Source organism: Lissotriton vulgaris, chromosome 4_1 (genome assembly GCF_964263255.1).
Source record: "Lissotriton vulgaris chromosome 4_1, aLisVul1.2, whole genome shotgun sequence".
Taxonomy (NCBI): Eukaryota; Metazoa; Chordata; class Amphibia; order Caudata; family Salamandridae; genus Lissotriton; species Lissotriton vulgaris.
In genome coordinates this window covers 746,607,183-746,679,271 of record NC_141691.1, presented here as the reverse complement: position 1 = coordinate 746,679,271, position 72,089 = coordinate 746,607,183, and the positions used below count along the sequence as shown (strand labels likewise).

Below are 72,089 nucleotides of genomic sequence, written 5' to 3'. Positions count from 1 at the left end.
GAATATCTATGGGTTACCCTAAGGTGGAGTGGAATAGGTGAAGGGTTTATTAAAGCAATGAAAACCTTATATAAAAATTCATCGGCTAGAATTAGGGTCAATAGAGGGCATTCAGCAGCGGTCAAAATAAAAAGAGGAACCAGACAGGGCTGTCCATCATCTCCTCTCCTATTTGCGCTATATTTAGATCCCTTTTTGCACAAGTTAGAAGGTAACCAAGGGATCCCCCAGATTGTGTTTGAATGGCTGTGAAGCAAAAACATTGGCTTATGCAGACGATGTGGCCATTTTAACATCTAGCCCGGAGGGTGCTATTAAGGAGGTGGAGATAGAGGCTCAGAATTTTGGCCAGGTTTCTGGTTACAGTCTGAACAAATCTAAGACCCAGATAATTTGTAATCAGCATGTTCAAAGGGGGACGGACCCAAGAGTTGTAGCCTCAGCAGTGTACTTGGGAGTGGCAATATCGGCGGATGTTGAAGTTGTTGTGCAGAATAATATGGCTCCATTAATGGCTAGTGTAAAATTGGATTTGGAACGGCTAAATAACTTCCATCTTTCTCTAATGGGGTGTACGCATATAATTAAGATGCTTATATTACCTAAATTTCTGTATCATTTTAGGGCAATCCCTCTCTTTTTTGAAGCAAAATGGTTCAATATACTGGAAGGTATCAACAGATTTATTTGGGCACAGGGCAAGACCCGCAGGGCATATAGGTTTATGACACTACCGAGAGAAAGAGGTGGATGGGGGGCACCAGACTTCAGATTATATTATTGGGCCGCAGCAATTCAGTATATGCAAGGATTTATAGGAGGAGGGGGGGTAGATCAAAGAATAACAGATTGCTCTACTAGAATTTATGCTGCTGTTCTGGGGGAGGAAGTGGAAAATTGTTTAAAATGTATAGAGTATGGATATTATAAAAGAACCAGGTTTAAGACAGTCGAGAAAGGGATTAAGGTATGGAGTGCTTTTATGAAAAAATTGGGCATAGGGAGATTTAACCGGTATACAAAGTTGGTTAAAAATAGATCTTTTCCGATAGAGATATTTGGAGATTTGACAATGGAAAGGTGGGCGGTGAAGGGAATTGTTCAGATTGGAGATGTTAGGAACTCGGAGGGATTTCTATTATTTTCAGACTTAAGGGACAGGTACGGATTGGATAGGCAGGCCTTTAAGTACCTGCAGATAAGGAGTTATCTAGGGAATAAGCACGGGGGGGCAGGTGGGGTTTAACACAATTGAGATCATTGAGAAAATAAGGCTGGGGGGGGGGGGGGGGGGGGGATTGTTCGATACGAAGCTTCTATGCCAGTCTCTTGGATACAAAGCAGGATGATATTGATAAGTACAGCGCGAAATGGGCAGATAAACTGGAGGGCGAATTAGTCTGTTTCAGGACTCATTGGAGCTAGGACGGACAGTTTTATGCTCTGCGTCGCAACATTATAAAACCCTTTATTCACTTTACTATACCCCGGCTAAGATAGCGAAATGGGGTGGGACTACAGGTACTACCTGCCCGCGGTGCAGTTCAGGAGAAGCAGATATAATACATATGTTTGCACTATGCCCACAGCTTCATACACTCTTAAAGGACATAATATTCAGAGAGGCCTCGAAGAAGGAAGAAGAAGTGGAAAATCCTTTCCAAAATACAATGGAGGCACTTATTCAGTAGTCACTATTTTTATACAAGTCAAATTTAAGTCACTAGTCAGCTGGTCTGCCAGGACATGCTCTCTGCTTATCCAAATAGCTCGAACTCTTGCCACATGCAACTCAAAAATATCAGTTCTCTCAGAAAGCTGAAATACGTTGTGACAAACATAGCTAGTTTTTTTTAATGCAGTAGAAAAATAAAATATATAGGTGCTCTAGCTTCTTTAAACAGTGCTTCCAGTTTGTGGTTGTGTCAATCAGTGTAGTTGTTCAGAATGTGAAAGTGTAATTTAGTATTTGGCCACCATTCCCATGCTAAACTGCCAGTTTATTTCAGTAATTGTAAATTCACATTTTGGAAAAAGCATAGAGTATATTAACTCTGGCAAAAATCTCTATGCTTTGAAATCTGTTACCTGACTGCCAACGTGTGGAAGGGAATACTCTGTTTTTGCTCTTCAGAACGTCTTGTTACTTTAGGGTGATTTTTTTTGTGACTCTGGAAGCATCACGTGAAGGGCATCTATTACAGCACCTTCATTCTCCGGAATTGCTTAATTTGAGCCGGTGGTGTCGGGTGCTTGGCACTGACTGGTCAACACCAGCACTATTGACAGTCTTCCACATGGTGGCACTGTATGACGAATTTAGGGACTTGCACATCAGTTTTTCAGAATATCTAAAAATGACTAATATCTGCCTACGAAGCCATTCATATAGCTTTGGGGATTTCAATTGTGTGACTGGTCACGCTTGGAGCAGTGCAACAGTTGTGTTGGTAGTGATAATGGCAGCAGCAATGGGTGGTGTTGCCATGTCTAGCTTTCAGCTATCGATTCAGCTAGCTTTTAGCTAGGAGTCAAGCAGCACCTAGTCTGTCTACCCTTTGATGGAGAGCACCCCTTAAGCCAGCAGGTTGAAGACCTGCTGGGAAAAATTTAAAAAGGACACAGCCATGGGCAAGGGTGCGCGTCAAGCGCCAGCAATCAGGAGTTCCTTTCAGAAACAACAGGCATGGGGCAGGTCAAAAGCCACGGCCCCTGATTCAGAGTCAGGATAGCAACAGGCAAGTATGGGAAACACTGGGTTTTTCTCAGGGTAACTAAGCGCCAGCCAGAGGCACTGCTTACAAGGGAACCTCTAAACACTGGCCTACCTTGCATGCACCTTGAATCACATGTATTGAGGAAGGCTCCAAGTGTTTCTTCCGTCCTAGGATGAAATCATTGCAAGCCAGGGGGAATAATCTATCATTGAGCTGGCTACTGCCTCAATTTCATCTCAGCCCCACCAAACATCCCCCACGCACACAACTCAGAACACTTTACTCTGAAAAGGAGCACCCAGTCCTTCTCCAGGAGTAAAGGGGCCATAGAGCTAGAGTACCCCCACCACTATCCCCGCTCCACCACAAACACCAGAGGAGAAAGTCTACTCCCTGTACTTCCCGACACCCCCAGGGGCATGTGCATCGACAACCTTACATGCTACTACCATTATATTACTTACCATGTAAGTATCTGTTCATTGCATGTAGAGCTCATGCGTATCTGTGGAGAAGTGTGGCTCACTGGTTAGAGCAGGCAGACCCTGAAGCAGAGGTCAGACCCGGGACCAGGGTTCAATTCCCGACGCGGCAGGGTCTTGAGCTCAAATGTCCATTGTAGGAAATGGGACCACCGGCCGGCCAGGGCTTGCGCCACAGCCAGTCAGAGACCACCACTCCTATGTAAAGTCGACCCCTGCTCGCCCTCTAGGTAACGCGGCGCGGGCAGTCAGGCCTATCTCGGAGGACATGTGTGAAGCATTTGCGCACGCAGCCACCAACAACCTCCCAGGCCTCCCACAAAAGGAACTCCACGCAAAGTATATATGAAAATAGTCTTTGTATTAAGCAGGACACATAGTACAAGGTGCCAGGGGCACGGGCAGGGGTTACAGGGAAGAAGGTACAGCGCAGGGCCAAGGGACCACTGCCAGGAATCACATACAGGAGACATCTGGTATTCAGGGGGGAAGGGAGGACAGGATACATAACATAACAGGGGCACCCGTAGAGGTGCAGCACAGAATACTTGCGGGGATCACATCAGTCTTAGTCCATAGCAATCCACAGGCCAGCTGGCCTTTCTGGGGCAAGGTGCCCAAGAGTCTCGATGTTCAGGGCAGGCTGCAGGGAGCCCGGGGCAAACCTAAACGTAGCAGTTGCCCACGAAGTGCTGGGCAACTGAGGGACATCGTGGGAGCCTCGCCGGCTCTGGGGAAAAAGGTGCCAACTGGTGGAGCCACTCAGGCTCGGGAACATGGGGGGGGGGGGGCGGAGCCTAGCAGGCTCGGAATGGCCAGGGGCACGTGGTGGAGCCTCGAGGCTCATGGGGTGCAATGGCACGGTGGAGCCTCTCGGGGCTCAGGGGCTGACATATAGATGGAGCCTCTCGGGGCTCAGGGGCTGACATGTAGATGGAGCCTTCTCGGGGCTCAGGGGTTGAAGGGGCCAAAGGTGGAGCCTCGCAGGGCTCAGACCATAGGTGGGGCAGGCGGAGTCCCTCTCGGAGGACTCTGCTTCGTGGGAGGCCTCACGGGCCTCAGGGCACAACCGGGGATTCACTAGAGGGGAGGGGCGGGCACTGACAATGTGTCCCGACGCCCCTCCTCTCCCTTGCTCGCCGCAGCACTCACCGGTTTTGGTGCGCCGGTCTCCTTTGCTGCGCCAGCCTTCTCCTTGTGCTCCGGGGCTCTCTCCCTCTCGGGAGCCCCGGGGGGGGGGGGGGGGGGGGGGGGGGGGGGTCAGCAGCTTCACGGGGGTATCGCAGGAGCGCGGAGTGGGCTCCCGCCGCTCCTGCTTAGTCGTCCTTCTTTCGGCCGGCCTCTCTCGGGCCGGCAGCCAATCACGGCGCGGCCTGGGGGGGGGGGGATGACGCTAGGGGGGGGAATCCTGGGCCAGCAGCCAATACCAGCGCGGCCCGGGGATGACATCACTAGGGTCCCGGGCGGCGGCAGTGAACTGGGGGGGGGGGGGAACGAGGAGTGGGCTCCCTCGTAAGGCACAAGGGCAGGGAATAAAGCGAGGTAGGCACTCGCTGGGGGTGTCGAACCTTTGTAGCACGGGGCAGACGCCGGGTGAGCACCGGCTTGTTGTATATAGCGCTCGTGCAGGAGTGAAGCGCCCCAAAGCGGTAGTGGACAGGGAACAGCACTTCCAGGTGCTGGGCAGAAGGGACAGCACTCCCCAAGCGCTAGATGCAGGATAACAAAGTCCATAGGTAGTCCAGGACCTCAGGGGGGGCCCAGCAGTGCCAAGAAGGGGAAAGGAATTGAACTGTTGTGTACCGAGCACACCTAATTAAACAAAAAACTTTAACTTTTTATTTCGATCTGTGTGCTGTAACTGAAAGAGTATACCCTGATACTCTACTCATAGCATGAAAAATTTGGCTGGCCAACACACTGTTGACGCAGACTCAGTTACGCACAACCTTATTACAATGTAACGATCAAACTACACTTAAACCATCATCTTCATATTTTTAATTCATATGCATCTTAAATTTCATTCAAATTTTCCAAAAGTATAATGTGGACATATGTTCATTACAATATTTTCAAAACAGATCCATAACAATATGTACAATGTAGAACATTAGTTTCTTTGGTGTACATCATATTTCGCCCAATGCATTTCGGGACAAAAGTAGGGTCCCTTCGTCAGGGGCAATGCTGTAAAATAACATATACAGGCGCATAAGTACAGTTGTATAATTGTATGTATGCGATTTAGTGTCATGGTTCATCATGCTATTTTTAAAAAAACCTCCACCTAAAGGAAACACCCAACGTGAATATTTAGAGTGAACAATAACCTCAAGTAACCAGAAGGTATTACTCACATATGTACAACTAAATCGTGTCTTCGTCTGAGCTTCCCAAGTCAAACACTGTTCTTAAAAAATACACGAAGAGACAAAAAACTTGTCAACTCAGTCTATCAAATAAATGTAACAACCTAAAAACTAGACAAAAAGTGCTTCAACAAGGTCATATTTGAAACGGTTCAATGCAAATGCATACCTGCTTATTAATCCAACCAGACGCTAGGTGTAGGCACTCTCCCTCTAGGCACGTACTTCCCCTTCACGACCTGTGTATAATATAACCCCATTAGAAGATCGTCAAAATACATGACCGCGTTCTAACAAACCACAAGGCTTAATTTCAAGACACCAATTCTTACCAAAATTCCAAAAACGTGGCTCCCGTGTAGACCTCCGTTCAAACCATCCAGCGTTAGAAGACACCGGCGTGTACGAGCATGTCTCGTTTCCTGGTATAAACCGTATATCGTATCGCGTTATTGGCTGCTGCCTGGATTGTCTGCGCCAATGGAAAACAAGATCTCAAACCTTTCCATCCACGTCACTGGTAACTATGGAGACCACTCTCCCGACTCTCAATCGGTAAAATAGCGTCGAAATCAATCAAAAGAGTTGCTTAGATCCCGTAATACTCCCGTGTTCTATTCTATGTAAAACATGAGTCTAGATCAGTCACTCAACCACCTAAGTCAACTCCTCCATAAACTATAAGCATCCGAATACAACACTACGCAACCTTTAACTCCCATGGGTATAGGCTGCCAAACTAAATGAACGTGGTCATTCCATCACGTGTTATTCAACATTTCAACAACTTTATGAAATTGAATACTTTGCTTCGTTACGTCCAACTCTACGGATCACACCAAACCTTGGCTACCACAAGTCAGTATTTTCATTGAAGAGAAGAAAAAATGAAAGGAGAAGAAGGAAAAATAAATAAACCAAAAGAAAATAAATGTGTGCACAATAAATAAATAAAAGCACAGTCATGAACCAACATTATTGCATAAATCAAATCAAAACATATAATTATTTACATACCAGACAAGGATATAAATTTGGTCATTTCAAACTCAATCATTACTTTTTACAAAAAGCTACTTAATTCAATCCGGTCATTCAGTCCCCCGGGGGTCAGAGTACCCAACATTTTAATCCAAAATGATTCTCTCTGTAACAGTTTTTTATGTTTGTCAATACCCTCTTTTACAGACACTATTTCAAGAATGGAAAATCTCATTTGTGCTATAGTGTGTTTTTTGTCTAACCAATGTGTTGCTAATGGTGATGTTAAGGATTTATTTCGAATTCTGCTTTTATGTTCTGAAATACGTATTTTCAGTTTACGCTCAGTCTTTCCAACATATAAAAGTCCACACGGACATTTTATTGTGTATATGACTTGATTATTGTTGCAATCTCCATCAAATTTCAGTTGAATAGTTTTACCAGAATGGGGGTGACTAATTGTGTTTCCAACAATCACATTGTTGCAATGCACACAGTTTGTACATTTTTTCATGCCCTTAAAGTCCTTCTTTATCATGGTCTCAGGATGTTTGAGTAATTCTTTCAAGTTCTTAGAACGAGTATATGCGAACAGAGGTTTATCTTTAAAACTGTTCTGAAAATCATTTTCTTGTTGAAGAAGCTCCCATCTCCGGTGTATGATGTTTTTGATTTTTTGTGAATTCACAGAAAATTTTGAAACAAATACATTGCGTTGTTGAGTTTCCTTATGTGTTTGTACTAGTAAATCAGTACGATTCTTGTCTATTGCTTTTCTTTGTGCAGCGTCCAGAAGATCCATCGGATATCCTCTCTTTTTGTAGTTTTCTTTATATTCACAGATATCATCAAGGCATTCATTTTGTTTAGTTACTATTCTTCTGATCCTCAAGAATTGAGAATAAGGAAGGTTTTTCAATAGATTCTGCGGGTGGAAACTTTGGAAAAGAAGCATACTATTCTTGTCGGTAGGTTTTCGATATAGGGACGTATTAATCTGTGCTCCATCCAATTTGACCATTACATCCAAATATGCTATTTGGGATCTGCTGACTGTATGCGTTACTTGTATCCGTGGATTTCTTGAGTTCAAAATGTCAATATTTTGTTGTAACTGCGTTTCTGTTCCAGTCCATATCACAAAGATATCGTCGATGTAACGACAAAAAAATTCAAGGTTTTCTGTCCATTCTTTGTGGGCGAAAATATGTTCGTGCTCAAACTTTGCCATAAAAGTATTAGCAAATACTGGAGCCCCAGTAAAGCCCATTGATGTTCCATTCAACTGCATATAAAATCTTTCCGACCATTGAAAATAGCTATTCTTAAGACAGAACTGTGTTAGTTCTAATAGGAACACCGGGTTAATTTCCATCTCAGGATGTTGAAGTAACATCCACTCTTCAGCTTCAAGGCCTTCAGTATTGAAGCTGGTTCAATACCATAAGGTCAAACGAATACCGAGGGGACTCAGATTATCAATTAAACCCATGTTATATCGTCTAAAAAATAATCCACAATTCATGGAAAAATGGTATCAAATACTGAATAAATGTTCATTGGATTTGATTCTTCTCATCATCGAAGAACTAGCAAAAACAATAGATGAACTTAAAACTGAGATTTTTACCATCAAGTCTGATCTATCTGAACGAATGACTGAGGAAGAACTTGGCAGATTCTTGAGCGATTTGAATATTAAACTGGATGAATATGGAAAAGAATTGCAGGAGACAAAATTGAGGAAGTTTAAGCGAGACACAATCGACTACAAGTTGAATGAGGCATACACCTGGGCAGAGGTGTATGCCCAAAGACGCTTTACCAGACGACCAACCACAACTACAACTTCTTCAGAGGAAAGCTTGGCCACAGATCGAGATATAGATGCATCACGTCCACCGATAAAGACAACACATGCATTAACCATAACCCAAACAGATAAAGCCAGTACCTCAAGTCCACAGGTTTCTTTTTTAACCGAGGTTGTGGAAATAGATCGACCACCGGAACAAGACCAAACCACAAAAAAACAAGGAGAGGACAAAGAAAAAGAAAAACAATTGAAAAAGGGATTACGGAGCCAGGGGAAACCCTCATCATAAATATTTCTAAATATCCTTTAACCATCCACGAAGAGAGAATCCTTAACAAGGGCATAACATTTGTTCCCACCTACATGGGCTCGAAATTTGAAGACGAGATAGCCTTCTACAAGTTCATGAGGAATTTGAAATTAAGGAACTTTTTTGATAACGTGGTCCCTACTAAGGAAAATCAAGGAGAGAAAAAGGTAGAAATCTTTAGACCAAAAAGCACATTTGAAGCACCTGTTTCACACAAGACACTGGATCTCTTTGAGACACTGGTAATGAATGATTTAAAAAAACTGAACTACAAACATAACAGGAAAATATCGAATAATTTAAACAGATTGGAGAAAAGTATTCTGATTCAATTATCCAAGAACACAGAACTAACATTTCAAAAAGCGGATAAAGGGGGTGCATTGGTACTGATGGATACTGAGTACTATCAAAGGAAAGTAGAAGAACACATTAATGATACCAACACCTACCTGTTGTTACAACAAGACCCAACGAATGAGATAAAAAAGATATTGCAAGCTTTGATAAATAAAGCAGCAGAAGAAGACTGGATTACACCGAATATGGCCAATTTCTTGATGACACAAAATCCAAACAGACCTAAGATCTACATGTTACCTAAAGTACACAAGTCATTGGAAAACCCACCATTTCGACCTATTGTAGCTGGCTGTAATTCTATCTTTGAACCAGCAGGGCGAGTAATTGATTTTTTCTTACAACCATTTATCCAGAAGTGGCATACATATATACAAGACACAACTGATTTTCTAGTGAAGTTGGCATCTATTAAATTGGATACAGAAAGGGAGTACACTCTTTGTACTATAGATGTTGTGTCACTGTACACATCGATTGGTCATACTGAAGGCCTTGAAGCTGAAGAGTGGATGTTACTTCAACATCCTGAGATGGAAATTAACCCGGTGTTCCTATTAGAACTAACACAGTTCTGTCTTAAGAATAGCTATTTTCAATGGTCGGAAAGATTTTATATGCAGTTGAATGGAACATCAATGGGCTTTACTGGGGCTCCAGTATTTGCTAATACTTTTATGGCAAAGTTTGAGCACGAACATATTTTCGCCCACAAAGAATGGACAGAAAACCTTGAATTTTTTTGTCGTTACATCGACGATATCTTTGTGATATGGACTGGAACAGAAACGCAGTTACAACAAAATATTGACATTTTGAACTCAAGAAATCCACGGATACAAGTAACGCATACAGTCAGCAGATCCCAAATAGCATATTTGGATGTAATGGTCAAATTGGATGGAGCACAGATTAATACGTCCCTATATCGAAAACCTACCGACAAGAATAGTATGCTTCTTTTCCAAAGTTTCCACCCGCAGAATCTATTGAAAAACCTTCCTTATTCTCAATTCTTGAGGATCAGAAGAATAGTAACTAAACAAAATGAATGCCTTGATGATATCTGTGAATATAAAGAAAACTACAAAAAGAGAGGATATCCGATGGATCTTCTGGACGCTGCACAAAGAAAAGCAATAGACAAGAATCGTACTGATTTACTAGTACAAACACATAAGGAAACTCAACAACGCAATGTATTTGTTTCAAAATTTTCTGTGAATTCACAAAAAATCAAAAACATCATACACTGGAGATGGGAGCTTCTTCAACAAGAAAATGATTTTCAGAACAGTTTTAAAGATAAACCTCTGTTCGCATATACTCGTTCTAAGAACTTGAAAGAATTACTCAAACATCCTGAGACCATGATAAAGAAGGACTTTAAGGGCATGAAAAAATGTACAAACTGTGTGCATTGCAACAATGTGATTGTTGGAAACACAATTAGTCACCCCCATTCTGGTAAAACTATTCAACTGAAATTTGATGGAGATTGCAACAATAATCAAGTCATATACACAATAAAATGTCCGTGTGGACTTTTATATGTTGGAAAGACTGAGCGTAAACTGAAAATACGTATTTCAGAACATAAAAGCAGAATTCGAAATAAATCCTTAACATCACCATTAGCAACACATTGGTTAGACAAAAAACACACTATAGCACAAATGAGATTTTCCATTCTTGAAATAGTGTCTGTAAAAGAGGGTATTGACAAACATAAAAAACTGTTACAGAGAGAATCATTTTGGATTAAAATGTTGGGTACTCTGACCCCCGGGGGACTGAATGACCGGATTGAATTAAGTAGCTTTTTGTAAAAAGTAATGATTGAGTTTGAAATGACCAAATTTATATCTTTGTCTGGTATGTAAATAATTATATGTTTTGATTTGATTTATGCAATAATGTTGGTTCATGACTGTGCTTTTATTTATTTATTGTGCACACATTTATTTTCTTTTGGTTTATTTATTTTTCCTTCTTCTCCTTTCATTTTTTCTTCTCTTCAATGAAAATACTGACTTGTGGTAGCCAAGGTTTGGTGTGATCCGTAGAGTTGGACGTAACGAAGCAAAGTATTCAATTTCATAAAGTTGTTGAAATGTTGAATAACACGTGATGGAATGACCACGTTCATTTAGTTTGGCAGCCTATACCCATGGGAGTTAAAGGTTGCGTAGTGTTGTATTCGGATGCTTATAGTTTATGGAGGAGTTGACTTAGGTGGTTGAGTGACTGATCTAGACTCATGTTTTACATAGAATAGAACACGGGAGTATTACGGGATCTAAGCAACTCTTTTGATTGATTGACGCTATTTTACCGATTGAGAGTCGGGAGAGTGGTCTCCATAGTTACCAGTGACGTGGATGGAAAGGTTTGAGATCTTGTTTTCCATTGGCGCAGACAATCCAGGCAGCAGCCAATAACGCGATACGATATACGGTTTATACCAGGAAACGAGACATGCTCGTACACGCCGGTGTCTTCTAACGCTGGATGGTTTGAACGGAGGTCTACACGGGAGCCACGTTTTTGGAATTTTGGTAAGAATTGGTGTCTTGAAATTAAGCCTTGTGGTTTGTTAGAACGCGGTCATGTATTTTGACGATCTTCTAATGGGGTTATATTATACACAGGTCGTGAAGGGGAAGTACGTGCCTAGAGGGAGAGTGCCTACACCTAGCGTCTGGTTGGATTAATAAGCAGGTATGCATTTGCATTGAACCGTTTCAAATATGACCTTGTTGAAGCACTTTTTGTCTAGTTTTTAGGTTGTTACATTTATTTGATAGACTGAGTTGACAAGTTTTTTGTCTCTTCGTGTATTTTTTAAGAACAGTGTTTGACTTGGGAAGCTCAGACGAAGACACGATTTAGTTGTACATATGTGAGTAATACCTTCTGGTTACTTGAGGTTATTGTTCACTCTAAATATTCACGTTGGGTGTTTCCTTTAGGTGGAGGTTTTTTTAAAAATAGCATGATGAACCATGACACTAAATCGCATACATACAATTATACAACTGTACTTATGCGCCTGTATATGTTATTTTACAGCATTGCCCCTGACGAAGGGACCCTACTTTTGTCCCGAAATGCATTGGGCGAAATATGATGTACACCAAAGAAACTAATGTTCTACATTGTACATATTGTTATGGATCTGTTTTGAAAATATTGTAATGAACATATGTCCACATTATACTTTTGGAAAATTTGAATGAAATTTAAGATGCATATGAATTAAAAATATGAAGATGATGGTTTAAGTGTAGTTTGATCGTTACATTGTAATAAGGTTGTGCGTAACTGAGTCTGCGTCAACAGTGTGTTGGCCAGCCAAATTTTTCATGAAGAAGGGGAAAGGGCCATCCTCAGTCCAGGAGTAGGGCAGGGCCCAGGTAGGCACGCCAACCCTGAGCCCCAGCAGCAGCAGCTCCTGGTAGATTCAAGTTGAGAACAAGAACAAGTCCAGAGTGTCACAGCACCCTTTTTATACACACATTCTTGGTCTGAAGGGGCAGGCAGGGGCAGAACCAGCTGGAACTGGTTATGGGGGGGGGGGGGATTCTTTACACTGGCCAGGCTAGGAACATCAGCCGCACCCCAGGGGGTGGAGCCAGCATTGTCTGGGGAAAACCCAGCCTCATTCATGACACGCAAACCAGACAGTCAATCCACAAGCAGACCCAGGCTCACTCCTCCCCTCACATCAGCATGCTAAACTCTCCATTCACAACCGGGGCAGACCCTCCCAGATCCTGGGAGCCAGGCTCACCAGCCAGCCTCGTCCAATCATACGCCAGGCACACATTCCACAAATATGCCAACTTCCAAAAGGGGGACTTCTACACTAGACACACTCATACCACATATACCGTTGGGCAGCATTCAATCTCACGAGTTCATACATACCAGACTTGACCCTGCACACCCTACGCATCGGGAACTACCGAGGACACATCCATTCCCCATGTATTCCTATGGAAGGGTAGGTCGCTCTCTCTTCACACGCACTCAGAGGGGGAATCACCATCCCCAGGTTACATATACCATAAAAACTTCAGGGGCGGACCTGCCAGACGGGCCAAGTCCAACATCCATGGACTAGATAATTCTCGCTTCGGTGCCTGACCTAATCATGGGTTCACACTCTGCAACTCTGGGCATTAAGCTTGCTTAATCTCCACAACGGCCCCCCCGCTGCAGGATGCCTGGCTTTCACCTTGGGGGATGCCCTGTAGGGGCTATCTCACAGGGAAAAGCCAGGACGGGTTCCCAAGGCAAGCGCGGAGATACCCCTTCGGGGGTCGATTCAGGCGCTATACAAGAAACATAATAATAATCCAACATTAGGAGTGAGATACCTTGTGTCTAAGATTTCAGCAAAGAAAGTTGCAACAGTCCAAGTCCAGCGCTAGATATCAGGAGTATGCAGACCACGTTAATCAACATCACTACATGCAGCAAACAGATGCTTACTTGGTAATAAACCTTCTATCCTATACTTTTGTTTCCACCAACGAGGATCAATTTCATCCTGCATATCCAGGAATTTCCATTTTTTGCTACAAAGCGGGTGTCCTCTAGTGTGGGTGCTGCACCAGAACATGGATTGGTCCACCTACCCCAGACTGTTCGTGCTGAAGCACAAATCCCAGAGTTCACAGCGTCTCCTATAAGAGCCTGTGGTGGTGAAAGGGTACACATTGAGACCCAGAACTAAAATTCTGGCTAGATCATGAAAGTAATCCAATATAGCGAGTTCTTTACAGCAATTTATATGCTTCCTAAAACTAAATCATTAGCGGTTTCACATTCACAAAATGGATATATAGATCTCTGGGGAAGGTATCATTTGTGTTCTTCAAGCCTGCAACCTCGAAAGACATTATTGCATTTTGATGTGGTTACAGTTTGTTGTTGTGCATTTAGCAGAATTGACCGACACGATAAATATTGTGGGTCACTACAAGTGGTACTTTAACAGCAGAATGGACTGATTTTTAGGACCGAGTTCTTACATACTGGAATTATTGCGATAACCATTTCACTGGCAGTTTTACCTGAATTTAGACAATCTTTTCCATGCGTTTGCTAATGCACTGGATTTGTAGCTGGATAGCCCCCTGAAACTGCTGCAGACAATTCAAAGAAATGGTTTGCATAAATTAGGTTCACTCTAAGGCCATAAAAAAAAATAAAAGGGGCTCCTCCAACTCAAGGAAACTGCTATGTGGCATTGCTCAACCAGGAACCTCATCTGGTTAACTAAAAATTCAGAGTTGGGCTTTTGGTTTAACCACAGACCAACAAATTTCTCGGCAAACTACTTTAAACCAGTTGGTGCCATAGTTCCCAGTGGGTAGACAAGACTGTGGCAAATTCACCATCTGCCCATATTGGCATACTTGTAGACAGTCTGAGCAGAGAAAAAAGAAACAAACTGCTTCCGCCAACAAAAACTATCCAGCTATTCACACCAGACCATCTTCGCACTAGTAGTCGATCCGGTTTTAGGCGGCGCCTACAGAAGACATGGCAAGCTGCCTCCTGCTGAGGGCCCGGCACTTTTTTTTAACAAAAAATGAACCACTGATTACAGTCCTGTGTAGCTCTGGGCGCATTCAAGTCTGCGCTCATAAATGACCACTGTAACCTCACCTGTCTGAAAGGGACTTCCACACAGTTATGGCCGTGTCCATCTCATTGTGCATTGAAATGGAACAGCCACCGGCATTGGCTGGAATATTTAGCGCACTGGCACATAACTATTACAGTAGTGATGTCATACTGACCTTTGGCATCAGCTTTTTCAGGTATTATTTCTTACCTCTGTGTTTTGTTTTTTCACATGTTTGTCTGCACATAGGTCTTCCTTTATCTGCTGCACTAAAGTATACATTTTACTTCTTTTGCCCTTTTTTCTACTCCCATATAGTGTTAGAATTTACTTAGAACTGTCCATGTATTAATAGTATGTTAGCTTCTATGTAATTCACGGTTGTGCATCTGTAAGAACCTGCCACAAGGTGCCGATAGTGTATTCCACTCAATAGAACCCGCTTGCAGTATTGTGCCACCCAGAGAAAAGTGTTGCCTACTTAAGTGGAATGTGTGCAATTTAAACTATTAAAAGTACATGTTGGATACAAGTGTGTGGCATACGTTTCTGTGCATGAAAGGATAAGGATTGGATATATCCACGACGCATTTGCTATAGCTAATCAGGGTTATACTGTACTCGATTTAAGGATTTGCTGGGAATGAAAACAAAGAACTACTTGTTCGTGGAAACAATGGATTTGTTTCCCCACTGTCTCCCCGACCCATCGCAAAAGTCAAATACATGCAGGCAAAAAACAAAACAAAAAAAAAAAAAAAAAGCAGACTTTTCGAATTAATGTTCTTAAATAATTTTAATAATCATTTTGATGCTGGAAAGACAAATATATCAATATAGACGTAAAGATTGTTTTTCGTGGTCACAATGTGTGTTAAGTCAGGACCAGAACTGCACTCTAACAATTGTTAAAGGCAGTCTAGGACCACCGTCATACGTTCAATTGGCAATGAAAAACATGATAAATAAAGCCGAGTGCAAAAAGTTATCCGGAGTGTAAAAAATGTGCCTGTAAATGGAGGCCTATTTTTGGTCATTGGCATGAAGCATCGTCATCTGCATCCTCGTCAAACTCGCCTTGCTCGTCAGCAGTCGCATCTTGGTACTGCTGGTATTCTGAAACTAGGTCGTTCATGTTGCTCTCTGCTTCAGTAAACTCCATTTCATCCATTCCTTCGCCGGTGTACCAGTGCAAGAAAGCCTTTCGCCTGAACATAGCAGTGAACTGCTCAGAGATTCGCTTGAAGAGCTCTTGGATGGCTGTGCTGTTGCCGATAAAGGTGGCAGCCATTTTGAGGCCTCGCGGCGGAATATCGCAGACTGCTGTTTTCACATTATTTGGGATCCACTCGACAAAGAAGCTACTGTTTTTGTTTTGCACGTTAAGCATTTGCTCATCAACCTCCTTCATGGACATCCTCCCACGGAATATGGCTGCCACGGTCAGATAGCGGCCATGGCGCGGGTCACAAGCAGCCATCATGTTTTTGGCATCAAACATTTGCTGTGTCAATTCAGGCACAGTAAGGGCACGGTACTGTTGGCTACCACGACTGGTTAGCGGGGCAAACCCTGGCATGAAAAAGTGCAGACGAGGGAAAGGCACCATATTAACCGCTAACTTTCTCAGATCAGCGTTGAGCTGGCCTGGGAAACGAAGGCAGGTTGTTACTCCACTCATAGTGGCAGAAACCAAATGATTGAGGTCCCCATAGGTAGGTGTTGTGAGCTTCAGTGTGCGAAAGCATATGTCATACAAGGCCTCGTTGTCGATGCAATAGGTCTCATCGGTGTTCTCAACCAACTGGTGGACCGACAGTGTGGCATTGTATGGTTCCACCACAGTGTCAGATACTTTAGGAGAAGGCATCACGCTAAAAGTGTTCATGATACGGTCTGGGTATTCCTCTCTGATTTTGCTGATCAGTAGGGTTCCCATGCCAGAACCTGTGCCACCACCAAGAGAATGGGTCAACTGGAAACCCTGCAGGCAGTCACAGCTTTCCGATTCTTTTCTTACGACGTCCAACACAGAGTCCACTAGCTCAGCCCCTTCTGTGTAGTGACCTTTGGCCCAATTATTTCCAGCACCGCTCTGACCTAAAAGACAAAGCAAAGTGTTAGGATTGCTAAGCATTGACGTGAATAAGCAAAAAAAAAAAAAAAAAAAAAAAAATTCGATATTTATGCATCAATTACTGATAACTACAATACTCGATAACATTTTCCATAAATGTGCCTCAAACATCAATTCTTTAAATTTGATATGGGCAACTTTTGATAAGTCCATTTTATTAATTGTACAGAGTTTGATAGCATGAACTTTTCCTCTAATCGGGTATCAGAGCACTTTACATAGCACCAGTTGCATTACATGAGGACATTCATTTTTGCTCTAAACTGAATTCATACTTTCCAAGTATGTTACATTTATAACAAAAGTAACATGCTGGTTCTGTATTTTAATGTACACCTAATTCTGAAGAGGATAGGTCTATCCTGTGCTAGTCATAAATTTGTAGGATCTTTTCCACTTCGGTGTGCTCTATGCTACGGGTCTGTCAGCAATATTGCCACCTGATAATATTTTTGGAATCAAAACCCAAAAAATGTGCTTCAAATGTAGTGTGCACTTTATCATGCAATGGGACAAATCAACCTAACCGTAACTCAGAATAATATCTGACAAAACGTACGTGACTGCATTCCTGTTCCCTCTGGCCACTGGTTAATGCCTGTATCTGCCAAAGTCTCTGGAGAAAGGGACTGCGCTGGATAAATGAAAGATGTAGACGCAGGCCTCTAGGGATGGGAGATAGCTAACCAACTAGTTGAGGCCGCACCTATGAGAATAGTTACTAGGGAGAGAGTGCTAGAAGATCCATTCAAGACCAGCCCTAGATAACGTGCTGCTCTGGCTCCCCTCGTGCTACATATTGAGTAATGGTCTCCGGCACTTAACCTGAACTGCTGCAGCCTGATAAGAGCGGACGATTATCCAGCACCTCCGATAATTATGCATTACGAGTGGCCGGCCCCAGTGGACATTTGGTGGCCCGACCTACCATAGACACTGATCACCTTTCGAGTGGCCAACCATATTGGCTTGGGAACTAGTTCTGCCCTGTGGGGGCGCTCTACCCTTCGGCCTCAACGCCACGCAGAGAAGCAGGTGGCCCTTCACTGATCTGCCTACCACATGGAACTAGCCAGGGATACCCTACAGACTGCTTGAACACCACTCATGACTGCCTAGTGTGGCCTACTCCCTGGTGACCACACAAATCTTTACAGCGCAGAAGGGGGACAGACCTCTATATCCCACCCTCCCAGTGACCCGGACGACTGGACCATCCACGTTTCTGCTGCTCCCCTCTCCCCGGAGCCACACTAGGCTATCCTCACCATCACTGAAACCAGGGAGGCATTGGAGCACAAAATGGAAGCCTTAGTGGCAGAGCATCCTCTGCGATGAGGAATGAAGCAGACAGACTCACCTACCCGGAATATGCGGTTGGGAGGGGGTAGGCACAGACAGTGGTAGGGTCCCTTCAGTAATGCATAACAGTTGACAAACTTCGAATTCTGGAATAAAGATCTGAGGATGCAGAAGGTAGAAAACAAAGGAACAACGTGTGTATGGTTGGGCTGCCTAAGCAGAGGGAAAAGGATATGGTCGCTTTCCTAGACACCTGTTTGAGAGAGACTGTTGCATCCGACAGTCTATTACCCTTCTTTGTGCTGGAACATGCGCACAGGGTACCAATCCTGCTTACATCCTCCAAAACCAAGATGCCACAGATCACACAAGGTCAATTGATGAACTGGGCCGAGAACATCCCTGCCTGAATAGCCAACTGATCCCTGGTGATTTGGAAACAATGTAGTGTATCTGGTAGCTACCTGTTATCACTGAATACTGAAAGGCTTGGGAGAAGAAACACACAAGGTACATCTCTATTCTTCACATATCGGTGTGCCGCAATGGGCCCTTGGGAGCCCTGCTCCACGGAGTGGGCCCTATTAACAGCTGGAGTTCCTTATGTGACTGTTGCTCTATTTGGTTTGTATGGAGGGGCCATTGTCCCTCTATTCTGGGGTGGAACGCTTTTGCTGCGATCAAAGTACAAGTTGCTAAACTATGGAACACTGCCTTCTTCCTCGAGTTGGGGCTCCCGATACCAGACCTGCCCTCGCATGATCTAATCCTACTGCTCAACGGTCTTGGTATAGTGCAGGATACAAGATCCTAACGTGGAATGCCCAGGAAATAACCATGGTGAATAGGTACAAGGTCCAGGCATACCTGAAGCGGAGGGGAGTCCATATTGCTCTGTTCCAGGAAACCCACCACACTACACTGGAAGGGGCTGCTCCACAAGATGTGGTTGGGACAACTTAACTACATCACCTATTCTGCCTTTGCCAGGGGTCCTCTCATATGGGTGTACCCTTTCAGGCCTCAAGAAAATTTACAGTTTCATACAGATTACAGGGAATACTCCTTTCAGTCTTCTTTACATGACCTACATGTCTGATTAGACACCTTCCTATGCACGCCGCCTGTCCACACTCTTATCTCATACCAAATATTTAGCCAGAACCATATCTAACCATAACCCACTGCTCCAGGCACTGGCCTGGGTTCTGACCCTGTATCACTCAGATCTGGCAACCCAAGTCGGAAAAACTTGGAAGACCGATTGTTTGACCCTCTATTGGGGAGGGGATTCGAAAATACTTGGTGGAGAATTAACACACACCTCTGTTGTGATATAGCGCGGCACCTTTAAGGTAGTGCTTGGGGACCAATGCATCGCACATGCGGGTGGGGTTTGTAGGATCCTCGTCTAAGAGTACCGAACATATGAACACCACCATGGATAATTGGAGTGGATTAGACAGGATGACCCCTTTCCACAACAGCTGCTCCTAGTTGCATAAAACTGGCAGAACTAGTCGAGAGGCTGTGTTGCTTTGGTTATAAGGCATACTTGGTCAGTCCACATGCAGAACAGGAGAAATCCTGGACCATGCTGAACTGGCTGGCGCACTAGTCCTAAAGGGGATCCACAATTCTAAAATTGGACGATATGAAGGCTGGTACAGACAACCAAAAATGAAAGCCATTCAGAAATATACACCATGCTCTATGCCAGTTGTGAGCAGGCTGCACCCATGACCACACTCATACCTTGTGTAACTCTGCCTATCCTGACTTACCCAGGAGGCGATACAAAAGGGGATGATTGACGGAGCGTTTGAGCAAATCAAACACTCACCCCCAGTCAACTGATCTGGGTCCAATCCATCACCATTCTTTAGCTCACTCAGCCACCCCAGTTCAGACATGGCCATATGCAAATCAGTCTGACCCTGTGCCTCATGGGAACAGTCCAGCCCGAACTGCCAAGCCATGTCTTCCCTGGACCGGAAACAAGCATCCTGGGACCTTGCTCACTTTGCCACTGGATTCAAGCAAGCCGGGCTGAAGACGGCTGGAATGCCAGAAACCGGTACTCGGAAGCTTGTTTCCGGTCCAGGGAAGACATGGCTTGGCAGTTCGGGCTGGACTGTTCCCATGAGGCACAGGGTCAGACTGATTTGCATATAGCCATGTCTGAACTGGGGTGGCAGAGTGGGCTAAAGAACAGTGATGGATTAAACCCAGATCTTTTGACTGGGTGTGAGTGTTTGATTGAGTCAGATGCTCCGTCCATCACCACCCCCTTTTGTACCTCTTTTACCCAGGAGGCAGCAGTACGATCGAAGAAATAACAGCCGCTATTTCTGCTATGGCATGAGGTAAAGCACCAGCCTCCAACGGTCTTCCGGTGGAGGTCTACACTATGTAGACTAAATTATTAGCAGCAGACTTCATGAAGTATATAAACCAGAAGGGGATGTTTTGTTCCTTTACCGTCTACTATCAGGGAAGCATTGATGGTTCCACTATTCAAACCGGGATGCCCATTCCCTGATGTCACAGCGCATAGACACTGGTCTGTTAAATTTAGACTAAAATGAGGGCCAGCTTCCCCTATATGCATCATACTATTCATGCAGATCAGACAACCCTAAATATCTGGAGTCACAACACTTCCTAGCAGCTCAGCACTTGAACGCAGAAGCAGTAGTTGTGTCAGTAGACTTGGGGAAAGGCTTTGACAATCTAGATTGGGAGTAGCTGTATGCTGTGATAGGGAGGATGGGTCCGGGTAGAAACTTTATTAATTGGATGAGACGTGTATGCCCCGCTGTAGCACTGGTGAACGTTGGAGGCGTTATCTCCGACAGCTACTGTGTGGCACAAAGTACAGGACAATGGCGACTTTTGTACCCTCTGCCATCGCAGTGAATCCCCTAGCGTGCAAGGCCACACAGGTAACGCATTATACTGGCATTAATACCTTAGGAGAAATCAAATTGCACTGCATTGTATGCCAACGTGGTAATTTTTCCTCAATGATCAACAAGATGTTGAGGGAGCCTCCCAACTTCCGGGCTGCACATGATTTGCCACAAAACCTGCTTTTTTACTTAAATCCCAAGGAAAGGATAATGCAGACCCCCAGGGAACCCAGGTGAGAGCAGACATTGCTTCGCCATCTACGAGCCCAACTCTACAGGAACGAAAATGATATCCTGGAGAGCAAGATAAGAAAAGTGATTACAGTGCTCCAGACCTGTGTGGGGTTCTGGAGGCCCCTCCCTCTCAATGGGTAGAGTGGCGAAAGAAAGGGCTTTACCAAGGTTCTTCTGTTACTTTGCTACTCTCCCCACAGTAGTACCCAGGAGTAAGTTCAGAGAACTCCATATCCTACTAACCGACCTACTATGGAATAACGGTAGACAGAATGGCACTTGTGAAACTCCAATTCCCTAGCCATGATGGTGGCCACTCAGTGACGTATTTTGAATCCCATTACCTGGTGGCTCAGATGCAATGGGCGTTGCGATGGGTGGCAGCAAGAACTCAGAATGTGGCCATGGTTGAGGCAGGGTAAACGACGTTTACCGCAAATTTTTCTCCCCACAGGATATCACAACGCGGTCGTTACAATGACCGCGTTGTGATTCCGCACCATTACTCCGCAAGTCGGAACAATGACTTGCGAAGGGGGAGGGGGGTGGGGAGTGTATTTTAAATCCAACACCTTCTCTAGTGTCCTCACTGACTGGAGTTGGAATAGTAAATTATACTATTCCAACATCCAGCACCCCCCATCCGCAAGTCGTTCTTCCGACTTGCGGAGTAATGGTATGCGGAATCACAACGCAGTCGTAACGACCGCGCTGTGATTCCCTGCGGGGAGAAATACCGCAGAATTATGTCACACATTCTTGGGGCAGATACCACACGTCCTGTTGTCCCACCTATGCCTGGAACCTAAGAAAATGATCGAAGCCTGGGAGTTTACAGCTTGTGGCCAATCCCTTCCAGGCGTGCTACCTCCAGAAAACTAAACCCCCCCACACACACACTTGCCAGCGATACCCCTCAGCTGGATTTGTGTCTTTTTACCAGCAGATGCTCGACCACCGTTGGTGGACTGGAAAGAGTTGGGCATTGAGACAATGGGTGACCTATACGCTGGGGGGCAATTGCAAACCTTTGAAGACTGTGCAGTCTTTGCTGTTTGAGGCACTAAAATCTTGGGGTGTGGCCGTAGTGGGGGGGTCGGGTTGCTATGCGGAACCCAACTCACATAAGGGATGTCACATAATTTACACGTCGTCAGGTAAACACACAAAGCTATCACAAGCTTTTATAAAGACTGATTGAAGGTACTTATAAAGCGCACTTATGCCGAGGAGTCTTGGCGCAGCATTGTTTAGGGGACTCTGCACAGAGAATTTCAAAGACAAGTTCAGATGTCATTTACCGGGCAGGTCTCTACGCTCTAGTCTTGCCAAGCACAGACTGATCACCTGGGGTGGTAGAGAGTCCCATCCTTTGCACAGCTCAAAACTGGAATCGCCTGACCTTGGAATTTAAAACTATCCTTCCTTATTCGGTTCAGAAGGCCTGAAACCTGCCTTTTTCGACAAGATCAGCATTTCTGATCTATTGTTCTCGGGTATGTTCCTTGCTGCTGCCCCAAGACTCCTCTGGGCAATTGTTTGCGCTTTATAAAAATATAAATAAATCAAAAAAATAAGGGAGTAAACTAAGTATTAATCTGTAGACCGGTTACGGCCAAGCCGAAGTATTAGAAGAGCACAGCCAAGCACTAGGATTAAGGCCAACACTGGGCGATGTGTGGCGTGCACACCTCTGGACAGGCGTCAGCAGCAACAAACTCGCTTCAGCAATCTACATTTTGCACATACTGCGTTTCTCTCAGTACTTCCATGATAAACAGCATTCCCCTTTAATCCGATTAATTCATGACGCATTTGTCCTTTGAGGGGACTCGAATTAGGACAACAAGCAAATTAAAGAAAAACAGACAATAAACTAGCTGGGCAGTAAAATTCAAATCATACCAAAGACAAAGTTGTCGGGTCGAAAAATCTGGCCAAAGGGTCCCGATCTGACGGAATCCATGGTTCCGGGCTCCAGGTCGACCAGGACGGCGCGGGGCACGTACTTGTTACCTGCGGGAGGAACAGAGCATGGTTGAGAAGAGATGGAGGCGGGACAGTGACGCACATGCGCTGCGCGCGGTCAGTAAGGGCAGAGCCTTGGAATGTACCAACACCAACTAGACGCCTAGCGCATCGAAGCCGCATGCATTATTGAAGTAGGAAAAAAAAAACACTAAGTTGGTCTGGCAGTTCTTAATTTACCACGTCTGGTTGCAGTGACTGATATTGCCCCCTGCTTAAAGGGTATTCGGATTTTGCACAACGTGACACGGTTACAAGCCATAGTGGAAATTGTAGCGACCAAGCAGTAAAATGAAAATGGCTACAAAAGTAACTAAGCAGACAATATAGCAGCAATTGTCCATACACTAGGGTGCCACGAGCAGAGCCGCTTTAACACTGCTTTGAAATATTAAAACCCCGTTGTGGGATGAACGTATATAAAGCCTCCCGCTAAAAAAAAAAAACATGCCCATTGGAATAAGCCTCAAAGGAACGCCACAGTCCATTCACACCTGCCAGCTAGCCTCTGAGCGACACTCAGCAAGCCATGGCTGGGCATGTGGGCTCAGATGTATGAGAAGGACAAGCATTTACAATGCAATGGTTTTGCCTTTGTTAAAGTTAGAGCGATTGGCATTGCTCTTGACATTATTTTTATTTATGTTTTTTTTTAACATAAATAAATGGCATTGTCATTTACAATGCCACTAGCTTTATCTCTTGCAAATGACACACACCAACACCCACAGAGAGCCCCCCCAACACACACAAACCCCCCCCACACACACACACCCACACAGAGCCCCCCCACACACAGCCACACAGAGCCCCCCCACACACACACCCACACAGAGCCCCCCACACACTGCGAGCCCCACCCCACACACTGTGGGCTCGCTGCGAGCCCCCCCGCAGGCAACAGAGGCACGAAAACAGGGTCACAAGCAAGCAACAGGGTCACAAGCAAGCAACAGGGTCCCAAGCAAGCAACAGGGTCACAAGCAGGCAACAGAGGCACGAAAACAGGGTCCCAAGCAGGCAACAGAGGCACGAAAACAGGGTCACAAGCAGGCAACAGAGGCACGAAAACAGGGTCACAAGCAGGCAACAGAGGCACGAAAACAGGGTCACAAGCAGGCAACAGAGGCACGAAAACAGGGTCACAAGCAGGCAACAGAGGCACGAAAACAGGGTCCCAAGCAAGCAACAGGGTCACAAGCAAGCAACAGGGTCACAAGCAAGCAACAGAGGTACGTAAAGAGGGCCACAAGCAGGCAACAAAGGCACGAAAACAGGGTCCCAAGCAGGCAACAGTGGCACGAAAACAGGGTCCCAAGCAACTCTGGAGACCGATGCCCAATCCCCTCCGCCACTGGGTTAACGCGTGAGCCACCTCCAAACAATTTCACACCCGCGGCCCGAAAACGGCTGGGGAGGTCACTGGAAAGCCCCTGTCCAGTATGCAGCTTTTTGAACCATGGGTGTACCAGGGGGTCTTGGACTTTTCTGATTACACGGACCATATCGCTGACTGATTGAGGGGCCCCCCACAGGCAGGGGACGGGATTAACACCCTGGCTGGCAGCAGACATAAATTATAGACTATTGCTATTACTACACTAGTCAGAATTTTAAATGGAAAATATCCCCTTATGTCAGCCCCTCTTAGACCAAGCACGTTTCCCACACGTTCTTCATTCTCGCTTCTCTCCGGTATCCTCTCACCATCCCTCTCTCTCTATTCCCCCTATTGCTGCATCTCTCCCTCCCCCCTCCCCCCGCCGCCCGTATCCTGCTCTTCTCTCCGTGTTATTCTTACACCTGCATTTATCACAATTCCTCCCACTTACTGAAACGGCGAGGAAAGTTACAAATGGGAGAGCCATTACCTTTATTTCATAAAATAAATTATTCACGCTAATAGGGACTCGCTGCATTCCTCCTCTATTCTCCCCGCTCTGAACAGTAAAATCACTGCCAGTAAGTGACCTCACGTAGAGGCCTCCCGTGCTGGGATTTACTGAGTGCGCGGACCCAAACAACGAGCGTACACGGTCACCTCTTGCCCGCAGCTGCAAGACCCTTCATTTTCCCCAAGCACAAAAGAAGACGCCGAATCGCGATGCAGGTTTATTAATAAAATGTTAATGCGTGTTCTATTAGAGCCTTGCCACTGAATTCAAATTGTAATTTAACTTGCGCCCTTGTGCACAAACATTTCTTTTGTTATCATGGAGCACAGAAATTTGGTCAATTGCCGCCGCGTGATGGGGGAAGTTGCGATGTCTTTGTTCCGGTTGCTCCGGAATGAAAGACCCCGGTCCTAGATGGATAGATAATGAGCCGCAAGGTCATGCCTCGGAGCCGTATGTGTTATAAACTGTGTAGGGTACAGCCGATAATACGCAAACTGTGCCTGTGCGCAGTGATAGTATAAATCCTGAAGTCCGTTACTTAATGTTATAAATACCGTAGGGGACATCCGCGTTATATTTAGTGTGCTAGTTGTACTTTGAATGGCATTTATATGAAGTATGGTGTGCGGAGCTAGCGAAAACTGGGGCATTTCAGAGGCATTTAGTTTTTATTATGTAAACTTTCACTTTCTAAAGTAAATTTCAAAAGTTCTCTTTAAACAAACATTAATGTAACCTAAACTGCAAGATAGCAAAAGCCTGCCTGTTGAAAATGTCTTAGCGCCCATAGGGCCAAACGGCGAGAGCCCTACATACCGTCATACTTGCTCATAAAGCACTCGTGCACACTAAGCATGACACCCCGTGCCACACAAAAGGCAGACCCGAGAAATACCGCCTCGTCCCGCAGCCAGAAGCATCCCGAAAACTCAACGCGAAATTACATAGTTAAATAAATAACGTAGCCGTCAATTACGTTCCCGTCAACCTTGTAATATATGCTTCGTAAAGAACGCGACCCGCGACGAGCTACCAGCCCCAGTGGGGGGTCACTATTGTGAAGCGCTCTGCCGCCTTCGGGTAAAGGCCGCGCTGCATTGCATTAAAAATAAATAACCTGACGCCGCTTCCCAGACTCGCATATATATTCCGCACGCTAGGTGCTCGGGAAGGGGGGGGGTGTCCAGGCACAGCCAATATGGCGGCCCCACGAGGGCCACCAACTGCCTCCGACGATAGTTACTGTCCAAAAAAGCATGTCATGCCTTTATTTTATGCATTGCACAAATATTCAACCGATGCTAATAAATACGTTTGTTGTCTTGGGCTCCCCCTTAAACGGCGCTCATGAAGTCCCGTGCACGATGTAGCGTCGCCAAACATGTGCCTCCTAAACAATGAGAGCCAAGCACGCCACTCTAATGCAGTTCGTAGGGTAAACTCTTGAAACTAAATCTATCGCGTGGCGGATGCCTGTAACATCTGCGGTAGTGTTGGGGGTTGCCTTGACTGGGGTCCTGTGCGCTCCCGCTTGGCCCGGTCTGCCCTTCTGTTCGCTCCTTGCCCGCCGCCGCTCCTTTCTCACTCCGACACGAGGCTCAGCGGCAGCTCTGCCATTTTACCGAGAACCGCGGAGCGGGACCGGCCCGGAGCACAAAGAACAGTCAGAGGGGAGTGGAGAGCGGCAGGTTGGAGAGGCACTTACTGGGAGCGAGTGGAGAGCGGCAGGTTGGAGAGGCACTTCTCCGGTCTCCCCGCGGGCGCCGCCATACTGCTGCTGTCTTCTCCTTCTTCACCCGGGCTGCGGGGGGCGGGCACTTCCGGCCGGCCGCACTAGGATTGGCCGGCCGGCCAGTCACGGGGTTAGGAGAGACGCAGAAGTGCCGGCAATGCCGGACCAGACACGGGGGCGTTCCCGGCGTCGCGTGACGTCGGCAAAAGCCAAAGAATGTCGGGAACGCCCCCGTGTCTGGTCCGGCATTGACGGACAGGCCCCTCGTCCAATGGCAAGGCTCCGTTTACGGAGCCAGCCAATCAACGACGAGGGCCGACCCAAAGCACCCTACAGTTCTCAACAGGATTTCGCCTGCGCGAAAAAGCTGCGCAGAGCGCAGCTTTCGCTAGGCAAAACCTAAAAAAGGTCGGCCTACAAGGAACGGGTATTGTCACAAACACTTTAAAAAAATAGCAAAGAGGCCAAATTCCAATAAAGAACAAACACATTGATGATTAGTAAGGCATTAACCTCTAAAAGAATGAGATCTATATACAGGCAATAGAAACTGTTCAAGTCTAGTTTTTGGTATATGGTCTTATATGATAATGATTTTTATTAATCATATTTAGACCTATATTTATGGTATTATAAGTTATGTGATTATTGCTTCAGCTGTACTTTTCTTCATGATAAAAAAAGTATATAAAAAATAAAAAATTAAATATTAAAAAAAATTAGAAGGCATATCTAGGGAAGGGTGGTTTCTCGCTGCTCGGGCCAAAAGCAGCAGCAGGCCCCTTTTTTACCAGCAAGCTGGTAAGTGGAGATAGGAAGATTAAATAAAACCTTCACAGGCTGTATTAGGTCATCTTCCAGTTCCATCAACCCTGGGCACTTCATGACTGAACGTCAGGAGCGCCCAAGAGGCTGGCAGATTTGTGGACCGAGTCTTGTGGCTCCTGGAGAGGGAGGCCGGGAGATGCTGGCCATGGTGGCCATCTCCCAACTATTCCTCAAGGCAGAAAGCAACAAAGACCAGGACCAAGGCCTGATTTCCATTGCGGAACCGCTCACGTGGAGAGAAGTAGCCCAAAAAAAACGAGCCTGCCTGAAAACCCCTCGCCATCTGAGTCTTCAAAGACAGCAGTGTTGGGGGACAGTGGCCAGTGAACCAAAAGCAATGACTGGACACTAGCAGTTCTGATGGGAGTGGAGAGCTTTACACCAAGTCTACAGCACTTGGCATTGAAGAGGAGTGGAACTGATTTCATGATCCTTCTAGTGAGGAAGAATTCAGGGAAACTGAAAAAATAGCTACTTTGAGAGTGCTTTTTTGCCAACCTTTATAAGAGGGGGATTTTCAGAAAGTGGCAAAATGCGTGTATTTATCAAGGAGAAATATTTAAGAAATGTGGGTTAAAAAAAAACCACACAAACAAGTTGCTAGCTAGAAAATATTGAGGCTTTCTCGGTGCAAGTAAGGGGTGCCAACGTGTACATGGACCAGCTGTATCCAAGCCCCCCCCTCTTGCATTGAAATTCTATGGGTTTCCTTTGCCAAGTTCTCTCTGGCCTGATAGCCCTTGTGGGAAGACAGAGCCAGGAATTAGGCACTTGCTGCTGGCCAAGTTTATATACCAATAAAACCCTATCACCCTTCTGATATCAATACATGGAGCACACATTAATTAGGGGTAACAGAAAAATAGGGCGCTAAACAGTGTACTAAGTTCAGCATGGTAATAGTGTAGTACTGCATGACAAAGTCAGGAACAATATTGGCGTGCCAAGAATGACAGGCGCTAGAAACTGCAAACGGGTTGGCTCTCATAACCCATTTCTTGAGAATCTTGGCAACTTCTGAAAGATAACCCTAACACAACACAGCTTCCTTTAGCAGAACACTCCAACCACAGCTTCATTTCATTCCTTGGTAAGGAGCACATGTCTAGTTTGGACAAAGCGCTGCACTGGATTACAACTACACAGACAGGTTTATATTAGATGAATCCGTATGGCAAAAATACTCAAAATGTAGATTATGCTTTGATTTCAGAAAGTTGGTAGAAAATGGAGCATTTCAAGGGGCGCAGGTGCAACGCAAGCACCACATTCAAAGTGCGCTGAAGACCACGCCCAAAACAATTAAGCAATTCTGGGACAATTGCTTGCAAGGATGTATCAATGTTCACACACTGGGATAATCTTTAGTCAGAAGATGCCCACACAGCACAGCGCGCTGTTGAACTCACCATTATAGAGTTCATTCCTATAGAGGGTCCCGATACTGAACCACATAAAGGGTGACCCTCCGGGGATGACCCTTGGTCTGCTTGTAGAATATTACATAGAGCAGACTACATTCTTTCCTCGCTAGATTCCTTGCATTCAAACAACATACAGGACTACAATCATTCCAGGAGGTTCCTTAAATTAGAACTGGAGACAGTGCAGCGCTCTACCTTGAGATTTTTACGAGAAGTCCGTGTTGAGATACATTTGGTGGTCACATCAATGCAGCAATATTACTGAGTTTTCACCATACTCATCTGCACGCCTTGATGGGCAGTATGGTGATTTAGGGTTTATACAGTTAATTTAGTGAATGCTGCATTATGGAGGTTTCCCTAGGAGGAGGTGCACTTCTTTCTCTGCAGCAGGACATCCCACTGCTGTTTTACTAGGTAGAGGATGGCTCATCAGCTGTGCCACCTTATCTTGGAGTATTAACAAAGATAAGTGTAAAGGCGGTTGGTCAGCGAGTTAGATAGAGTGGGTTCTAAAGGTCAGCCACTGTCTGGCAGCAGAGAATTTAAGATAGTACAAACTGGCATATCTGTTCAGAAGAGCACATGACCCAACTTTGCAGTCATCTGCATGGTAATGACCATGCACCCCTGCCCCAACAGTACTGTCTAACCCATGCTCATTTTTATCAAAGGAAAACAGGAATCATGTGTGTGCATCATAACATCGGCCTGTCTCTCGGAGTGCAGTCTTGTTAGACCAGAAGTGCCACTCACAGTGGTGAAGAGATACTGCCTTTCCCAGGAGTGAAGCAGCATGATGTGGTGGTGGTAACACTCTATTTAGTGACCAGTGGGACTACGTGTCATTTTATCCATCACTGGAGTGAGGCCTACGGGCTCACTTACTTAATACTGCACTGCTGTGTACTAAACTCACCCTTACCCTACATCAGATTGGTGTATAGGGGTGCGCAGGTAATGAGTGGTGTACCTAGGCTGGGTGTAAGTGTGCATGTGCATGGTACGCTACAGGGGTAAAGTGGTACATGCTAAATGTAGGTGCTGAGCATGTGTGCCTGTGAGTGATACACTCAGATAAAGGGTTAACACAGAGTGTGTGCTCCTGTTGACTGAACAGAACTAAGATCAAGTACACAGTACTGAATGTGTAAACACTTAAAACACCTTTAAGTACAGGCAAGGACATCTCTAATAATTTATTATACGGTCCCAAAGGCGAGACCCATTGGCTATGCCAATGCTTGTTAAAGTCAGAAACGTATGCCCTCAGGCATGTCTTTCCAGTGTCCTATGCAGCTAAAGCGGAGTCTGGCTCTGGGTCACCCCTTCAGCCATCACCTACCTAGCTGGACATCTGACATTGTTTCACGGTTCTTCTTGGTTTTATTTCTCCGACTACCGGGACTGCTCTATTCCCCCTGGAGTACTTTCCCCCCCCCCTTCAGATATATCTGAAGAGGTCTGCTTTCCTCTCCCCTGTTTACCTTTCCCCCCCCCCCCCACTACCTTCCATTCCCCATATGACGTGTGTTTTGGATATGTTATGTGCCAATATCTTACATTGTGTAAGCTCACTTTCCCCCCTATTTTAAGATTAAGAGTATGGTTGAGGCCCTGGGCTAGCCTTTTGACCCGGGCCGGACTGGCTGTAGTGGGTGTAATCCATGGCTGGAAACCGAAGCCTGCAGAAACCGGAGCCTGCAGTGAGTGATGGCGGTCCTGCGATTCAACCCTGGACATGCCTACCTTCCAGTCCCGACCTATATTGCTTTGTAAACCGCACCCCCTTCTGTAACATACTCACCCGAGGCCCCCAGAGAACACTTCATCGGAGTGGCCTGTCCCGCCACAGACTCATGGACCTCTTTACTTTTTCTTTTGTCCTGGCCGCCATTTTGCTGCTGTTCTCGGCCGCTTTTCTCTGGACCCAGACCCACCATCTTGGCCATTCCCTCGTCCTTTACCCTTTTCCCTCGTTTCCCCCTTGACGATCCACAAATGTTTCTTCCATTTTCTGATTTGCCTTTTTTCCATACCCTTATATCCCTCCCACTCGGTCCTGTGACTTCGTCCCACTTACTGGAACTCTGCTCTTCTGTTTATTTTGGGTCTTGACCTGAGAAAATCTACTGTGTATAAAAAAAATAATATATATATATATATATATATATATATATTCACTAGTATATGCAGTAGACCTTTGTACTCTCTACCATTCCTTTGTGACTCTTAAGAGTATATCCATTTGTAACTCTTCCTTGAGTGACTTCACATCTTGCACATTTGCAATTTTTTCTGTTGGTATCTTATGTAACGCATGTAATCCTAAATCCTTATGTTTTGCAACTAGTTCTTATGTAAAGCGTTCTGACACCGTCGGGTAAATCGCTCTATATGAACATCGCATTAAATAAATAAAAACACAGAACGTGTTCCCAGTGGGCCAGAAGGGTTGGGACCTGGTTTGTTCCTGTGGGACAGTTTTTCAGCAGTGCTGCATTATCAGCCCCCGCCTAAGCTAGTGAATATACTAGCACAGCATGCTAGTGAAAACACAAAAAATACATTTCAGAAGGAGGGCTTTGCTATGCAGGCACGTTTAGCAGCCAGGGGTTGATTGACTTGAAGGTGTCAGAGCATGGTAGTATTTTGTAAAAATGTTAAGAAAAAAATGCTACAAAAATCTAAATATAATCCGTGAAACAGCTGTCCACATTATGCTGACCTTGCTCCACTGAGGAATAACAGCTGAACCTCTTAACTTACCCTCAGAAACCCCACAGGCAAATCTGCACTTTAAATAAAACATATGTGCGGGGGGGGGGGGGTGCTCATACGAGTGTCAGTGACATCAGCATCACTCATGCAAAGACAATCAGTACCGCCTACCAGAGGCCTCGTTGTAATAGACATTGATCCTCTCCAGCTGCAGCTCGCTGTCTCCGTGGTAGCTGCCGGTCGGATCGATGCCGTGTTCATCGCTGATCACTTCCCAGAACTGGAAGACAGACAGACAGCAGGCAATTAGACAGCGCGCGAGGCCAGCATGTGTCGCCCTCCCAAGAGACCAGCGTCACCAGATGACTCAGCCGGGTCTGGTCGGTGTCAGCCCCCCCCCCCCCCTCCCTCCCTCAGCCCTCCTCCATCCCCTGCTGCCCCCCCACCCCTTGCTGCCCCCCCCAACCACCAAGACTTGGGCGTGGCCATGCAGTATGGATCTTGGAACTATTGAAATGTGTCCACCCATCCATCCACCCTCAAAGACCAAGGCGTGGCCGAGCACTCCTGAGCTTGGAATTACTACAATATAGGCACACCTTTCCCCAGGGGCGCAGACCAACTTTTTTTTTTATTTGAATGTACCTACATTTTTACTACAGAACACATTTATTAAGGGGCGTGGCACCCAAAACACACCCCTGAAGCTACGCCCCCGTTAACCAGCACCCCGATCTGAGTGCCCAGCTGGTCCTGTGTAATTAATACATTGGATTTCAGGAGGGCCCATCCTTCTTTACTTAGGGCGAGGACGAGAATAATTATAACAGCGGAAGCTTCAAATCGGAGAGAGGGGCACATAGGAAAGGTGTCAGATGGGGTTGACGCTGCGCGGAAGGAGAGTGAAAACAAAGCATGGCCATTTCCGGAACGGACCCCACCCAAAGTTCCTCTTCGGTGGGTGTCATACGGTTACCGACTGTTCCACCCCACACTTCCCTGGTCTCAGCTTTTGTAATTGGTGCCTGGTGTGCAGGATTAAAACAAACCAACACTAAAGCTCCCAGAATCTGTCAAGTCCCGGAGCAAGGGTGGTTGGCGGCACTGACACACCTGCTAATGGACAACTGCGGAACTGGGCGGCGGCGGGGTGGTTAGGAACACGTTGTATTGGCTCACAAAAAGAAACAATTACTAAATTTCTCGTCCCACATCCATAATTTGGAATTGGGACCTTCCGTTCTTCTCGCACACACGAGCACCTCATCACACGAAGGAATGTGTTACACGTGGGTGAAAATCACGCCCAAGAACAAAAATTGTATTTCCATTTTATTATAGAGCTTTCGTTAAGCAGAACTCGGTTTGAATCAGCCCCCCTCCCATCGTTTTCCCCAGATTTTGTACTTTAATTTGGAGGGGGGGGGGGGGATGTACTTGTACATCATGCTGCTGTAGCCCCTGTACTGGAATGCTAGCCATGACCCGGCTTCCTTTCTTCTATAACAGTCACCAACAGTATTGGAGGTGTAACACCTTCACTTAGCACGAGCCGCTAAATAAATGCACGTTTCATTCTGACATGTAAGGGCTGGGGGGTGTTTGGGGGGTTGCAATTGTGGACTCCTTCACAGAAAATCTGCTACCAGCGCCGAATCCGGCTTCTGTACCAGCCGCCTCCCTATTTTCATGCAGAAGGGCCGCAAACGCCTGCTACATCACTGGACACAATGTCTCAAGACAGATGGGTGGGGGGGGGGGGCCCGCACCCGGAGAGTTCACCCATCAGCTGTGCACAGCGCTCCACAGCATGTGGGCGCCACAAAGGGCCGCACCCATCACCCCGTCATGGACATGAACTTCTCAGCTGTTTTAGTGATTTATACCGCATTTAAAACCGGACCATCTAAATGCCCCGTTCCTAGCTTGCACTTTTGTGATCCTTTCGGATCTGGTGTGGCGGACGGTCTTTGCTTAGACGAGAATAACCCCACAAACGTTAAGCGATTCATAGAAAAAAGCTAACCCCCCCCCCCAAAAAAAAAGAAAAGGGGAGGGGGGAGAGAGAGATACTAAATCATTGATGGGCCGTGATCTCAAATGGTGTGAAGTGTGGTCCAATATCCACCTCTGATGCCCGCGTTGTGGAAAGTATACCCTTATGAACAGGTGTGTTTGATGGGTGTGGCTTTAACACTTGCACTAGCTTAGCGCAAAAGAGGGGGGGGGGGGTCTGTCAGAGGTGATGAGGGCCCCCCGCACGCCTGCCCTAATTCTCCCATCTATCTCACCCATTCTATAACCATGACCCTCTCAGTGGAGGGTTGGGGGCGCCTGAAGGAGCGGGGACCCTCCCGGCGCCACAGGGGGGTGCGTTACGCCTCTGTACTATCGGATGAGCACATTAAGCACCCCAGACTACCCTCAAACACCGCCCACACCCGTATTTAAATGGTCAAATATATTAAAGTAGTTCATTTATTCGGTAACCCGTCCCTCCTGCGGTCTCCGCTCCCCGTACCTTGGCTCCGATCTGGTTGCCGCACTGGCCGGCCTGGAGGTGCACGATCTCCCGCATGGCTCTGCTGTGCTTCGGGGCGTGGGGATGCGTCTTACCGGCTGGAGCCCAAGCGCTGCTCTGTGGAGGCGGCAGCTGGAGAGGGAGGAAAAGAGGGGAGCAGCTGGGCGTGGCCGTGCGTGCAGGGCGGGGCAACACGCCCCAAACGCCCCCCGCCGCGCTCTTGATTAGCTGAATGACAACTGAAACTGACAAGAGGGGTGGGGTGGAATGAGGGAGGGAGGCACGGGGTTGTCATCCTGCCAAGGATGTTATCGAGAGTCGGTAACAAAAGATGCAAGCATCAGCAAAAGCCGGTATTTCTCTCTTTTTGAATTATAAACTTAAAACTCAAGACATCATTTTATCCACTTTTGTTTTGCGTGAAATGGGCATGGACTTTGTTACTGCAGGTTAATTTGAAAGAAAGAATACAAGCCCCTCTCAGCACTTGTACACTAGTTTTAATTGGCTGTTCAGATGTTTGAGTGGGTGAATGAGAATATGAATCTATGGGTGGATAGATGAATGCGTGAGTGCAAGGCTGGATGGATGAATGAATGAATGAATGAATGGATAACTGAATGAGTGCATGGGTGGCTACAGGCATGTTTGGGGCAGCAGGTCGTTCTCCGGCCATTGCTGCTCATTCACATAGGAACACACCCATTAATCCATCCATTCTTCTAGTCACTCGCTCTTTAATAATGAATTAAATATTTAAAGGACACTCTTACCCTAAGCGGTGTCTTAGTACAGCAGAATAGTGTCTGGAAGACAGTCTTTTATATGGGAAGAGTTTTCCCCCCCCAAGATGATTGTAAAGAAGACCTAGTGAGAAGGCAGAGTTGCGATGCTTGACAACCAGATAGGGGGAAAAAATGGTTCCCAAAAGAGTTTGACAATCAGGAGGTATCTGCAGAGCTTATCGGGGCCCTCAAAGATGGGAGAGACAAACTAAAAATTCGCTCCCTAAGATCACAATAAAAGAAATAATGAACCATGCTAGGAAGGAGTGGGATATGGAGCAATGGTCTAACCTTTCCTCCTCATTGGACACTAGAGATGCACGCAGATTTTGGGCAATAGTCAGTACAGGGTCAGGAGAGCCTAGATCCGCAATCGAACCCAATATAGAGGCGGGGGTCTGGGAGCTCCATTTCAAGACCTTATATGCAGTAGCAGCAGGTCTAGAAAGTCCACTGGTATATACACCTAGCCTGGGGGAACGAGATGAGCAGGAATTCTCAGTTGAGAAGGTCTATATTGCCATAGGGAAGTTGGCCATGGGTAAGGCCCCTGGCTAGATAGGCTTCCCAGTGATTTATTTGGGGATCAACCGGCGATCTGGGCCCCTTACCTATGTGCCCTTTTCAACGCAATTTTGGGAGGTATGGAGATACCGGGTACTTGGTTGGGAGCAGAGATTGTCCCAATCTTCAAGAAGGGCTCTCCTCTGCTTCCAACCAATTACAGGCCCATTAGCCTCATTGACGTCCCTCAAAAAATCTTCTCCCGACTAATCCTGGACCGTTTACAGGAGTGGATTGAGGAACATGATATTCTCAGTCCTTATCAGGCCGGATTTAGAAAGAAAACATCGACCGTGGACCAGATATTCCGTCTCATAATGTTATTCTGGAAGACGGCAACACTGGAGCATGGCAGCCTCTATATGGTCTTCGTGGACCTTCGGTCTGCGTTTGATCTAGTACCTAGGGGTAAACTGTGGGCGGTGCTTTTGGATATGGGAGTCCCAAACGCAATATTGGCGGTTCTGCTGAGGCTGCATGCACAAAACTATGCACAGGTTAGATGTGGGAGGGATGGGGTGCTGTCGTCCCGGTTTGCAGGGGGGTCAGGCAGGGGTGCGTCCTGGCACCAACCCTGTTCTGCCTCTATGTGAATGACGTTATATCGCACCTGGATGCGGTTCCTAACAATGATGCACCCAGATTGGCAGGTAGGAGGGTGCCAGCGATAATGTTTGCCGATGACACCCTCCTGCTTTCCAAGTCCCCTATGGGGATCCAGCGAGTGCTGGACAGCTTCACGGATTTTTGCCGTTGCCGCGGACTGGAAATCAATGCTGATAAGACTAAATTTATGATTTTCAGACCCCCGGCACTCACCCGCCCAACACCGATCCTGGGCTTGGTCAGACTGGAGAGGGTATAGACTTTTCAATACCTGGGGGTGACGATCAACGAAAACCTTTCTTGGGATCCCCAACAGGTGAAATCCCAACTTAAACTCTCCCAACTAGTGGGTGGCATTCTCAAAATGTCAAATACATCTACATTCAATCCAGTGAGCCCTGCACTGGAGATTTACAAAGTCAAGACAAGGGCATCGGCTCTGTATGGTGGGGAACTTTGGGGGTACTCCTGTAGGCCCGAAATCCCTAATGTGGAGAATAAGTTTATGAGGCAGTTACTCGCACTTCCCCAAAGCACACCTCTCCTTCCATTGAGATTGGACTTAGGACTGAGCTTTATCCAGGATGAGCTAGCTCTGAAACCCTTAAGGTTTTGGCGCAGGCTATGGATAACTCCAGAACTGTCCAACTACAGCAGTGGTTCTAAAACTTTTTTGAGCCGTGGCTCCCTTGACCTAATTGGCAGTTGGCCATGGCTCCCCACCATTTTTTTACCCGCGCACTGTGGTGCCGCGGCGCACTCTTTGGGAACCACTGGTCTACATGAAGAATCAGGCCTAGACGTGATGAAGGATTCAGAGAGTAGCCATCACTATCATAAAACGTTATTTGCAATCACAAAGATCTTATAAAGTACATCTCAATGCATACAACACCTTCATAGAGTAGTATAAAGCACTCCCACTAAAAGTAACCAGACTAGAGAAAAGCTCAAGGAGCTCTGTGGCGTTACAAGAAGTTTACGTGGGGTGGGCTCTGATCATGGGCGTCCGCAGAAATGTTTCCAGAGGGGGGGGGGCACGTTTTTAACTTCATCACCATCCCCCTTGCACCCTTCTCCCCTCTGCCTTACACCCTTCTCACCCTCCCCCTTGCACCCTTCTCCCCCTCCCCCTCCGCCTTGCACCCTTTTCTACCTTGCACCATTCTCCCCTCTGCCTTGCACCATTCTCCCCTCTGCCTTGCACCATTCACCCCTCTGACTTGCACCCTTCTCCCCTCTGCCTTGCACCCTTCTCCCCTCTGCCTTACACCCTTCTCACCCTCCCCTTGCACCCTTCGCCCCTCCCCCTCCGCCTCCGCCTTGCACCCTTTTCTACCTTGCACCATTCTCCCCTCTGCCTTGCACCATTCACCCCTCTGCCTTGCATACTTCTCCCCTCTGCTTTGCACCCTCCTCCCCTCCGCCTTGCACCCTCCTCCCCTCCGCCTTGCACCCTCCGCCTTGCACCCTTCTCCCCTCCTCCTTGCACCCTCCTCCCCTCCTCCTTGCACCCTCCTCCCCTCCGCATTGCACCCTTCTCCCCTCCGCCGTGCACCCTTCGCCTCTCTGCCTTGCACCCTTCGCCTCTCTATCATGCACCCTTCTCTTCTCTGCCTTGCACCCTTCTCCCCTCTGCCTTGCACCCTCCTCCCCTCCGCCTTGCACCCTCCTCCCCTCCACCTTGCACCCTTCTCCCCTCCGCCTTGCACCCTCCTCCCCTCCGCCTTGCACCCTCCTCCCCTCCACCTTGCACCCTCCTCCCCTCCGCCTTGCACCCTCCTCCCCTCCGCCTTGCACCCTCCTCCCCTCCACCTTGCACCCTTCTCCCCTCCGCCTTGCACCCTTCTCCCATCCACCGTGCACCCTTCGCCTCTCTGCCTTGCACCCTTCGCCTCTCTATCATGCACCCTTCTCCCCTCCTCCTTGCACCCTTCTCCCCTCCGCCTTGCACCCTTCTCCCCTCCGCCGTGCACACTTCGCCTCTCTGCCTTGCACCCTTCGCCTCTCTATCATGCACCCTTCTCCCCTCCTCCTTGCACCCTCCTCCCCTCCTCCTTGCACCCTCCTCCCCTCCGCCTTGCACCCTCCTCCTCTCCGCCTTGCACCCTTCTCCTCTCTGCCTTGCACCCTTCGCCTCTCTGCCTTGCACCCTTCGCCTCTCTATCATGCACCCTTCTCCTCTCTGCCTTGCACCGTTCTCCCCTCTGCCTTGCACCCACCCAGTGTTCTCCACCAGGCCCCTGACCCTGCACTCACCCACCCAACGTTCTCCACCAGGCCTCTGACCCTGCACCCACCCACCCCACAAGTATGTAGTTAGTATTGAGTTCCCCGTGCTGTAAACAAGAAAGGAACTTAGGGCCATATGTACAAAGTCTTTTTCAATTGCAAACGGTCTGATTTGCAGAATCATGCTGTTTGCGACCGCAAAAGGCCAATCAAGCATATTGAACCACAAAGAGGAGGATATTAATGAATGTAGTAAATTTAAACGGAGCACAAACATGCCAATACAGCACATATAACAGAGCTCACGCATGACTGCATGCACCAATGATGCAAATACAGCAAACCAGAGACAAGCTGTAGCTGCAATTGCAGCAAAGCACAAATTATTTCTGCAGATGCTGAGTACACACACATCCAAATAGCAAATGCAGCAGAGCACATTCAAGTCATCATAGCAAAGCACAAGAGAGCACACACACATACACTACCATTCACATGGCGCGTGAATACATTTCGCCACTTTTTTAGAAACGTTTGATCATTTGTGCTAGAAACTAATTTTTTCCGCTTAAATCTGCAGATTATGCAACAGTTAATGGGTTATGTGGCAAATCAATAATTGTGAGGAAAAAATTGCAGCCACATAAGTGCTCAATTCCTAATTATATGTTAAGAGCGTTTTAGCCTGGAGAAATACAAACTCAGGGTTCAAAACATAACATTGTGGTTGGGGGTTGTCCTTACTAAAACTTTTTTATTATTTTCCAAAGCAACCCTGAACCATCTACATAAAAACAATTGTTTAAGAAGCATGTTACACTCTGTGATTTGCAAGAGGCACATGTCCATCTGCTCTATTTTATGATGAGTCAAAACTGGGATTAGTCAACGTTTAGATATTTCTCAAGGAGATACATTAATCACCAGAGTTAAACTGACTTTTTGTATGATGGTCTTATAATTGCAGGCATGTAAATAACTCGGAAGTCGTTACCATTAGCCGTGTATTTCAAAGTAAATTGCGCACCCTGAACCCCAAAGCATGTCTCCTGTTTCAGTGGCACATACGTTGAAATTAGTTTGTTTATCATTAATGCTTCTGAACACCGGACAGAATGTGGGATAGCAAGAACAGTTTTAATAATGAAAAATCGAAATAACAAGTCTCCATGTCTCCCCAAGGTAATGCAATCCTGCCGTGCGTGCGCTAGGCTTCTGTAACTGCAGATTGGCCATTGTCATTCTGTGTGAGAGAATCGCCACAGACAGAATGACAATGGGGCTAATTGATAGACTGCAGGTCTAGGAGGAGCTGTTGAAGCCTCTTCAGCACTTCAAAGAAATATGAGCTGGCCTCCAACAGCGAGTGCTACAATTTCCACATCGTGCCGCGGCGCCCCTGGCTCCTCATAACGGCGCACCGGGGCGCCGCGACGCACAGTTTGGGAATCACTGAACTACAGGCTTGAATTAAAGGACGTGTTGAGCCATGGTAGTGCAGCAAAAATCCCCTGGATTGCATTTGTGAACAAGCATTTACAATGCAACGGTTTCGCCTTTGGAAAAGTTAGAGCTATTGGCATTGTAAATGACAAAATTTGTATGTATGTGTTGGTTTTGAAAACAGATAAATAAATGGCATTCTCATTTACAATGCCAATAGCTCAAACTTGCGTAAATGCAAGACCAATTGCTTTGCAGATGCTTGTTTAATGTCACGCTTCATACTGAAGACTACCTAGCTTTCTAGCTTCCCACGTTTTAGCAGGTAGGGGGCTGAGATTCAGGGAAAATAAAAATAAGGTGCTGTTTCCATGGTCACACAATGTGACCACTAGGAAAGCTAGGCCCTGAACTCAAGTTTGCAGGTTTTAAAGCAAGCAACATAATCTCTAGAATATGTTTAGCAAAAGGCATATTGACCGGCCAGGGAGAAATTTACATTATGCTGGCATAATTAGCTTAATTCTGATAATTTTGCGTTAGTATTGTTACACAGAACTCCAGAAATTATGCTATTATGCCACATCGCATGATTATTGGCTATTTGTGGTAACAAAAAAACTACAGCGAATGTGCTGTATTTGGTGAAAAAATACCATGAGTGCAGGGTAACAACGTGAATGACAGAGTTCAAACAGCTGTTGCTCAAGTAGCTTTTGTTTTTGTTGCACTGTTTTTTTTTTAGCACCAAAAGCATTCTCGTGTCCAAAGTGGATGTGAGGGCGCATTTTGTGCTAAAATACAGTGCTGGGTATCTGTTTACAATTTAGCATAATTTCACCCAACTGTGCAAAATAGCAAATCACAAGATTTTTGCGTACCTACCCCTAAAACTGATCCTGTATCGCAACTGTACATTGATGTAGTGGTTTCTCCCTAATGGGGTGTACGATCAGTCGTCCACGTATTCAGTTATCCTCTTACACCTGTGTGATCTTGGATAAATGCCTAGAAGAGACTGTAAACCTTTATTTCCGCAACACTTTTTAGAGTACTTGGGGAGGAGGTGGAATAGGGTGTGTGTGTGTGTGTGTGCGTCTGTGTGCATGTCTGCCTGTATGTGTCTGCGTGCATGTGTGTATGTATGAATGTGCGTGTGTGCAATATTCTGCATTAATGCACTGCTCTGCTTACCTATCTGTGTGCTTCGCCTGTTTTATTAGGAAAAGTTGAAAAGCAGCAAGCACTGTTTAAACCTCTTTCTTATTAATAATTCAATTAAAAGGGCCGAAAAGTCCGCAACGATAAGGATCTTTGTGACAAACAATGTTGTGGCTGTTAGGATTATGTCTGGAAAAACAGTGGTGAAGATGCTGGTCTGGGAACTAGGAGCCCAACGTCCAATCCCAGCTTCACCATTTCCTCAAAATGTATGATCCTGGGAGAACCAAGTTATCTTGCTGTGCACTCGTTCTCTTATCCGCCAAAAATTGGGAACACTTAGAAACGCAAGTATTTAAATACCGATAGATTTAAATGTTCAACCCTAAGGGGTGACTATCTCTTACCACAGCATGTGATTGATTACAGCTCTCTGGTAATTTGTCCCTGTCTCCAACGGAGTGGCAACATCAATACTCATCGGCGAGATGGAAAACCGGGGGTGTAATCAGGACAATCCCATTAAAAAGGAAGTAATGCTAATGTACACACTCATTCAACTCAAAGAATGTTTATTTGGAAAATTAAAAAAAAAAAGCATGTCCCACCTGACGGTGGATTGCTCGCTGAGCGTCACTTCTCTCTCTCTCTCTCGAGCGCACACTCTCTCTCATGGCATCTCATAAATCTCCGGCACAGCTGTGTGACATTGTGATTTTGTAGCACTTTGATGCATGTGCTCTGAAAGTAAAATCTGCTTCGGTGGGGCTGGGGAGTGCTGCAGGGCTGGCGGGCGGATCTGCTTGGCGGGGTCTGGCTTTGGCAATCAATCATACTGCAAGCGCCGGCTGATCGTGAAGGCGCAGAAGGTGGGTGCGTGGGGTGGTGTACGCCCCCTTCCTTCTGCCCAGTGATGATCACCAAGATGTAACCCCCGAAAGAGCCAAAATAAATAGCTCAGTGGGTTCTGCGGGGGCATGGTGACATTGCTAACCGCTTCCTGTGTCATTCTGCATGCGACCGACAAAGTAGCAGCCGGCGTACACGAAAACCAATTAATAATGAAAAGGGTATTTTTTAATTCAGAGCTTACATACCAATGTGACGTCCTTCACGTTCATTTTGAATCTCACGCAGCCAACTCAGTTGGACACTTCTAACAACAAGCATGTAGCCACTCTGGGAAGCTTAATTGAACTCTCCCTTAAAGTAGCCCAATTCACACCTTCAACTATTGGGGTTGCACTCGGACCAGAACAAGCTGCAAATACTGACATTCAAAAAGCCGTAAGTAAACAGAAACGGAGCTACATTTCCACTTACTGGCATTTTAGTATGAAATGGCCTTGGGTTCTGGGAAAAAGGAGCGGGCAAATGGAGAGATGGCACGAATAATGAACTACAAGCCTGAAAAAAGGATCTATTCATTAATATACATTAGGTAAACTGAATGGCATACAACGTGTACTGTACTGAACAGCTAAAGTTTCTGTCAGGAACTAAACAAAATGTGTGAAAAGCGTCGGAAACGTGCAGACAGTTCCATTGAAGGGCGCGCCCCGCTTCCTGAGCCCCCAGGACTCCTCCATTGTTTCCTTCTAGTGCGACTGGGCCTGGTCTCGTGTTTAGCCTTTGTATTCGTGGGGCCGGAGGCCGCCAGTCTGCAGGCCCCAGCCACAAGCTAAAGAAGGAGACAGCCATGTATTTAACTGCTATCTGCACTTCAAGCCCAAATCCGGTCACTGTCGCTTCACACTTTTCTGATCGCCTCTTAAAACAAATCACAATAGGCCGGCACACATCACAGTAGTAGGGTTTAAAACTCAATTTACTTAGTACAGCAGATTATCTACTAATGGGTTGATTTTTGCTTCTCACTTCTTTGATCCCCTCTTCACTTTTGTTCGTGCATCCTGTGATTTTGTTTCAACATTCGTTCACGGCAACTCAAGTGAAAAGCACTAGTACATGTGTTGCTTTGATGTACATTGACTGAAAAGTACCCCGCCCCTAAACTATTTACAGCAGTGAATGGAAAATCAGCAAGTGGCGGGATATAGTGAAAACAAGCACCACGAGCACACGGGGGCGGGAACGGCGCACGGACAGCGGGGGGGGGGGCGGGAACGGGCACAGGACAAAATACAAATACGTAAACTTACAAAGTGAAAACACATTTATAAACAAAATGCTCCTTACCTGATCGCCTCATGGGAACTCGAATCTTGCAGTCAACTCCAACAACAAACACTTGTAAAAAGACGAAAACAGGCCGACTCAAAAAAAAAAAAATAACACCCACCCACCGCCGCGATGACGACATCGCAGAGGCGGAGAGCGAAAAAATAGCGGGAACGCCCCCGAATCTGGTCCGGCCTTGACGGACAGATCCGGCTCCCAATGGCTAGCCTCCATTTATGGAGCTAGCCAATGGGAGCCGGGGGACGTTCCTGAAGTCCTAATTGTAATCAATGGATTTCGCCTGCGCCGAAAAGCTGCGTAGAGCGCAGCCTTCAGCAGGCGAAACCCAAAAAGGAACTGGGGAAAATGGGCCTATCAGACCTCTGGTATGATCCAGAACGGGCATGCAGGGGGTCTCAGGTAAAATGCTTGCAAAGTCCTTCATGGATTATAAACAGAATATATGGTTGCATGACTCCAAAGCTGGCTCTCTGACAACAACCTTCTTAACACTTAAACACTCTTATGCTTTCGAGGAGTTTTTGAATGTCATCTATCCAGTAGGAGCTAGAAATCTATACATCCAATGGAGGCATGGAACACTACCATTAAGGGCATTCACAGGCAAGTGGTCGATTCCCACGAGTAACTCCTGCCCCGGGTGCGGTGCGACTAAGGAGGATGAATTACACATGCTGTTTTTTTGCCCCGTTTACAGAAAAGCTAGAAAGTACTGGTTGGTACCCTTATGTAAGAACATGGGATTCGAAAAATGTTATGTTGCAATGAGAGTCTTTAAGACGACACATCACTGCATATAGTTTATGCACTCTCAAAGTTCCTTCTAGCAATGTGGACCAAAAGATGTTCCCTGATCACAGCGGAACCCAGGGGTGATTGTTTATTGCGATTGCATATCCTGATTGATAATCTGATTTTATGAAATGTTAATTTTATGTCCTCTGGTTTTATATATGTTTTAACTGTAATCTTTTATGACTGAAAACTTTTCGAAATAAAGATCAAATGATGATGATTGTTAAGAAGACCTAGTGAGAGTGAGAGTTGCGATGCTTGACAACCAGATAGGGGGGAAAAATGGTTCCCAAAAGAGTTTGACAATCAGGAGCTATCTGCAGAAAAGCACAGGACCCAAGATGAAAGGCAGGGAACAAACCGACTGTTGAGAGGCAGGATCCGTCCTGTAGAAGGTGCAAAGGCAGACACTGTTGCTAGTGAGCAGGACACACTTAGCAATGGGTTACCAATACTAAGTCAAAAGATGAGGGGTAACAAGATTGGTCAAACCAGCCACCCAGATTTTTGACATGACTGGTAGAAGTAAGGGTGGATTTGAAGTCAAAGAAGGGACGAAATGGAGGCAGGACCCCCAGCACTTCCGTTTTATCTGAGTTTAATTTTAAGGAGCTAGATCCATCCAGGAGGCAACTTTGGATAGGTAGGTGTAAAAATTAGATTGAGCCGTGTCTGGGTCATCATCAATGCTGATGCGGATCTGGGTGTAATCTCCATAAGCAGGGCTTTAAGTGGGATGAAAAAACTGGGGGGTCTCTCAAAGGGGCGTGACCAATGTAACTAGGGGCGTTGCTTAAAAACACATAAACTAAAAATCTCTGCTTAGCTTAGTGCGCTACCCGACTTGTCTTTTGCAGTTTCCTGTTATTGAATCCAGATGTATCACACAACAAGTAACATCATACCTACCACAAGTCAGGGCTCTTGGTCAGAGCACAAGTCGTAAAAAAAGAAGTGGGGGGACGCTGTCACCGGAAGTGACGTCACAACAGGAAGTGACATCACGAAAGGTGCCAAGCTCCTCGTCCCAGAGAAGCCAAAGAGTTAAGTCCAGCTGTTTGCAGGGGGGATGGTGTCCCCCCGGTAAAATAAGTGGGGGGATGCCGTCCACCCGCGTGGTACCCCGACTCGAGCCCTGCTCCTGGCTTTGTCAATGGGTGTTAGTTGCATAACATAAATTAGCAGCAACTATGGCTTGTATATAATATTGAAAATGCTTCCACTTAAAGCTCTGGTGACACCACGACAATGTTGCTGCTCCTGAGTTTCAAAAAGAGAAGGGAAATCCAGAGAGAAAATGACTCTCTTTAAAGGATTTTCCTCCCCTCCAACGCTCACCTGGCATGACGTCACTTCTCCACTAGTGAGAAGTGAGCAGTGTGAGCATGCACACATTGATGTGCCTGTTGTCACTGCAGTCCAGAAAAAACGTCCGCCTGTGCCAGGGCTCAAAACAGAGCCTCATAGAGACCAGTTTCAAGGCCCCCTTTAAAAAATTGCCAGTGCTTAACACTGGTGAGACCCGGCCCACTTAAAGCCCTGTCCATATGTCTTGTGCAAGAGTCTGCGATCCAAAATGAGGTGCGTCCGTAGGTGGTTGTGTGACAGATATAAAAAGTATCAGACTTAACGAAGAGCCTAGTGATGTAACACAAAGAAGAGGTTTGAAGGGGAAACAGTGCGGAGGCAGATGAACTGCTTGAGACATCTCATACAAAAAGGACCCGACAAGCAACCAAAATTGATGCACGATGGGACACGATATCTAAAGCAACAGACTAGTCACCGACCTAAGTTCACCAGCAGTGGCCAACAAAGCAGGAGCTAAAAGCCTGAGTTAGGTTGGGTCAAGAAGATTATTATTACTTTCTACAATTTCAGATGTCTGGTAATTGATTGCTTTTTCCACAACCTTTGTTGGAAATGTAAGCAAATAAATGGCTTGGAATTTGCTAAGCATGGAAGGAGCCACAGAATGTTTTCTTTACAGGGGTATCGCAAGTACTTTTTTTCATTTAGGAGGCACCATAGATGAGGCTAGGAAACCATTACAAAAAGAAGAAAAAGTGGGGCAGATGACCTCTGAACCTGAGTAAGAATATAAGCAGGACAGGGGTTAAGGGGTCAAAGTGGTGAGCCAGACTCAATTGTGTAGCTAAGTGCAGAAGAAGCCTCCAAAGAGAGTGGAGTGAAGTCTGAAAGGAAGTGAACACAAGGGAGTTCTGGACGATCAAATACAGAAGAATTTCAATCAGAAGAGGCACAGAGCTTCTCAATCTTACTATTATAAAATTTAGAGTAAAATCCAAAGATCCTCAGGTCGTTGAACCACAATAGCGTGGGAAGAAGAACTAAAAAGGTGCTTTTGTAACAGAAGATGGGTTGAAGAGGGGGGCGTGGCTTGGCGCCTACGGGATATGGACGGACCTGGGTGAGCGCTCCGGTGACGGCTCCTGAAACCCTCGGTTCGCGATATTGCCCCAGCTGACTGCAGACTGATTCCGGCAACGGAAGGCGGCAGGAACATGATGGTGTTATTTTTGGCGCTCCTGATGGCAGTTTTCATCATTTTTTCTCCGAAGTAAGTCCGTCTCAGTCAAACTGCCGAGCGCGGTCGCCATTTTGATTTTCTACCGCGTGATGTATGCTACGCAATTTTTACCTTGAATCCCCTCAGAACTGGATTGTTCCTTCCCCATGTTCCATGCAATGGACTTTCTCAACATTTAGCATGTTTCCTGCCACTAATTGGGAACTTTCCCCCTCGCTGCTTTAATTCTCACTTCAGATGACGCAGTCTTTTCAATGTGCGGCAGCCATTTTGTGCTCCCTCCCAGTTCTACCATATTTTTATCAAGCGATGTTCCTCCTGTTGCAGCTGAAGGCTTGTTAAAGGCGTTTTCCTTTATTTTTCACTTTTGGAGGCGCTTTACTTGTACTTTCTGCAATTTTTGTTTGACTTGGTGGCTGTAACTTGGCTTTCCGCTGCAATAGCCTAACAACTTTCTTCCTTGGTCTACCAATAACGCTCCACTTGCTTGCTTCCTTCATAAGGCAGCTTTTCCACTCCTTTCCTCCTCACAATTTTTACAGCAGCTCTCATATTGCCTGAAGCTGGCGCTGCTGGTCTACATTCTTGATTCTGCTATATTCAGAGACTCTTTTTGATATTTGCTTCCTATGGGCAGGAATAGAGGCCATATTATTTCTCATACTTCAAGACACGGTCTCGTTAAAAACTCTAAATTATTTTCTGCCCTTGCTCAACTTGAATCCTCGACCCTGTCACTCGCTTCAGACACACAGTTAGGAATGGAGTCGACACTATCAGCCCAAGGAAAGGCCACCACCAAACGGCTGAAAAAAGATCCTCCCTCACCACCTAAATCTGTGTCATCGGTCTCTATGGAACTTTTACTGGAGGAAATAAGAGCTCTCCGCCCCTTTATGGAGGAAACGAATGCCAAGTTGCAGGTCTTGACGGACAATTGTCAGCAAATGGATATTAGAGTTACGTCGATGGAACAGAATGTTACTTCTTTTCAAGAAACAACGACCAAGGTCTCTCACTTGCACACGCAGGTCACCTCCCTTCAACGACAGGTGGAGGAGCTTGAAAATCGCAACAGGCGCAACAACCTACGCATCTGCGGCCTAGTGGAGGGTTGCGAGGGGAACAACCCGATTGCTTTCTTCAAATCTTTCCTGCTTAAACTTTTGCATTTACCAGATGATACAGTGCTCTATATCCAACGTGTTCATAGACTTGGGCGACTTTCTTCTGCAGTTTCTACTCCGTCACGGCAGAGAGGAGTCATCATGTACTTCTTGGAGTACACGGATCTCCTGAAAGTTCTGTCAGCGGCTAGGGCCTCTCCTTGGCTTACATGGTCTGAATCCTCTCTATTCTTCGCGCAGGATTACGCCGAGGCCACAGCGAGTCGACGCAAAGCTTTCCTGGAAATGAGGGCTGATTTACGTTCCACAGGTGCTCGTTATGGACCTTTCCACCCGTGTCTCTTCAAGGTCACCTACAACAATAGAATGACAACATATGAAGATCCTGTGCGCCTTCGAAGCTTCTTGAACTCCTGCAAGGCGGCAGACATGGACTTGTCTGGTCCTTCTCCCTCTTCCTTTCCTCCTTGACTGTCTTGCTTTCCACGTGATTTCTCTCAATGGTTTTCTTTTTTTCACTTGTGTATGTTTTTCTGTTTTCTTTTATTCTTCATGTTTCTCTTCCTGCTTGATCTGTTAGTGCATACTCATGGCTTGTTTGCGATACTATTGTTTCTTTCCAGGTTCTCCGTTGTGTTTCTTATAGTTATAAATTGCTGGTTTCCATGTTTTATTTTCTTGGTTCTCTATCTCATGTCTGTTTTCCTGCTTTTGCAGACTTTGAACAGCGTCCGAGGTGTTCATCAGGCCGTGTACCTTGCTGACCCTACAGGCTCCTGTTCCATGTGGTTCCACCCTCCCTCCCTCTTCCTGATCCTGTTCTTGGTTGTTCGCCCTCGCCTTCCCCTTTTATGTAGGTATGTTTTCTCTTCGTTGTCTTCTATCTTTGACTATTCACATGTTCTTATTTTCTTCCTCTTTCTCCTTCATCTTCTTTCACGGATAGGTGTCACCTTTTCTTCGTCCACTCACTCTTCTTTATCCTTTTTTCCTTCCTATCATGTTACTTACTCATTGTTCATGTGGTCCTTTATCTTACTTACTTTTCGGTTTTCCCTTGAGTTCTCCTATTTCTCTTCCTGGCTTTTCCTATTCCTTTTCACTTTGCTCTTAACCTTATTGATCCTCTTCCACTTTTTTTTTTCATTTTCTCACTCTACAGCTTTTCTGGCCTTGGTTTTTCCTTCTTTCATGGGTTTTTACAGTTTTCATTTTCAACTTGTCTTTCACCTTTCTTTCTCTCACAATTTTCCTCTTTTGCATGCTCCCTTTTTACGGGTTTTCCTTTTGAATTTGTTAATTTTGTTTATCATTGCTCGTTTTATATTGCATGTCGTTAAAAGTTATTATATGGAACGCTAAGGGTGTTAACTCTCCTATTAAGAGGAAAAGAATTTTGACTCACCTAGCTAAATTGAATGTTGACTTTGCCTTTTTGCAAGAAACTCATCTCTCAGAAGTAGAATCAACAAAACTCAAGAAGGGTTGGGTTGGTAAAGTCTTTTACTCTCCTGGTGATGGTAAACGCAATGGGGTTGCAATTCTGTGTTGCAAAACTCTTTCTCACACTGTGCTTACCAAAGAATCTGATACGGATGGTAGATGGGCTCACGTCAAACTGTCTTTAAAAGGTGTTCCAATTTCTCTCCTTAATGTTTATGCCCCCTACTGGAGGTGATCCTACCTTTTGGCATTCTTTTTCCGCCCATATCAAAAATTTATGGATGACAATTTTATTCTGGCAGGAGACTGCAATCAGCCCCTTGACCCCTTTCTTGATAAGAATTCCAAAGTTTCATTTGTCCCCAATAATTCGCATAAACTCTTTGTTCAGGCTATCTCGCAGCATAAACTCACCGATGCCTGGCGCATTTGTAACCCGACAACCACAGAATTTACATTTTACCAGCCTTCCCATCACTCTCAATCAAGGATTGATTACATTTTTGTTTCCCATATTATTACCCAAACTCTTACTAATGCCGAAATTGGTCCCATTTTATTGTCGGATCACGCTCCTGTTTTTATTCATATTGATATTCTCCCTAAGTTGGACGAACCTAGGAGATGGCGTTTTAATAACGCTCTTTTGCTAGATCCTAAGTTTACTACCTCCTTTATTGATTTCTTCACTGAATTTTTTGAACTCAATGATACTCCCTCCATAACCAAGCACACTATTTGGGACTCTTTCAAAGCCTCGGCAAGAGACTTTGTAATCAGATACGTAGCTGCGAAACAGAAGATTGCCCGAAAATTCACAAGCGACCTTCTTCAGCAGATCAAGAAATTGGAGCACGCTTATCATACGTCGCACTCTCAAGACAGTTTGACAGCCCTTGTTGACGCTATAATGCAATTTAATAAAAAGTCTACAGAAGATGCTTCCCTATATCTATTGAAGTCAAGTGCTAAATTTTATGGGGGCAGGAATAAGGCTGGGAAGATTTTAACCAATTTTTTGAAAGTTAAGCACAATAAGCTAAATATTGAATCTATCTTTGATGCTAATTCTAATCTTAAACGCAATGACGCTGACATTCTAACTGAATTTTCCCTCTTCTATAATTCTCTCTACTCCTCTGATACTCAGCCTTCACCTGAAGCTTTATCTTATTTCTTCTCTAACATTCGCAAACTCCAACACTTTCCTCTTGATCTCACCTCTCTTGAATCAGATATATCCACGCAAGAGTTACTAACTGCACTGCAGCACCTTAAAAAGGATAAGGCCCCAGGACCTGACGGTTTTACAGTTGAATTCTATTTACATTTCTCAAACCTCCTCATACCAAAACTACATGTCCTCCTAGGTACTTTCCTTGCCTTAGGTAAATCTTCTGGTTCCTTCTCTGACACTCACATATGTCTCATCCCCAAGGAAGGAAAAGACGCCAAACATTGCAAAAATTACAGACCCATTTCTCTAGTCAACATCGATTATAAGATTTTTGCCAAGTCCCTGGCAGCGTGACTGGACCTCCTCCTACCTGATCTGTTAAGAGTTGAACAGTCAGGTTTTGTTAAGGGACGGTTCATTACCGACAATACTAGACTTTTCTTTAATGTTTTATCCAAGTCCTCACGCCTACAACATTCACTTGCAGCGATTGCACTGGACTCTGAGAAGGCATTCGATAGAGTCGAATGGACTTATCTCTTTGCGGCCCTTAATTGGTTTGGCTTTGGTCCTAATTTTATTTCTTTAACTTCTCTCCTTTACTCCAATCCCCGTGCAGCAGTTTGTGCGAATGGCCTAGTTTCCTCCTTTTTAGGTTTCGCACTGCGAAGCGATTGTCGCTGCGAAACACTATTGCAATTGTTTCTGCTTTGAAGGAGTCAAGGGAGACAGCGGACAAGCGATGTGCCCGCGCGCGTAAACGGATCAGGTCACGCGCGCTTCCTGTCTCCCATAGCTCCTTGGAAGCAGAAACACACACACACATACAGACCCCCGCCCCGCCGCCGCCGCACACACACACACACATAGAGAACGCCCCCCCCGCCGCGCATACACACACATGGTGAACTCCCCCACCCCCCCGCCGCCGCGCATACACACACATAGACAACCCTCCCGCCCCCGCCGCCGCGCATACAAACACATAGAGAACCCCCCAGGCGCGCAGTCATAGCAGCAGCCGGATGGACGGGGAGGGCCGCGCCGAGCCATAGCGGGAGCACCTTGGACCAGTCTCAAACTGCACTCCGCCCCCGGCCGCATAACATGCCCCAGACACCTGTAAGGCTGGGTCGGACACCGAGAGGATGGAACTGCGTGATGTAGAGACCGGGTGATATTTCTCCTTTCTTTTATTTTTTTATTTTACATCAAGGAACATTGGTCGAGCGTGTTTTTTAGACCAGTAGGGACCTACTTAATTTTAGGCCTGAGCCCAGGAGTGCGGGTGGCTTGCTTCGACTGAAAACGGACATAACGAGGCCCCCACAATCCCTTTACTCCAGACAGCCTTTAAATACAAATAAGAGAACCCCCCAACCCCCCCGCCGCCGCACATACACACACGCATGCACACACAGACACTCACATAGAGAACCCCCTGCCGCCGCCGTGCATACACAGGCACACATAGAGAACTCCCCCCCCGCATACACACATGCACACACACACACACATACATACATACAGACCCCCCCCGCTTACACAAACACATCCCCTACCTCGGCTCGGCGTGTCTTCTCATCGCAGCTTGCGCAGGGACAGCCAACGTGCACGGCGACGGCGACGGCGTCTCCTGCGCTACAACCGTGGTTTCGGTTTCACGCCCTTTTTGCATTTCCGTTGCATCGTCTCCCTGGCATTTTAATAGAACTCTGGGACATCGTCGCTCCTCGAGCCTTTAGTGAGGGCGGCACGGTAAGGCACAAATAACTCTGCCGTGAGGGGGGGTGAGGGGTCTGGGGTCTCCGTCTCTTTGCATTGTTCGCACAGGGTGTTGGGGAATGGGGAGAGTGCAGCGTGCAGGCTGAGAGATGGCGTATGTTGGCCGGGGCAGCTGCAGCAGGATGGGACAGGGGAGGTAAACAACTTTTTCAAGGTTTGCTGGGGGACGTCATTAATGACTGCGGTCGGAAAGGTAGTGGATGAAGAATTCGCGGCGCTATTGAAAAAGTAATGACGCATTATATAATAGTCGCCACCTTGTTTCCTCCTTCCCGTATAAAATAGCATTCCTGCCTGCATGCGCCATGCTTGGGTCTTAAAAGTGGACTTTTTAGCAAGTGTTGCTGAGGGGTTAATGCTGGTATACCTCCGCATCTCGCCCCAAACGTTACTTTTGTTAAAGTAAAGCACTACACAGAGTCACCCATCTCCTTAGCGCTCACACATCAACAAACCAAATCGCCCCTCCTCTAACCACAGCGCTTCACATATTTCTAAAAATGCCTGCCCCCAGGCCACAGCATAGCCCACCTCCTCTGCTATTCCACCCACACTACGAGCTCCACCCTCCGCAAATGCATCGCAAGCCATTCACCACCCCCCGAATATAACTGGCACTGGCAGGCCATCTCTCACACATTATGCCAGCTTCCTTCTGCACAGTGCGCATACTTCAACAACGCATCTCCCTCAAGCCACAGCCTATCTTCACACCTACCGAGCCGTCCCACTTTCATTCCACGCAACTGTCTTTTCCAGCCTCTTTACCCTCTAACCGTGCCTCCTATAGTGCGAGATCCGCGATACTATTCGCCCACCTCGCATGCACTCGCTGGCCTAACAGCTGTGAGCCCGTGCCTGAGGTGCATCATCAGAGCTGTGTGAATAATAACTGCGTCAGCCCCGTGCCTGAGGTGCATCATCAGAGCTGTGTGAATAATAACAGCTGTGAGCCCCGTGCGTGAGGTGCATCATCAGAGCTATGTGAATAATAATTGCGTCAGCCCCGTGCGTGAGGTGCATCATCAGAGCTGTTTGAATAATAAGTGCGTCAGCCCCGTGCATGAGGTGCATCATCAGAGCTGTGTGAATAATAACAGCTGTGAGCCCGTGCCTGAGGTGCATCATCAGAGCTGTGTGAATAATAGCTGTCAGCCCGTGCCTGAGGTGCATCATCAGAGCTGTGTGAATAATAACTGCGTCAGCCCCGTGCCTGAGGTGCATCATCAGAGCTGTGTGAATAATAACTGCGTCAGCCCTGTGCCTGAGGTGCATCATCAGAGCTGTGTGAATAACTGTGTCAGCCCCGTGCGTGAAGTGAATCATCAGAGCTGTGTGAATAATAACAGCTGTGAGCCCGTGCCTGAGGTGCATCATCAGAGCTGTGTGAATAACAACTGCGTCAGCCCCGTGCTCAGGTGCATCATCGGAGCTGTGTGAATAATAACAGCTGTGAGCCCGTGTCTGAGGTGCATCATCAGAGCTGTGTGAATAATAACTGCATCAGCCCTGTGCGTGAGTTGCATCATCAGAGCTGTATGAATTATAACAGCTGTGAGCAACAGTATACTCTTGCACACACTCTCACTGCTCACCAATTCAAAGTTTGTTAAAAAATTTATGCAACGCATTGTCATACACAATGCCAATAACTCAAACTTTAATGCTGCGAAACCTATTGCATTGTACATGCTTGTTTAACCTAGGTAGAGGTGTCCGTCAGGGTTGTCCTTTGTCCCCGTTCCTTTTTAACCTAGCTTTGGAACCCTTCCTTTCCAAGCTTCGTCAGCACCCTAACATCTATGGCTTTCAAACCTCGCATTCACATATCAAGTTGGCTGCTTATGCTGATGATATTTTGCTTTTCATATACAATCCTTCTGAGTCTATTCCTGCCTTTCTGGATCTAGTTCGTGAATATTCTTCCATTTCCGGATACAAACGTAATAACGACAAATGTGAAATTCTACCCCTGACGAAATTCACCTTCAAGCCCGACTTCATTGCCTCCAATTTTACTTGGAGTTCTTCCCATATTAAATACCTAGACATGTATTTTACTCCCTCAATTTCAGATACTGTTTCTCTATGCTTAAATAAATGCATTCAGAAATTATCTGGTCTAACAACTAGATGGCAACCTCTGTACCTTTCCTGGTGGGTTCGCCTCGACACCATCAAGATGATGTTATCAACTGTAATTTTGTACACAATCTCCAATGTCCCGGTACCCATTCCCTCCAAATTTTTTTAAAAGAATTAATTCAATTCTCTCCTCCTTTCTTTGGAATGGTAAAAAGTCTCGGATGTCTCTTAGCAGACTCATACGTTCAAATCAGGAGGGTGGAGTTAACTTCCCGGATTTTCCGGCCTACCAAAAAGCATTTCTCCTCCGACAAGCTTCTTTCTGGTTACATGACTCTGTCGACCCCTGCCCTCTCTGGGTCACGCTTGAACGTCTTTCACTATCCCCATTCTCCTTTGCTGAATATTTGTCCTTTTCTCGTAAACCGACTTCACTGTCCTCTCCCTTGCATAAATTCACTACTAAACTGCTTCTATCTTCCACTCCTCCACCTATTACTACGGTCACTGACCTTCTCAGCTCCACCATTTGGCACAATGTACACATTCTCATTAAAAACAAACCCTTTTATTGGAAGACTTGGCGGCAGAAAGGTTTAGTTTGAGTATCCCAATTATTCTCTGATTCTATATTCCTATCTTTTGCCACCCTTCGTCAATCTATTCATTTACCTGCCTGTGAAGGGTTGGTCCCTACAGCGGGGGCACAACAAAGCGCTATGGACTCTTACCCCTCCGGAACTACTCCTCTCTCTGTCTTCCCACAGGCTCCACCGATAACTCCGAATCGGGACAGATTGGAAACGTCCCTCCATGACCCCGGAAGTTGGGTCACTAGCGAAGGACCGGAAGTGAACCCGCCTAACCCTGGAAGTCCTTCAACCGGATACAGGCAAGAGAGTAGAAAAGCCGAGGATCCAAACGACTCGGGGTTCCCAACAGCGAGCTCGTGGCAGGAGTTAGCAGACCCCGGAGAACCAGCAGCGGAAGAACCGAAGGACCGGAACGAAGAAGCAGACGAGGAAGACGTTTGGTGTGAGGACTGGTGGCGTCCTCAGGAGGTGGCTGGAGAGCGGCCGTAACTCACAGGAGAGTTACGGCGGGGCATGTGAGTAACTCGTTACCATTTTCCCCTACTTCCACTGGTAGAGGTGTACATAGTGTAAATAGCGCCCTGAAGCACTTTTCACTGTATAAACGTGCACCGCCCCTGTATAGTACTTCGCACTATTTCCCGTCTCGTTCACGCCTACGCTCACCCCTACCCTTTCACCTCTTCCCGCAACCCCAACCCCGTCACGTCCTATCCACTCCCTTCCATTCACGACCCAGGTGTGGGTGATAGAACTGAGAGAAGTTTTGTTACCTCGGAACTAACCGCCCTGTTTTCGTTCTCTTTTTCCTCCGAGGAACGCACCACTTCCACACGACGACGAAAAGACGACCACAGCCCAGCCGTAACCATCCCCACGAAACCCTCCCGGACCCGGATACCTCATCTCTACAACCCCGGACCTTTTTTTTCATTCCACGACCTACGTTTCGTTTATGTGAACAATAAAGTTTTCGCTAATCATAGCGCACTTCATACGGCCTCCACGCCTGTTATTCCGGCCCGCCCTAAATCCCGCTCCACACTGCCTCTTTCACTCCTAAATATCTTTTGCTTAAAGAGGCAGTAATGTCCACTTACACTCGACTCTCGAAATCTCACACTCCTCTCATACCTCCTACTCTCACAACTTCACTCTTTTTTGCGCACCACCTCTAAAGCATCTGACATCTACAAATACCTCCATTACACAGGCCCTATTAGGTCTAAGACTAAAGTGGAAGAATAATGGGAATGCGACTTTGACACATCTTGGTCAACGACCCTATGGTCTAAGATTTGGACCAAAATTCGTAAATCATCCAGGGCAGCCAGCTTGACGCAATCCCTATTTTTCATTTACAACAGGCTTCTCCTTACTCCGTCTGACCTTAGTAGGAGATTTTCCACAACCCCTGACACATGCTGGACTTGTTCTTCTCCTCATGCTACTCTGTTTCATATGCTATTCTCCTGTAAATATGTTCATAATGTTTGGGTACAAGTTTGGGCCCAAATTAATAAAATTTTTCATACTCGTATTTCCTTCTCTTATAATCACATCTTCCTAGGTAGTCTTTCAACTTGTTGGGAAGATGTTCACTTAATGTTCGAATTGTTGACTTGTTGTTAGCTGTTGCGTTTCAGCAGATCACAGTTAATTGGAAAGACTTTTCAAACATCTCCTTCAAAGCATGGTGGTATAATGTGTGCCATAACCATAGATTGGATACTGCTTTTGTTTTCCCCATTACCATGGCAACAAAACGATTGGATTTATGGCTCCCTATTACTCTTTACCTTGATGCTTGTGCTAAGCGTTCTTTTCACTTGCAACCCGCTCAACAAGAGGTTCTCAAGCCCCCTTAATCACCGTAATTGTTCCTCCATTCTTTGTTACTTTATTCTGTCTCCTCATTTTTGCATTGTATTATAATTATAACTATTGTATATTTTTTGTTTAGTTTTAAAACCTGTTTGTTTCTTTAAAATTGTTCTCTTTTTAATGCTTTTGATGCTTGTTTTTACTCGCTCATTTAACGTTTTATTCCTGAACTTTTTTTACATTTTGTATTGACACCTGCTTTTCTTCAATAAACTTTTCTTGAACTTAAAAGAAGATGGATTGAAGGTGGTGCAGAATGTGTACCAACCCTTATATGTTAAGAGGTGGATATATTCAGCTTCATGCCGGCAGGTACAAGTAAAAGCATATACAAATAGACACCACTATGAGCTGATGTTAACAAGTGCGCAGTCTAGGTTAACAGACAAGTGACAACTCCTACACTACCTCCATAGGAACAGTGTTCCATGACACCAAGACAGACCTGCCTGGCAAGTCACCACAGGCCTGTAATAATTTAAAAAACTTCATGTGATCAATTCCTGGAATTAGAAATCCTAGAAGCATACAATAGCGAGCAGGTAGCTTTCACATTTTTCTTGCAGACTCCCAAAGCAAGGCAGTAGGAGACTTTAGCCACAGATGGAATGGTTCTGTGAGTGTGAGAAGGAGGCAGCAGTATCAACTATTGAGGTGATCCAGGAGCTGTATTTGCGTCATTAAGGCTCATGCCACCCCCAAAGCCAAGAGTTGACACAGAGGTAGCCAATTCCAGAGATAGCGTGGAAGTGAGGGCTTTGGACCAGGCTGTAGAGAAAGTAGCAAGGGGGAGCAGACAAGCTGGACTAAGAGAGAAAAGGAATGGAAAAATTGATGCCAATGTTGTCTGTCTGTACCAAGGGAATAGGACAACCCCAGCTTTCAGTTACTTGTTTATCCATGCAACCTCACATAAACACACATAGACTTCCTCATCAATCACCACTTTCACTAATAATTGGCTTTGCCAATACTTGTTTCAAATGCCTTGCGGTTGTTTTTGCTGCAGCAACAATGGACCTGGCCTGGCAGTTCGGGCTGGACTGTGCCCATGAAGAGCAGGGTGAAGACTGATTTGCATATGGCGAGGACCTAACTCGGGTGGCATAGTGAGCAAAAGAACAATGGATTAAACTCAGATCTTTTGACTGGGGGTGAGTGGTTGAAAAATGTCGGCACTCCGTCCATCAGCTTGTTGTGTTTGCTATATTCGCCCTAAGTGGCCAAGGGTATGCCCAGACTTGGTGTCCACATGTGAAAGGGGGAAGGCAAGCCCTGTAAAGAAAATCTCCTCACCCAATTCTTGAGCGTCAGACACATGCCTGGCCCCAGATGGTACTCTGCTTGACCGGATGTGCCTCAATAACAGTTTTTGATAGAACTGTGCAGGTTATGGATGGCGGAGCTAACAATAACTGACAAGTTTTAGTGGCTTTTAGGTTTTGTTTAGTAACCATAACTTGACTATAACTGTAGTGTTTAAAAGCATGCCTGAAGTTCTATAACTAATACCACCCATAACTCAGTTTCAACTGTAGTTTCTTGATAGTGAATTTCTGCGGTTATTGACGATGTACTACATCCAACTTCTGGGAAAGTATACTTTACCACTCCATAGGTGGACAACCTCTGCTGTGCAAAACCTATGGCCTTGCGCAGTGTGAGTTGGATGCAGGGCCTTGACTTTGGCCAACTATTTGTGGGAGGCTACCTCTATGCGCAGCAGAGTTTGGGCTGAAGGCCTGGCCCTACACCGTACTGCGCATACCCAGGGCCTTTGGTCACACACTGCGCCCAACTCACCGATGGCGGCCAAACTGTTCTGCACACGGCAAGAGGCATTGTGCAGTTGGTGCTGGCCACAGGGTCTGGTTTTTGACCTGGTCCAATACCCAATCCGGCGTTGGTGGCAAACTCCCCACTGTATACAATCTTCAAGCATGAGAGCGCATGCACTGTCGCAAGCATTTTGTTTACTTACAAGAAGCATAGAGCCCATTCACTGCTTACCATTGGTTGGCTTCATCATCACTCTCATTTCCCTGCTTCTCTTTGGTCAGCGCATGCCGGCTCCACTGCCTCTTCGTGTGTTTGTCCTGCCCCTGAAATATGGCCCAAGTACTGCTTCTTTGAGGCAACCAGTATTTTTTCATTGCTGATGAGGTTTGAGAGGTACTTTGTTTTATTTTAGTTGCAGTAGTCCATAACACTGAATGTATTTGCAGGCAGCCCCCCACACCCCTGTCATACTCCACATTGTTGCTTGCCCCTTCCAACCTCCCATTCCGCTCTGTGTGGCACGAAAAAGACACAGAGTTGAAACTACTAAGGCTATTTCTATTTTACCTAAAACAAGCACATCATGAGAGGGTTGTGGCAACCAACCTTGCATATAATATAGGGCAAGAGAGAAGAGGAACATTTATAGTGACTATGTGCCACCACGAAAGCTTTAATGTTGTCCACTGGCTCACCATCTTCCAACTAATGGGTACAATGTCACAACCTCCAAGACATTCATGTACCCCTTTATCTGACAAATGGGGACATAACATGTGTGGACTTTTGAGACAGAACCGCCTTTTAAATAAGCAGCACTTTGGCTTTGCAAATGTGGAGTTGACCATTGAAAAGGTACAAATGAGATTACAAGTGCCACAAGGCAAGAGGCTGCTGTTGCACACATCATTGAGGCTGATGTATGCCGGAGGTTGGGTTGATGAGGAAAATATGGCGCAAGATAAATGCTCCCTGGTGTCACTGAGCTGGATAAAGAGCAAGGCCCTGTTTCTGGTGGAAGATTTTATATTATTTATTATTTTATATGGCACAACTGTCATTTTAGGGCCTCACAGTGCTTCATGTCTCATAGTTTGTTACTAGGGAATTAAGTAATCTGCGAATTATTCAGTCTCTTAGGCTGCCTTTTTCAATATTTCCTGTTGCCTGTTTAAAATAATGTTTCACATGGGCTTTTGGAAAAATATTGCTGAGATTACATTTGTAGAGGAAATTAGGGGACACCCAATGCATACACCATCTATTCTACACCCATCACCCTGCCATAACCACCACTCTACCATCTTAGGACCACCCCTAGCACAACCCTACCCCCAGGATCCTAACCACCACCACCACCACCTTAACCGTCCTACCAACACCATACTACACCACACCACACCATCACTCTACCACAACCATCACCCTACCACAACCACCACCGCCCTACCACGGCCACCCCCCACCGCTCTACCACCACCCCAGCCATCACCACCCTCTCCAATCCACCACCACCCTACCCATCACCAACACTCTACCCTAAACACCACTATCCTACCCTAACCACCACCACCCTACCCTCCACCACCAAGGACGTACTTCAAAATCTGCTTGAAGGTGTTGAAACAGTCACTGACCAGATTTGAGAACTGTTTCTTCATATGCAATGGCAGCCTTCAATTCCCACAAGGCGTGGAGATATCAGCCAAGAACATGTGGTGCTGCCTTGCAAAGCCAAGCTGAGTAGGCAGAAATATTTCTACCCACAGAGCCAAGTTTTTATGACTCATGGCCTGGAGGATGCTTGGTGAAAGCATTCAGGTTTAATTTGGCAGAATAAGCTTGTACCACCAAACTCTCCAGAGGACAGCAATTTTTGCTGAGGAGGCACAGGTCTAATCCATCACACACGTTGTTTATGGACAGATGGCCTAAAAGGGGTTCTCCCAAGCAGCTAGAACTGACTTCATGAGGTGAAAGAGCAGACTTCTTCCGAAGGAGGTCCAGATGAATGAAGAATATCCGCTGCTGAAGGTTTCTCAAGGTCAAAAGTTTTTTGTATGTCTAAGAGGAAAGCATCTATATTAAATGCAAGGACAATGTGGTCCTTGCATTTAATATACCTCTGACCTTGCTCGCAGGCAGGTTGCTCCCCACGCCACCACACAGCTGTTAGCTGCCTCGTACCTGCTCCCTGCCACCGCCTGTTTTCCTGCCGTTTACCGCTCCTTCCCGCCGCTGCGTCCCTGCGGCCCCGCCCCCCTCCTCCCCATTGGCCACCCCGCTCCTGCCTCCCAGCTGCTCGTCCCTCCATATCCTTCTCTTATGGAGGCTGCGCAGCGGCCGCGCCGCTGGCGCGCCAAAGGCAAGCCCGTCTGCACCCGTCCGCGCCTGGACCGCGCCCAACGCCAGAACCCCTGGACCCCGCGAACGCCACAACACCAGACTCCGCTACGACGCCAGCACCGTCAACACACTCAACGCTGGCCGAAACCACACCTGCTTCCAAGCCGCCCCGAAACGGATTCACAGACCTTTCTCCCGCCACACCTGCAGCTTCACCTGCTACAGAGCCACCAAACCTCCAAGGACTGGACCCAACCACCTCCACTGCATACTCCTCAACACCCGCTCCGCAGGCAAACACGCCGTCGAGCTCTGGGATCTGCTCGACACCTCCGCCCCAGACGTGGCCTTCCTGACCGAGACCTGGTGGAACGACTCCTCGGCGCCCGACATCGCCATAGCCATCCCGGACGGCTACAAGATCACCCGCAGGGATCGCGCCAACAGAATCGGAGGAGGAATAGCCATCGTCCACAAGTCCACCCTCAAGGTCGCCGCCCACGCATGGATAACGAGCAAGGCCCTGTTTCTGGTGGCACAATGTGTTCAGGAGGAGGAGCCGGTATACATATCTTTCCCAGTGTAACTAGATTTTATATTCCCGGAAAGCTGGAAACATGCCAAAATCAATGCCCTCCTCAAGAAGCCCAAGGTGGACCCCAAGGACCTCAAGAACTTCTGGCACATCTCCCTGCTCCCGTTGAAGGTCATCGAGAAAATTGTCAACAAGCAACTGGCCCGCCACCTAGAAGACAAAAACATCTTGGACCCGTCTCAGTCCGGGTTCAGACGAAACCACAGCACCGAGCCGCCACAGACGACATCAGGCGCCAACTAGACAACGGCGAAACATCAGCCCTCATCCTCCTGGACCTGTCAGCCGCCTTCGACACGGTCTGCAATCGCACTATAAAGACACGCCTCTTAGAAGCCGGAATCCAAGAGAAGGCCCTTGACTGGACCACGTATTTCCTCTCCGGCAGAACCCAGAGCGTCCGCCTCTCGCCCTTCCGATCCGAGGCCACCGACATCATTTGCGGCGTCCCCCAGGGCTCATCCCTCAGCCCGACGCTGTTCAACGTACATGGCCCCCCTCGCACAAGTGGCCCGCCAACACGACCTCAATATCATCTCCTACGCTGACGACACCCAGCTCATCCTCTCCCTCACCAATGATCCACACACCACCAAAACCAACCTCCACGAGGGAATGAAGGCCGTCACCGACCTCAATATCATCTCCTACGCTGACGACACCCAGCTCATCCTCTCCCTCACCAATGATCCGCACACCGCCAAAACCAACCTCCACGAGGGAATGAAGGCCGTCACCGACTGGATGAGGAACAGCCGTCTGAAGCTGAACTCGGACAAGACGGAGGTACTCATCCTCGGACCCACCCCCTCAGCCTGGGAGGACTCCTGGTGGCCGACCACACTGGGAACAGAACCGACACCCACCGACCATGCACGCAACCTAGGATTCATCCTCTACTCCTCCCTCTCCATGTCTAAACAGGTCAACGCCGTCTCCTCCTCCTGCTGCAACACCCTCCGCATGCTCCGCAGGATCTACAAGTGGATCTCGACCGAAACAAGAAGAACGGTGACACAGGCCCTCGTCAGCAGCAGACTGGACTACGGCAACGCATTCTACGCAGGAATCCCAGCCAAACACCTACGACGACTACAACGCATCCAAAACGCCTCCGCCGACTGATCCTCAACGTCCTGAGGTTCCGTGACAATCATAATGGTGTTTTCGACTTGTTGGAATATGGACGAGTTTGGTATCTATGAACCGCAAATGACGAGTTTAGTGGGTGTACGCGTTTTCGCTACACTGTCTTGAACCGTTCGTCTTATTCGTGGGTTTCTCCATCTGAACCCACGGGTTCCATTTTAGATACGGCATCCATTTTGTCTCTTGCCCTCAAGTAGCCAGCGAACGGACACTGTCCGCTTCGTGACCCTGGGATTCCCAAGCTCTTGCGGAAGACACGTGTTCCTTTGAGGGTGTCTTTATGATGAGGGGGATGACACAGCAAAGGCAGATGGCTCCGCTCGAGGCTCACCTTGCCGTGCCGGTCTATTGTTTCAGCCGTGCATGCATTTGGCACGAATCCTTTGATCCTGCAATCGTGCTTCCGATATGGCCCCTTACACTCTTTTTCAATCTGTTGTCTATCTTTGTCTTTCTTGCACCTGTTTCTGTCTCTTTTCTTAAAATCGTTTACAGCCGGAATGGAATGTACTTAGTGGTGGGATAACGTGCTTTTACAGTTGGGAACCGGCGATGCTACTGTAATTATGTTCCGAGCTCCTGAATACATGAAAGTGACCCTTTTGAAGTTTACTGTGGGAACTGAGTTGTAACCTTTTGTTCGCCATGTTGTTCTATGACTAAAATATGTATAAAAGGAGCGATCCACTGTTGCAATTTGAAGCAGTCTCCTAGAATCTACACATGGTGTACTTCTTGCGATCTCTGTATTCCCTGCAGTAAATAAACCTTGATCTTTGACGCCGAAGGAAGTGTCCCGTGTCTCTGTGATTTGTACGCCGGAACAGGTAACCCACGAAGGTTTCAGGTGTTGTTACCTGGCACCGCTGGGCCTTAGAATAGCCTAGTCCTTCAGTTGGCGCCCAACGTAGGGCGACATCAGCGGTACCGGTCCAAAGCCCGACGGTAGTGAGGAACTTCGTGTGAAATCTCCAAGGGAAGGTGCACCCCGCTTCATCGATCCTGTTGTCGAAATAAGTGGTCCGAAGACTCTTCCCACGAAGGTCCCCGCCTCCTGACGGCTGCGACGGACTGAAGCCCTGACTGTCTACCTGTTTTGGCGCCTGGCGTAGTCCTTTGTACAGCGAGACGATAGACGGGCCTTCCTGGTGACGCCATTGCTCTTTCAGTTAAGTATTTGTGGGTCGCTCCCAGAGTCCTTGGTTGTTGTTGAAACTTGGTTGTTTGCATGGTTCCATTGCATTTGTGGTTCTTAGTCATTGGTTCTTAGTTGTTGGGTTTTATTTGACGATTGCAATTGCCAAAAACCGAGGGTCTTGCATTTTTGGGAGGACATCGTAATTCGATAACCCTTGAAGTTTGTAAACTCGGTTAGTGTGCACGATGCCTGGCTGTAGTACTTTGTTTGGTTGCTTTAAATGTTGCGGTGCGGATTCCCGATTGGAGGACTCATGTCCGATACCTCCAGTTGGAACTCCGATATATGAGCTCTATAGTCGCCATGGAGTGGGTCCTATCGTATATAATGATTATTGGATCCGCTACACTAAAGACGATGGTGTCCTTAGTTGGCCACCTCATGGTAGTTTCGAAACTGCAATTTTGGATAATCTCGAAGCAAAATTGTTTAAAAAGAAATCTAGGCCGGCCATGTTTGATTCCTTCCGGTTATGGCGCAAAGAGGCCACGCAGAAAGAAATTAAACGGTTTAAGAAAAATAAGAGGGAAGGTATCGTTACGGTGATGAGAAATACAGAGCAGTTCCAGCGAAACAAAGAAGAGAAGGAAAAGGAAGTTTTTGCTAGACTGCAACATATGGCGGTGGATAAGTGTTATCCTGTTTTACCGTCGAGTACTGATAAGAAGGGAGAGGAAGCGGTAGAGGACCCTTTGTTGTCCTATCTACTGAAATCACCACCTCCATACGTACAGGATACTACAGCCCCTGTGGTTCCTCCTGTTCCTCAACCTGTTGTTCCGGCAGCTGCTGGTCAGCCTGTCGCTGGTCCTGTTCTTCCGAATCCTCTTGGTCCTCAAGTTGTCCCTGTTCCCTTACCTGCCCCTCTTCCTACTGCTCCACTGCCTATACCTTCTCAGTCTGCTGTCCCCGCTACTTCTGCTCTCTTGGCTACTCCTACTGCTCCTACTGCTCCTATGTTTAGTCCTCATGTTGTTGCCCCTGAACTTCTCTCCTCTTCTCCGTCTGTCCGTAGCCGCATACCTAATGCTGTTGCTAATCTTTACTCTCCATTTGGACCGATCCTTGGGTCTGATGTTTCTGATGTCCCTCAAAGACGAAGCCAAATTCCTGGTGGTAGGGAGAGTGATACGTTAGTGAAAATGTCGCGTAATTGGATTAGGTATCCCATTAAAAACACCCCGCGCATGGTTTTTGAGACGTTCTCTCAATTTAATGAGCCCACGCAGAGATTTGTGTTTGAGGAAATGTGTAAGTCCTTACGAGAGGTGTGGGATACTGATGAGACAGACAATGTGCCGCCCGAAATGACTGAACTCCAGAATCAGTTTTCGAGTGGTATGATTGTGGGTAGTAATGTCCGACGTGCTTTAGAGCGTCTCCTATCCTTTCGATCTACAGTACTACCTCGAGCATTGTTTAAGGATGAAACTGAGGAGTGGATGGCAACACCTGGTCAGTATCCCATGCGACTGCTAATCCTGCTATTCCACCACACTTCCAGAGAGTTTGGATACACCTCCCATGGAAGCGGTCGGAAGTTTTGCAGGTGAAGCAAACTTTGCCTGACCCCCGCAAAAATCCGGCAGGTTATTCTAAGGAGTTATCCCAATTAGTGGATGCTACTGTTATGAACCTTGCTGATATCGACATGCTGTTTGGTAACGTAGTACCTCAACCAATTTGGGCACAAATCCGTCAAGAGAATCACGTAGCCGAGTTAGGCGGTGATTGGGCTGCTCTTGCGGCGGCCGACGGACGACAAGTTGGTGGGGCTAAGCCTGAACAGATTATTGAGAATCTGCCCCAGAGGATAATTACACTTATGAAGACACTTATGCCAGCAATGAGAGTTAATTGGGATAAACTGTCCGCATGCAAGCAAAAGAAGGACGAGAGTGTCTCCGATTTCTTTACGAGATTTGAGGAGGCATTCATCGATCACAGTGGTCAGGATATGAGCACTGAGGGAGGTCAGCGATTGTTCGTAGATAAATTTGTATCGAATTTGTTGCCTGAACTCAGCAACAAATTGAAAAATTCCGAAAGTTCGTGGGCTGTTTCTACTTCTGCTCAAATATTGGCCACGGCTCAATATTACGAAAATAGGGAGAAGGAGGAAAATGATCGTGCGGATAAGAAAACAAAGGATCTTGAAACTAAAGTCCTGTTGCAGCAAGCTTATCCTCCGCGCTCGAATCAAAATGACTCACAGCAGCAAAATAGATCGCACTCACAGTCTTCTAGGTCGCAGTCGCATACTGACTCCTCTACACCGAGATCTATGCTTGGATATACCCAATGCACATATTGTAGGGGTGAGGGCCATTTGAAGTTTAATTGTCCAGTTTTACGTGACCGAAACAATGGTGTTTCGGCTCGAGAAGGTCGTAGTGGTCCCCAACAGGCTTCACGTGGTAGAGGTCGTGGTGTCACTCAGAATCAAAATGAGCGTTCTACCACTTCGTCGGATTCGAATAATTGCTTTGATCAGCGCGGTTCATCGTTAGGTAGATCTGCACAATATCATGTGGACGACTGTTACGTCGAGCATGATATCGATCTTGATGGTAATTACTAGGACAGCCACAGACAAAGAGAGGGAGTAGTATCAGTTCCGGTTGATCAGAGAGGGCCATACGTCGCAGTTGCCACATCGGGCGTAGTTGAGCCTTTTCTGTTGGACACTGGTGCAGCGAAAAGTTCCATCATGCATTCGAAACTCCCTGGCACACCTTTGTCTGGCTTAACGAATGTTTCCGTTGGATTCTCTGGCGCCCCCGTTAGCAATCCGGTTTCTAGCCCTTTGCCCCTCACAATTGGGCCTCGTGAGTTAGAAGCTCCTTTGATTTTGACTACTGGTTGTGGTGAGAATCTTTTGGGTCTGGATTTGCTGAAAAGGTTATATGCGACCCTGTACTGTTCTCCTGCGGGAGTGGAGCTTACATTGGGTCAGAGAGTGATCTCTCCCATGTATTTGTCAACTGATAAGCTCCCACCGGAATTGAGTTCTCTTCCTGAGTCTTTGTGGGCAACAGGTCCCAATGATGTGGGCCTGCTGGATATCTCACCTTATGTTGTCCAATTGAAATCAAATGTGCGATTACCACGTATTCCCCAGTATCGTATCTCTCTTGATGGTGAACGAGCGCTGTTAGCGATCATCTATGACTTGATCAAGAAGGATGTCATCGAGGAAACTCGGGGAAATGTGTGTAATAGCCCTGTGTTACCTATTTTGAAATGAACTGATCCATCTAAGCCTCCTGTGTACCGTTTTGTCATTGATTTAAGGGAGGTAAATAAAATTGTGATTCCACAATTTCCTGTGGTGCCTGACATTACGGCTTTACTGACTTTGATTCCAGCCTCTGCTTCTTGGTTCTCAGTGATCGATCTGAAGAATGCTTTCTTTAGCATTCCGATTGCTGAGGAAAGCAGAGATCTATTCGGCTTCTCATTAGGTGGCCACAGCTTCAGGTTTAAACGCGCTCCTCGGGGCTACTGTGAGAGTCCATCGATCTACAGCCAAGCCCTAAAGAGTCAACTGGATGCGTTTGTGTTACCAGCTGGTGCGGCCTTGATACAGTATTTTGATGACTTGTTAGTGGCTGCTGACACAAAACTGCTACAGTATCGCTGCTACAGCATCTTTGTGACTTACATCACAAGGTGTCGCCTTCTAAACTGCGATATTGTTGTCAAGAAGTAACCTATTTAGGTCACTTATTGTCAAAGGAGGGAAGAAGGTTGACCCCAGAGAGAATTGCAGCGATCGCTCGAATGACTGTGCCAACAACTCAGAGAGATGTGCATGCCTTTCTAGGTATCACGTCATACTGCAGGCAATGGATTCCAAATTTTTCATTGCTAGCGAAGCCATTGGTAGCCCTCACGTGCAAGGATGTTCCGACTCCTTTGCCATGGACTGAAGAGTGTCAGAAAAGTTTTTCTGAATTACGTGATGCGTTGTGTTCGGCCCCTGTGTTAGGTACTCCTGACTACAGTAAGCCGTTTACACTATACGTTCACGAGAGAGAGGGTTGTGCGTTGAGTGTCTTGACGCAACAATTCGGTGGTAAGCAGCGTCCATGTGCATATTTTTCCTCGACCTTGGACCCAGTAGCTAGAGCATTGCCGAGTTGTCTAAGAGCGACAGCGGCAGCTGCGGTGTCCATCCGGCAATCTGCAGGATTGGTCATGGATAATATGCTTACGGTGATGGTTCCGCATGCAGTTGACACTCTCTTGAATCGTACAAAAACTCAACACTTGACGAGCGCAAGGTTGTCCGGTTATGAGTTGACGCTTTTGGCAAGTCATATACAAATAAAGCGCTGTAATGTACTGAACCCGGCGACGTTGTTGCCAACTAATATGGAATCAGATGATGTACCACCACATGATTGCTATTTACGAACTGAGGAAGAAACGAAGGGTCGTGTTGACCTAAAAAACACTCCATTGGCAGATCCCGATGGTACTTTGTATGTTGATGGTTCGTGTTTCAAGTTGCCGAATGGTGATGTGACGACTGCGTATGCTGTGGTGACATTGAGTACGGTTGTGGAAACTGCGAGATTGAGCCAGAATTCCGCGCAGGCGGCAGAGTTGATTGCGTTGACAAGAGCGTGTGTTTTGTCAAAGGGAAAGCGAGTGAATATGTTTACGGATAGTCAATATGCATTTGGCGTTGCACATAGCTTTGGTCGTCTGTGGAGAGAAAGAGGATTTATGACATCGCATGGCACGAAGATCCAACACGGACAGCTCGTGAACGATCTTTTGGACGCACTTACATTGCCGAAGCAGGTAGCAATCATTAAATGCAGCGCGCACCGAAAGGTTACGGATGATGTTGGTCGTGGTAACGCGTTTGCGGTTGAGGTTGCTAAAGAGACAGCTAAGAACCTTGCAATCCGAATGTACGTTACAAGTTCAGTAAGGTGGCCGGCGGAGACTGGTATGTGTGAGGACACTGTTGAGAGCGTGAAAGCGATTCAGAATGAGGCCACTGAAACTGAAAAGACTAATTGGAAAGAAAGCACGGGAAAGTTAGATGCGCATGGATGCTGGATTGATTTGTCGGAATGTCAGAGGTGGATGTTACCGGATGCATATGTGCTAGCCGTTGTGACTATGGCTCACGGCTTGTCACATATTAGCGCGAAAGGTATATGTAAGTTGCTGTCCCCTGTATGGAAGAATGATGGTATTGCTAAGTGTGCTGAGAGAGTGGTCAAGAATTGTATGATATGTATGATGTACAATCCTGGCAAGGGCACCCCCACTCCACCTGGCCATTTTGCTCCTCCTACATGTCCCTTTGAGGTTATCCAACTGGACTTCATCCATATGGAGAGATGCAATAACCTGAAGTACGTTTTAGTTGTGGTTTGCGCGTTCTCCAGATGGATTGAGGCCTACCCTCTTAAAGATAATACTGCCCTGTCCACAGCGAAAGTCCTACTGAAGGAATACTTTCCTCGGTACGGAATGCCACGGATTGTATGGTTGGATAACGGAAGTGAGTTTGTGGGGAGTGTGATGAAGAGTGTGTGTAAGGGCCTTGGAATTAGACAAAAATTCCATAGCGCCAATCATCCCCAGTCAGCGGGTTTAGTTGAAGGGTACAATGGTACTCTGAAACTGAAACTTGCTAAGATTCAAGCTATGACTGGTCTGTCATGGCCTGATGCCTTGCCTCTGGCTCTCTTGTCGACCAGGGCGACTGTACACTCTCGGGTAGGGCTTAGCCCATATGAGATTGTGTTCGGCCGTCCTGCGAACATTTGGGGAGTCCCGAGGCCTAAGGCCTTTGATAGTCTTGAGTATCCAATGTTAATTGATTATCTTCATGATCTGACTGCTAAACTGAGGTTAATTCATCAACAGGTCTTTGAAGCTCTACCGGCACAGACTGAGGGTCCTGGACATCGGCTCCAACCGGGTGACTGGGTAGTCACCCGCAACTTTGGCAGAAAGCGCAACTTGGAGCCGAGATTTGTGGGTCCATTCCAAGTCCTGCTGGCTACAAGGACTGCAGTTCGGTTGGAAGGCAGAAAGAATTGGGTGCATGCCACCCACACCAAAAAGGTTCCGATCCCTTTGCCAGCAGATTCTTGGGTGAGGACTGGGATTGCCGCAATGGAAACAGAGACCCCAGAAAGTTTTGTGCCGTTTAGTGATGCTCAACCTGTAGGAGACACTTCATTGCAGCCAGATACATCTGTTGAACCATCAGCATTGGAGAACTCGAGGCTTGAATTGTCATCTGATCGATTGGACGCTGTTTCACAATCTGAACAATTATTTGAAGAACAGACTCGTCCTGGAAGAAGCAGATATTTTCTTCGTTCTCATAACAAAGACTAATAAAGGAAGTTCCTTTTTGTTGTTCCCTTTTTGAATTCACATTACCCCCTTACTGTTGCCATGAATATTATAAACAATTGCATCCTCTATTAATTCTTGAGTTCTTTTCTACGTATGTTTGTTTTTTCCGCATCTAGGAGATTTGCATTAAAATTGAATGTTTGATTAAAGAAAGACCTTACATCCGGGTTGACCGTAGGGCCGTGCGGGTACTTCCTTCTGTTTAGCAGGTTCCTGACACTAGGTCGGTTCCTTTTGTCGATTCCTGGGAACTCCTGGGAATTGATAATCGCTACTCAGAACGAAGTGCGTCAAGAACGTTGCGGACGGTTTTTAGAGGATGGAATTCTAAAAGTTGTCGGAAGTAGAGAGGATGTTGGCTAAAAGATCGAAATTGCATAGGGTTGTACGAACAAAATGTTTTCTGTTTCAGGTATTCTTGCTGTTTCTGACTGTTTCCATGTTATTGGTGGGTGGAGTGTATTTTGGAATACAGTCGTTATTGCCTTCTGTTTCACCTACTTCTTCTTCTGAGCCGAAATCTATTCCCACTGTTTCTCCACATTCCTTTCATCCTTTGCCCCAACACGAACAGGTTAGACGTGCGGAATTCATGAACAACTCCTTTGTTCAGCTTCTTCATCAGCATCAGTTGGTGATGAATACTACTAACTGTTGGGTGTGTGGGTTAATGCCACATACCATGGATAGGGTATTCCATATTTGGTTCTTCCTTACAGCTCCCAGGGGTCAGCGCGAGCATTCCAAACTATGTTTCATAGGGCACTAGATTCCTACCCCCATCGAGAGCCACGCTCTCCAGATTCTGGTCCCGGCCCGTACCACAAGCCTTTGGCAAGAGCGATTTCTGACTTAGATAGAGATATTTTTGATGCATCGCTTATCCCAGAGGAAGAGGTGCGAGCATACAAGGATCTGAGTGAGGCTGAGTATAGTATATCAGTGGGTGATAGACAGCTTAAAAGCTCGTCTCCGATCTGGATCGTACCCCATCTCAGTAATTTCTGCTTGCAAGGCCTTGGCCGAAGTCCGCGAGCTCAACTTGGGAGGAGTGCTTGCACTGAAACGTATGTTTTACCAATGCTCTCTTCCCCTGTTTTCCTGACTGCCAAGGGTACATACTTTGTATGTTACGATCGCGCATATACATGGTTGCCTCGTGACTTTTCGGGCACCTGCTATATTGCGAATCTGTTGCCACCAACTTTCACAGTTGCTTCGGACTATCACAAGACTAGAGTTGTGAGAGGCGTTATTAGCAAAGAGGACACTGCCAGTCAAGAAGCAGGAGACTTCTTTAAGGGTTTCCTGCCGTTATGGGGACCTATGATCAATAGTAGGAACCTGAGACAGTTGACTCGAGTGGTAGAATCGACTGCTAACATAACTGCGAGTGCTCTTGGTAATCTGACAGCAGAGCTTCAGGCGGATAGGCTTATGACGTTGCAGAACCGTATGGTTTTGGACGTTGTTCTTGCAGATAGAGGTGGTGTGTGCAAGGTGATCCATTCGAGTTGTTGTATTTTCATCCCTGATAACGCTACAACTGTATATCAAGCCATCTCGAAGTTGCATAAGATCTCTGAGTCCATACACGTGGACGTAGGTGATTGGACGCTACTAGGATGGTTTTGGGGCCTGATGTCGACGTGGGGTTGGAAGATTCTGATGATCATCCGGGTTGTTGTAGCGTTTCTATTCACGTGTTGTCTTTGTGTGCAGTGTGGTCCTGCCTTATGTGGCCTTTGTGCTACGACGTGTATAAGACGGCCATCTG

General features: G+C 46.6%; 1 protein-coding gene across 1 annotated transcript; it reads right to left on the bottom strand.

Annotated features, from left to right (window-relative positions):
- Positions 1–15,460: 15,460 nt before the first annotated feature.
- On the bottom strand, positions 15,461–34,532 carry LOC147722526 (tubulin beta-2 chain). Its single transcript, XM_086965048.1, has 4 exons — positions 34,417–34,532; positions 32,067–32,175; positions 23,170–23,280; positions 15,461–16,779 (listed from the first exon to the last, which is right to left on the bottom strand). Exons 1-4 carry the CDS (start codon positions 34,471–34,473, stop codon positions 15,713–15,715), a joined length of 1,344 nt encoding a protein of 447 aa, XP_086821174.1. The 5' UTR covers positions 34,474–34,532; the 3' UTR covers positions 15,461–15,712.
- Positions 34,533–72,089: the final 37,557 nt, after the last annotated feature.

Coding starts and splice junctions, on each gene's coding strand:
- LOC147722526 (XM_086965048.1), bottom strand. CDS start 34,473: ATGCGGGAGATCGTGCACCTCCAGGCCGGCCAGTGCGGCAACCAGATC. Junction 32,176..34,416: donor GCAACCAGATCGGAGCCAAG/GTACGGGGAGCG, acceptor TCTGTCTTCCAG/TTCTGGGAAGTGATCAGCGA. Junction 16,780..23,169: donor ACCCGACAACTTTGTCTTTG/GTATGATTTGAA, acceptor TTTGTCTTTTAG/GTCAGAGCGGTGCTGGAAAT.